This window comes from Papaver somniferum, chromosome 5 (assembly GCF_003573695.1).
Source record: "Papaver somniferum cultivar HN1 chromosome 5, ASM357369v1, whole genome shotgun sequence".
Lineage (NCBI taxonomy): Eukaryota > Viridiplantae > Streptophyta > Magnoliopsida > Ranunculales > Papaveraceae > Papaver > Papaver somniferum.
This window is the reverse complement of record NC_039362.1, coordinates 154,474,260-154,546,348: the sequence shown is the minus strand read 5'-3', so window position 1 is coordinate 154,546,348 and position 72,089 is coordinate 154,474,260. Positions and strand designations below refer to the sequence as shown.

The 72,089-nt window shown below is 36.3% G+C and overlaps 5 protein-coding genes across 5 annotated transcripts in view; 1 reads left to right on the top strand and 4 right to left on the bottom strand.

Annotated features, from left to right (window-relative positions):
- Nucleotides 1-287: 287 nt before the first annotated feature.
- On the top strand, nucleotides 288-3,243 carry LOC113283273 (auxin transporter-like protein 3). The gene is made up of 8 exons (XM_026532480.1): nucleotides 288-679; nucleotides 778-963; nucleotides 1,056-1,168; nucleotides 1,319-1,502; nucleotides 1,668-1,765; nucleotides 2,015-2,222; nucleotides 2,322-2,579; nucleotides 2,678-3,243. Exons 1-8 carry the CDS (start codon nucleotides 512-514, stop codon nucleotides 2,870-2,872), a joined length of 1,410 nt encoding a protein of 469 aa, XP_026388265.1. The 5' UTR covers nucleotides 288-511; the 3' UTR covers nucleotides 2,873-3,243.
- Nucleotides 3,244-28,123: 24,880 nt separating this feature from the next.
- On the bottom strand, nucleotides 28,124-34,600 carry LOC113283272 (mitogen-activated protein kinase kinase kinase 1-like). Its single transcript, XM_026532479.1, has 8 exons — nucleotides 33,344-34,600; nucleotides 32,033-32,117; nucleotides 31,784-31,846; nucleotides 31,016-31,173; nucleotides 30,484-30,556; nucleotides 30,327-30,386; nucleotides 29,697-29,807; nucleotides 28,124-28,808 (listed from the first exon to the last, which is right to left on the bottom strand). Exons 1-8 carry the CDS (start codon nucleotides 34,411-34,413, stop codon nucleotides 28,599-28,601), a joined length of 1,830 nt encoding a protein of 609 aa, XP_026388264.1. The 5' UTR covers nucleotides 34,414-34,600; the 3' UTR covers nucleotides 28,124-28,598.
- Nucleotides 34,601-35,645: 1,045 nt separating this feature from the next.
- On the bottom strand, nucleotides 35,646-42,990 carry LOC113283271 (eukaryotic peptide chain release factor GTP-binding subunit ERF3A-like). Its single transcript, XM_026532478.1, has 19 exons — nucleotides 42,852-42,990; nucleotides 42,609-42,662; nucleotides 42,420-42,497; nucleotides 42,078-42,134; nucleotides 41,882-41,983; nucleotides 41,290-41,401; nucleotides 40,536-40,581; nucleotides 40,031-40,102; nucleotides 39,662-39,724; nucleotides 39,428-39,582; nucleotides 39,263-39,327; nucleotides 38,446-38,596; nucleotides 37,659-37,764; nucleotides 37,431-37,566; nucleotides 36,828-36,892; nucleotides 36,552-36,716; nucleotides 36,319-36,391; nucleotides 36,165-36,227; nucleotides 35,646-36,047 (listed from the first exon to the last, which is right to left on the bottom strand). Exons 1-18 carry the CDS (start codon nucleotides 42,853-42,855, stop codon nucleotides 36,190-36,192), a joined length of 1,542 nt encoding a protein of 513 aa, XP_026388263.1. The 5' UTR covers nucleotides 42,856-42,990; the 3' UTR covers nucleotides 35,646-36,047; nucleotides 36,165-36,189.
- Nucleotides 42,991-66,379: 23,389 nt separating this feature from the next.
- Nucleotides 66,380-68,880, bottom strand: LOC113278004. Its single transcript, XM_026526954.1, has 5 exons — nucleotides 68,851-68,880; nucleotides 68,137-68,635; nucleotides 67,976-68,029; nucleotides 66,815-66,879; nucleotides 66,380-66,725 (listed from the first exon to the last, which is right to left on the bottom strand). Exons 1-5 carry the CDS (start codon nucleotides 68,852-68,854, stop codon nucleotides 66,622-66,624), a joined length of 726 nt encoding a protein of 241 aa, XP_026382739.1. The 5' UTR covers nucleotides 68,855-68,880; the 3' UTR covers nucleotides 66,380-66,621.
- Nucleotides 68,881-71,018: 2,138 nt separating this feature from the next.
- Nucleotides 71,019-72,089, bottom strand: part of LOC113279899 (disease resistance protein RGA2-like) — a 13,455-nt gene continuing 12,384 nt past the window's right edge. Inside the window, exons 7-9 of the mRNA XM_026528546.1 lie at nucleotides 71,344-71,431; nucleotides 71,210-71,274; nucleotides 71,019-71,111 (exon numbers count right to left, since the gene is read on the bottom strand). Coding sequence (XP_026384331.1) covers nucleotides 71,019-71,111; nucleotides 71,210-71,274; nucleotides 71,344-71,431 — 246 coding nt within the window. The remainder of the gene's footprint in view (nucleotides 71,112-71,209; nucleotides 71,275-71,343; nucleotides 71,432-72,089) is intronic.

Below are 72,089 nucleotides of genomic sequence, written 5' to 3'. Positions count from 1 at the left end.
AGCGTCGTGATAAAGCGGCCTTGTAAATAAACCTTCGGTAACTATACACTGCAGTGTATAGTATACATGCCAATCAATCCCATTCTATACTTTTAACTGTTAGCCTTGCTTGTCTCCTTAATGGATTGGGTATATCTCTTTACGAACAACTTGCATTATTACATTGAGTTGTTGAATTGTGATAACACAAAAAAGCATGTTGTGTGGTGGGTCAGCCCGCTCGTGCATTGCATGAGAGTGAGGGTCCAGAAACCATAAGAAAACTGATATATATCACAGAGAAAGCAGATCATCACCAGTACTGCTTCTTATAGTTGGAGCTAGTAGTAGTAGTGATATTTGCAGAAGATAGATAGCCACATTCATTCAGATTCTCATTCCATTACCTGCATCACCAGTACTTTATCCTTCCCTCTCTTTCTCTAGATCTAGTTCAATCTTATTATCCAGGACTCATTCTTTCTCTCAGACGTATACAAGTTGTCTGATTAAAACCAAATAATTTATAGAAATGACATCCGAGAAAGTTGAGACAGTCATTGCAGGTAACTATGTCGAGATGGAACGCGAAGAAGATGATGCCTACGCAAGTGGCCGTGCTAGTAGAAGCAAATTCTCCAACTTCTTATGGAATGGTGGTTCAGTTTATGATGCCTGGTTTAGCTGTGCTTCTAACCAGGTTTAGACAGACATCAGTTGTCTCTTTAATAATCTACTGTCTCTAATTTATAGCTGTTGAAATATATACTTAAATTACTCTGATCTTGTGTTGTGTAGGTTGCTCAAGTGCTGTTGACGTTGCCATATTCATTTTCACAACTAGGGATGGCATCAGGGATTGTGTTTCAACTGTTTTATGGGTTAATGGGAAGTTGGACTGCTTACCTTATAAGCATACTGTACGTTGAATACCGTACCAGGAAAGAAAGAGAGAAGGTGGATTTCAGAAACCATGTCATTCAGGTACACAAACATTCTTAAAACTCTCCTTATTAGCTAGATTCAGTTGTTCTAGTGTTTTTCTTAAATTTGATAGTATCACTTGATTATGACAGTGGTTTGAAGTACTTGATGGGTTGCTGGGGAAAAACTGGAGAAATGCAGGATTGTTTTTCAACTGCACTTTCCTGCTCTTTGGATCAGTGATTCAGCTCATTGCTTGTGCAAGGTACAGTTCGCTGTTCTTCAGAGAATATGCACATCACTTCATTATTTGCTTTGATATTTCTGTTTTATTATATATTAAAAGAGTCTGATTCGTGATAAGATGTGTCGGCTTGTTCATTCTTTCATTCATATTCTTTATATTATTATGCAGTAATATTTACTACATCAATGACAATCTCGACAAAAGAACTTGGACATACATATTTGGAGCTTGTTGTGCTACAACTGTTTTTGTTCCTTCCTTCCATAATTACAGAGTTTGGTCTTTTCTGGGCCTTGTGATGACAACTTACACTGCATGGTATCTCACCATTGCATCCCTACTCCATGGACAGGTATATATAATTATATACATATATATTTTCAGAAGAGACATGACAACACATGTTGTTATCTGTTTGTCTGCTCATACGATGTCCGGTAATTCTTTTGTTACTGTATAGCATGGTGTATATATGTTAATTTCTTCTTTGATTTTTATTTTTTTTATTTTTATGAAGAATGAAGGAGTGGTGCATTCTGGCCCGGCAAAAATGGTTCTATATTTTACTGGAGCCACCAATATTTTATACACCTTTGGTGGACATGCTGTTACAGTGTAAGAACTTACCACCACTTGAAAGTGTTTGGAGAAAATGAAGCAAGTTTTATTCTACTATAAAGGGAAAAAGTGGAAGAAAAATTAATAAATCTCCCTTTAGATTTTTATATGAATCAAGTTGAAATTAGTTTGAGTACAGTTATGGACTTTTTGAATTGCTTTAGATTTCTTTATATATACCATTGAAAACCTTTTTCATTGTTTAAATTTTGTGACTTAATTTCCCTTTATTGATCATTATTATAGGGAAATAATGCATGCGATGTGGAAGCCACAAAAGTTCAAGATGATATACCTAATTGCAACACTATACGTACTAACACTCACTCTGCCGTCGGCAATTTCGGTGTACTGGGCATTTGGAGATGCGCTATTAACTCATTCTAATGCATTCGCTTTGCTCCCAAAGTCGGGGTTTAGGGATGTTGCTGTTGTTCTCATGCTCATTCATCAGGTAACTAAATCAGATGTTTCAACTTCAACTTGTTTTCTATATTATCGTATCTAAGCTACTGAATCAAAGTGAGAAATTTTATGTTCTTGCTTGATGCAGTTTATTACGTTCGGATTCGCCTGTACTCCATTATACTTTGTGTGGGAGAAATTCATCGGGATACACGAGGTCAAGAGCATATTTAAAAGAGCTCTGGCAAGACTTCCGGTAGTGATACCCATATGGTTCTTGGCTATAATATTTCCATTTTTCGGACCTATCAATTCGGCTGTCGGAGCTCTACTTGTTAGCTTCACAGTCTACATAATTCCGGCCTTAGCTCATATGCTGACCTTTGTTTCTCCAGCAGCAAGAGAGGTACAAAATTATAAAATCCTTCGACCAATAATACATGAAGTATATTATACATACGTGCACTTATATCTGACTTCATTTTTTTTTCCTTTGTGCAACAGAATGCCGTGGAGAGACCACCAAAATATCTAGGAGGATGGACAGGAATTTTCTCTCTGAATGTATTTGTGGTGTGCTGGGTTCTGGTGGTTGGGTTTGGATTTGGAGGATGGGCAAGTATGCTCAACTTCATAAACCAAATTAACACTTTTGGTCTCTTCACCAAATGCTATCAGTGCCCACCTCATAAAAACTAAGTAAAAGTTAGTAGTTATTGTGTTCCTTCATCATTACTACTACTACGACCACCAAAGTTTGAGATCTACCAAAGAAAGAAAAATAGTATTAGGTATAGCAGCATATGTAAAGGGTTTGGCTCTAATCTTTTCTTCTTCTTTTTTTTCTTCTAACTTTTGTGTGGTTACATTATTATATAAACCCACCACCTTCTTCTTCTTCTTTTTTTTCATTGAAGGAAACAAACCCCCTTTGTTTTGTGAGGGTTTGATTCCCTTTAGTTCAAGCTTAGTTTGATTTGTGTATGTGGTTATCAAGAAACATTGTTGTACTATTATTAGATTGATTGATTGATAATGGTGGGTAATAATTTTTGGAGTGGACGCATCTATTATGAGATTGTTTTGCTTTGACTGATTCTGTTTGGCCTACTCTAAATGAAATGGGTCACCTTATACTGGATGAAAGGAACCATACGTTTTGCTTCTAATTATCTACTAACGGTGGCAAACTCTCTTCCTTTCAATGAATCTTAATCATTCAAGAGAATTCTTGTGCCATTTCAACATTGGTTTGAAAATCTAAAAGGCCTAGTAATCCATAACATTCTTGAATTTCTCTCGGTTGGTGTAAATCTTGGTTCTGCCGCATAGTGTGATTGTATCTTGGTTTCATACATTCGGGTCCAAAGTGAATATGGCTTACTCCGTTTGATCACATTAGCTAGCTAATATTACCTCTGTTTCTACAAAATAGGCTAAACTAAAAAAATAATAGTATCTCTTTTACAGAAACGGAGTACAAATCATGCACAATATATACATAGTTTGTTAAGTTGATATCGAATTATGGTGCTTTTAGGCCAATGTAGGATTCTGTAATCTTTGGATTGCTTGTGAAGTCACTACTCAAGAGTAATATATACAAGTGATTGGTCAAGTTTGAGTTGAGAATCAGCTTGACCCCATAAAAGATATTGATTCGTCTTCATCAATGACGCATCAGAGGGGTACTAGTTTGGTCGCTCTCATTGATGGAAATGATTCCACGAGACCTTATTACTTTTTCCGGAATAGATTAGTTTGGTCGTTGTCTGTTGATGGATTATCAACTCTCATTTATTCATCTAGGCAGCAGTCCCAAATCCTTACTCGATTACCCTTTCTAAAGTAAGCCTTCCACCACTTATTGCTTTTCTTTGACTGAATTCCACTTATTGGATCTAGAAAATAAATGGGAACCAACAGAAGAAGAAGATATCTTTACCTTCTTTCAAAAATGATGGAGAGACACCAAAAAAAAAGCACTTTGGAAATCGACCGAGAGAGAAAGTGTGCCCCAAAACCAGCCCCTTCCTTCCCTTGGGTGGCGGGAGGCCTTCCTCTCCGGCAAGCATCAGTTTTCTATTCTTTTTTTCTTCCAAAATCTGAAATGAAACCTGTATTACAAATTCTTAATAATAATACGCAAAAAAAAAAGGTATCAAACATATCACCATTTTTTTTCAGTTCCGCAACCTATATGGACAAAATCTTATACAATTGTAAATAGATTCAAGTTAAAGATTCTTGAATAATATGGATATAGAGTCTTTCTATTTCTCTTCCACAATCAATATGTCTAGACTAAGAAGTTCATAAATCTGATTATGTAGAAGAGTTCTTAGACGATCTCACAGATCAATATCCAAGATCAATCTAGTCGTACCAAATTAAGAGCATCCGAATTCTGACTAGTATGAAACTTGTAATCTATTTTTCAATATACGAATTCAACAAGAGCAAGTCTCGTTATTGATCACAATTAATAAGGACTTAAACTAACTACATTGATGACGTACTACTTGTGATAATATTCCTATTATAAAGATAATGCAATATAATGCGAAAAAGGAAAACACAAGACACCTGAAGTTTTGTTAATGAGAAAAACTGCACCTGCAGAAAAACCACGGGACCTCGTCTAGCTTTGAGCACCAAAGTGTATTATGCCACTACAGATACTAGCTTACTATCTGATAGAGTACATCTTTCCTAATTCTATGTTTCTTTAGTTTCTCTTATTTCTTGTTTTACAAGACTTTGCTTTCCTAATTTAGGTAGATTTCCTTTCTTACCTAGTCGGGTATTGTAAACCTATATATAGAGGCTAAGTTTATTGTTTAAAGAACATCTTATTATTATCAATTAAACACTTATTATCTTGATTATTCAGTCATGATTTTTAATAAGTTTCTTATGGAACAACTCTCTTGGTATCTCCGGCAACTTATTTGCTTTTAACCCTATCATTCTACATTAGCTGGTACCACAACCAGCAATTTTAGGTTCTAATCTAAAATATTGATCTTTATTTCGTTTTCGCAAATTCAAAACCCTAAAATTTAAAAAATTCCAACAATTTTTAGTTTCTTTTTTTTTTCCAGAAAGTTCAATGGCAGATAAACCACTTACAAAAGCTGATCTTATTGAACCTGAAACTACCCTCACAACAAAACTTGGAACTAGCCTCACAAATTTTTTTTGAAGAAGCATTAAATCTCTTACAGGGATTTCGAAAAGAAGCTTGGAACACATGAAGATTTCATGCTCATCTTGGCGGTATGGAAGATAAAGACATGCCTGCATGGGAAGAAGAGAAAGAAAAAAAAGAAAGAAGATGAAACAAAGAACGTTAAACATTCTTTCTTTCAGAATACTGATATTCCTGAAAAAGATTTATGTGAGCTTAAACAAAGAAACTGTTAGAAAGTGTCGATGGCCGGTGTCTGACTAGCCGGCAACAAAAATAGTCTTGGTTGCCGCATGAAGAGGGGAAGAAGAACTTGTGAAATAAAACCCTCGACCTAGCTTCTAGATTAACTTGTAAAGTGTTGATGTAGGCACCCATGACTTTCGATAAGGGCCACCTACGTTCAACTGTTAGTCTCTTGTACTGTAAGTTCTGGGAACCTGACCATTGATTCTTCACTTCCATCAATGCCCAGTGCCTCGTAAAGCCTTCAGCTATATTTCCCCTCTTTTCGCCAATATGAATCCAAAACACCTATAAAACTCAAAAGCACACATAAGTTACATAATTTACAAGAAAAGTAGCAAAGAAAGCATAAACAATAGATAAATATCAAGGTGTTTAAGACACCTATCAAATAACCCCACACTTAGACTTTGCTAGTCCTCGAGCAAATCAAACTAAACTAATTCTAAAACATACAACTCCTTTTCGTTGAGGAAACAGTTACACTTAGCATATATAACAAGCCTTTAAACCCCTAGGTGTCCCTAGTGGATGAGTTATAGTCTCGTGAGGGTTTACCCACAAAACCTTATCTCCAAACCTTGTAAAGCTGTGAAGAATCTAGGAACACTGAACATTCTCCTTAATTGGCATACTCTCAATGACTACAGGAGGAAGTACCCTGATGCGAATCCAAATTCATATATAAGTGACATAGCTTTACTCAGAAAGTCGAACAAAACCACAATACTCAGAATCTAACTAACCACAATCAAATGAATAGTTTAAGATGGATATGGATAATGTTTGTGATGTTAACTTGTAAAACCCTCGACCTAGATTCTAAGTTAACTTGTGAAGTGTTGATGTAGGCACCCCGTGACTTTTAATAAGGGCCACTCCATTCAACTGTCAGTTTTGGAAGACTGACAATGTAGTTTCCTGCATAATTCTTGTACTGTCAACCTGACAATTGATTCTTCACTTTCATCAATGCCCAATGCCTCCAAGTAAAGCCTTCAGCTTCTATTTCTCTTTTTTTCGCCAATATGACTCCAAAACACCTATAAAACTCAAAAGCACACATAGGGTACATCATTTACAAGAAAAATAGCAAAGAAGGCATAAACAGTAGATAAATATCAAGGTGTTTAAAAAACCTATCAAATTCCTCACACTTAGACTTTGCTAGTCCTCGAGCAAATCAAACTAAACTAATTCTAAAACATATAACTCACTTTCTTTGAGGAAAATGTTGCACTTATCATGTATAACAAGCATTTAAACCCTAGGTGTCCCTAGTGGACGAGTTATACTCTCATGGGAGTTTACAAGAGGTATACCCACAAAATCTTATCTACAAACCTTGTCAAAGTGTGAAGAATCTAGGAACACTAAACATTCTCCTTAATTGGAATACTCTCAATGACTACATGAGGAAGTACCCTGATGCGAATCCAAATTCATATATAAGTGACAAAGCTCTACTCAGAAAGTCGAAAAAAACCACAATACTTGGAACCTAACTAACCACAATCACATGAATAGATTAAGAAGATGGACATGGAGATATATGTTTGCGATGTTGACTAAGGTGAACAGTGTTCCCCATATATGAAGGTCACTGCCAAGAAAAATCCGATGAATCCTAAAGGATTGAGATATTGGTATGAACTCTAATACCAACTCAGTTGGCATATACAAGAGAACCAACGGGCGGTTTTATTTTTTTTTCTTCTCTTTTTCATTTTTTTTTCAATTTTTTTTCTTCGTATATATATACTCTGATTGGTCTAATTGGTCTGGTCTTTTTTTTTAGTAACTCAATCATTCTACTTCATCTTGGCAGTGATAACAATTCGATGTTGGTACACATCAAATAATTAGAGAAACAAAAAGTTTGCAAAAATAACAACAGAAGGTGATATGGTGACGACTCCAAGATATGGTGACAACTATCATATATTTCTAACACCTGAGCTATGTCCTTTTATGAATAGACTCTGTTGTTGGGTTCCTCAACTCTTACAACCACGATGTTTCCATTAGTGTAAGCACAAGTTTCCAGACTAAGGAGTTTTGCATACATTTTTTTTGTTTTGTTTTATATATATTTACACAAGGAAAAACTAACAAGGCTAAAAACTCTATATGATAAACACTCCCCCACACTTAAACCTTATATTATCCTCAATGTAAATTTAGTCACTCAACATAAGATTCAATAGGGGAAATTCATAAAATCATATGCAAAAATAAAAAAAAACAGAAAAAACGAAACACGACAAGAAAAAATAAAATATAAGAGATGCAAAACCAATAGGTTGCCTCCCATACAGCGCTTGGTTTGAAGTCATCAGCCCGACTAGCAAGACAAATTCCCCATACACCAGCAATCTGAAAAGTTGGGGATCCACCCATAGAACATGTTTTGCAAACGCTAGATTTACACAAATATTAGCACAATAAAATAGAAATGAAGCTATATACCAATAAAAGTTCCCCCCACACTTATTCTTGTCCACACTTTCCATAGAGACACTTCATGACCAAAAGAAAGTACATATCAACTTTTTAGATGCAATCATATAGCCGAGACTAAATGCATTCATCAAGGAGTTTATAAAGATACAAGATAACCCTTATAATATTCCACAACCGCACACCCCACAAAGATTTGGCAATTAAGCACAAGTTCAATTAAGAACTCTCCCCTATATAATGTCATTCCCGAAAGAACAACAAGAGCGACCTTACTTTCACAAGAAAAGAAGGATTTCTTTAGATATTAACAAATCACATAAGAATATGAATTTGTATCAAAAAATCTCAATCAAATTAACCACAAGAGAACCCATGATTAATTTAATCGAAAATGCTCACATAAGAAAACTTGCGGAGCCACACAGTATATACATAAAAATATGGATCAGGGAAGAACAATACTGCGAAATAAACAAAGATTCATTTTATTCTTTATCACCATTTACACAATGACATGTAATAAACATAATCTTTGTAAACAAAAGCTCATCCTATCTTCCATCAATATTTGCATAATGGCATAATAGGCTTATCTTTTGTTTTGTCAAAAGTGCATTCAATCTTTTATCAATACTTGCATATTGACATATGAAGGACTTAACTTTTGACCATGTATGAGACACTCATAGTTCACGGAGGCAAACACACATATCCCATAACAAATTGCAATATATAAAACCATAAAGATTAATATTGCAAAATCATCTTCCAAATCAACTTTAGAATTTAAATAAATAAATCTAAAAACATTGCAAGATGAAAATGTTGGACATAGCTATGTGTAATCACAATAATGGTTATTCCAAATCCTAGTTACCTTCTTAAAAACACAAGAATAAATTCTCATAAGAATTTTCCTAGACAATAACAAGAATCAAGTTTCTTTTATAACATCATACTTCTGAAAGGGTCCATTATAAAAGGTATCACTGATGTCCTTGATTATTTTGACCGTAGAGACTCCATGTTCATGAGTGAGAACATTAACTTTTCGATCAACAATGCGGGATGCCTAGCTTTGACAAAGAGTCCATGATGAGCTTCTACTGATTCCTGATCAAGGTGTTTTGATTCTCAAGGATTTTGGCCTGACCATCAATAAGTTGATTTATTTGCAGTTGAAGATTTGCAAACTCGACCCTAGAGTCATTCTGTAAAAAAAGAATTAAATCCTTGACAGATTCTCCAATCCAGGAGTTGTACTCTTTCCTTTCAATCATCCTTTTCAGAACAAGTTCTTGAGCAGAATCGTATCCTTTAGAGTCTTCTTTCATCTCAAGATTTACAACTTCTTGAGGTCTGGAGGAGTTTTCCATACCACCCCTTTTTTTATATTGGGGAAGGCAAAAACAATATAATATATATATATATATATATGTGTTTTCAAGCAAGAGGGAGACATCCTTGTTGTGGAAACCCTAAACTCCCAAGAGAGACACGGACGTTCATGGACTGGTTGAAAATAACATAACAGAAGAGATTTGAAAAAAAAACCCTCTGTTTTCATATATCCCAAATCATCATGACTCAATAATCAGAGTATAAGAGTGAGATACATAGTAACAAGGAGTCAAGAGACTCTACTTTCACATCAAAAGAAAACAACATAGTCAAACATAATACAAATAAAAAACTACAGTAGACTTGAGTATCTCCCAATAGTCATTCTTGCATCTCTCAAGTTATATACAAGAATAAGAATTCCTAAGATTAGGCAGTCAAGTGAGATGTAATACCACTACGACTACTGAGAGATGAGTTGTAAATTCCATCTGAAGGTTTGAACCTGGTATTCCTTACCTTCTTTCGGTTATTTTTTGTTCCATAAGGATTCAACATAACCTTGTCAGGTGATCCATCAGAAATATTTTTCTGAGGATTAAGTCTAGGACCTCTAGAAATTGTTTCCAGAGAATTAGAAGAGACATGTTTCCACCATCTAGACTTAGATTTTCCAGACTTATTCTCATAAATACTGGGAATGTGTATTTTTGTGGTGTAAGTATTTGCACCATTCGGAGGAACACGATTCCTATGGGGATTTCGAGATGAGTGACCATTGAAATCCATTTTATGAGAATCCTGTTTTTCTGTAGGAATGTAATCCATTATAGTGGTCATTAGAGAATTTACTCTGTCGACTGTGAAAAGAAGTAGATTTTGAAGATCAGAAATATGTTTCTTTCTAGCAAAACAATGATGAACATAGTGATTCTTTTTCCCACAGAAGGAACAGGTTCGTGGAAAAGAAACATTAAGAGGAATCTGTTTTAAATTCACAGCCCTATTAGAAGATTGAAAGTTATATAAACACTTCTTAGCAGAAACTATATTTTTGAGAACATCTCTTCATGTACTGTAATTCTGTCTGAGAATTAATCATCGATACGGAATAATTTCTCATTAAAACAGTCCTTTTTCAAGGATTTGCACTGTTCTTGAGCTAGAATAAGGGATGCACCCAGTTTCTCATTTTCAACACGAAGTCTATTTAGATCAGATGAATGCGTCTCGATCAAACATTTTTCTCTAATTGAGTCTTCTTTAATAATATTCTCAAGAATACTAATCTTTTCACGCTGTAGAGTAGTTTCTTGAATTAGATTTTCGATATTGTTGGAGAAGGACTCAATGATGCTATAGAGTTCCCGTTCTCGACCAAGAGACTTTTCAAATTCATCAATTAGCTGAGCATGATTTTAAAAATCAATAGTCTCAGTAGATTTTTTTGAGATTCTAGTGAGATCCATTTCAGCTTTTGAAAGGGCGTCAAATGTCTCATTTGAGGGAGTGTTATCAAAATTTGATAAAACAGCCTTTCTTCCTCGGGATTCAGAAGAATCGTCTAAGGAGTTATCCTTTGAGGTAATCCTAAGACATTTGCATAATTAAAATCTTTGGAGGATATTTTGGTGTGCGCAAATGCAAGAGATGAACTTCCGTCCAAAGAGTCAGATTGCAACAAGCACAGACTTGTGAGGTCTTTAACCGTGTTTGCCTGCTCTGATACCAATTGAAAAAGTATGGGTATAACAACCTCACCCAATATTTCAATTAGCAATCTGTATGGACTAACTCCAATATACTTTTAAGAGAATCAACTAGACAGTCGGACTCAATCTTAATAAAAAGTATATCAAAGAGTTATATCTCAATTTCTCGATTCAATTCTCACTCAAACAAATAGAAATTTGCGAGCTTGATTGAATACAAGAGAAATCACTTGAACGGTACCAAAGACCAATGTTCAAGGATCAATCAATTTCAATCAACAACCAAAAGTTGGATTTACCAATTGATTGATTCAACGCACAACCTGTGATATTTCAATTATATAACAAAATACAATGCAGAAAAGAAATAACAGAGACACCAGAAGTTTTGTTAACGAGGAAACCGAAAATGCAGAAAAACCCCGGGACCTAGTCCAGATTGAACACACAGTGTATTAAGCCGCTACAAACACTAGCATACTATAAACTAACTTCGGTATGGACTGTAGTTGAACCCCAATCAATCTCACACTGATCTAGGGTACAATTACACTCCTTATATCTTTGATCCAAGCAGGATACTACGCACTTGATTGCCTTAGTTGATCTCACCTACAACTAAGAGTTGCTACGACCCAAAGTCGAAGACTTTAATAAACAAATCTGTATCACATAGAAAAGTATACAAGAATAGATAAATCTGTCTCCCACAGAAATACCTACGAGTTTTGTTCCTTCTTTTGATAAATCAAGGTAAACAAGAACCAATTGATATACCGTACTTCTATTCCCGAAGAACATCCTAGAAATATCAATCACCTCACAATAATTTCCTATCGGAGAAATTAATCTCAAGCCAATCTTACGATCGTACTCAAATACGAAAGAAACAACAAGATCAGATCACGGAACTACAGAGAAAATAGTTGGGTCTGGTTTCACAATCCGAATGAAGTCTTCAAGTCGTTAACCTACAGAGTCTCGATAGAAACCTACGGTTAAAGGAGAATCGACTCTAGCTTATACAACTAGTATCACACAGGAGGTGTGGGGATTAGGTTTTATAGTTGCCAGAGTTCTCTGTTATATATATTTCAAATCAGGTTTTGCAATCTAAGTTACCTTGGTAACAAAGCATTCAATATTCATCGTTAGATGAAAACCTGATTAGATTCAACTTAATATCTTTCAACCGCTAGATCGAACTTAGCTTGTTATACACAAATGAAATGCACATTCATTTAGGTTTGTGTAACCGTACCTAAACGTGTACACCTAGTTGGTTCAACAATAGTTAACCAATGGTTAGCCATATGAGCACTTTCATATTAACCTTATTCATCTTCACCATAACTAGTTCAAATGACTCAAATGACCTAGTTTAGAGAGTTGTTTAATTGCTTAGATCTCATAGAAGTATACAAGACACAATCGAAGCCAAAACGATAATGATTCACTCGAATCGATTCATGAACATTATAGCCACAGTTTGCAAATATGCATTCCTTAATTTATAAAAATCTTAGTTCATGAATAAATCGTTTTTAGAAAATAACCCACTTAACTACGCATACAGGTGTTGATGGTGGTTTTTAGCTTAGGGTTAAAATTGTAAAACCTTAGTCTAGCGTGACGTCGCTCTGTAAGGAAACGAAGCCGAGAGTACCAATATCTCCACTAGTGCATTTATTAAGCCTTTCAATACATCTACGAGAAATTTACCAGGGTACCTTTTTTTTATATATCTATACTCTATGTTCCACGACAGAACCCTCAAGTATCGACTGACATTGTCTCCGTACATGCCAGTCGCGCATCCTTCTCTTGGGGACTATCTGTGTCTACATTAGGATATTTCCATTTGGGCGAGGAGGGATCCCTTAACAATGGATGTTTTGCTAAAGTTGCATCAGAAGGCTTACCACAAGTATTCTTTACTATGTCATTCACAAATCCATGAATGGAAAGGAACTCGTCCTGCCAGAATATGTTATACTTGGAAGTTGTTGTAGGGTTTCATTCTTAGAGCAAGAAGGGAAGACTTATACCCGGTGCAAGAGCACTAACATCAAGAACATATGGCAACAAGTTTTCTGGAAAAAGACTGACGAGAGAGAGGGACCCTCTGGTCAAATCCCATATACCGAGCCTCCCCGTCAATGTTGTAAGAAACTGTCTGGCAAGATCCTCGAAAGAAATACGGTACATAACCAGGCGTGCAACTTCGCATGAACACAACCTCCCCAACGCTCGTATTCTTTTAAGAAAGCAAAGATGTGTTCGGAACAGAGGCAAAAGTGTCCATTTGAATTATGGAGGCATGCATCAGAGCCCATGGAATAAATTTGATTGTGGAGGAGTTGTCGAGGAATTCAACCAGGTTCGAACCGGATTTTGGACGCCTGTTCACCCAGCGAAGTATCCTAGAACCACCCCAAGACTCGGGAAATGAATCCAGCGGTTTGGGAGCGTACTTCTCGATTTAAGAGATCCTGTCTTATCTCTTTCTTACCAGAGACGTCGTCAAAAATATCTCTGGATAACCAAAGAATGCCACGACATGAAGCATACTATTCTTTTGATCCGGTTCCAACTCATATGAAAACTATTGAGACACCCACTATCTGTAGAAGCACTTCGTCTCGTTTTCCTTCCGAACAAAACCTTTTGACTTCGCAACAAGAGCGGCGCGCATTTGTTCTTCATCTTCAGACAAGGTGATATCAAGATTCCATGTTATCAGAAGGTTCAGCAAGACGGCCACGACCTCTAAAGAGATAGTCATTTTACCCCACATGCATATGGCCGTGTGAGTATCTGGACACCATCGGGAGATAAAGGAAACTAAGCTCGGGATATCCTTCCTGATTTGAAGTGTCGCAGAAGCTGACAGCACCAATAATTTTTTCCTTAGTCAAGTTGGCTCTTACACAGTCCTGACTTATCATGAATTGCATCCATTTTTCAAAAGAGAGCAACGGACTCTGACAGATTCTGAAGTTAATAGAAGAATCAGAATACTCTTTCCTCTGAAGGCAAAACCGTATTACACAACCTGGTCGAACCGACCGGGCGTCTCCTTCACCCTCTGAACAGGTCAGAAGGACGGGAAAAAACTTGAGATGATTCCTCCTGACTGTGGAGGACGTTGTAAAGAATTCTTCATCCGTGTTTGGCGTAGAGCTGCCAACGTTTTTCAAGGCCGCGACAGGGTTTTTCTCAAGTGACATCCTAACGAAACCTTCTTAAGCTGCTTTCACTTTCAAAGTAACTACAACAAAAATAAAGGGGTATGAAGAAAAGTTACTACCGGAAGTATGGTGCATGAAGATACTTTATCATCAATGGAGTGGGGACTGATACTCACGCAAGACAAAGCCCTACGCTATTGCACAATAATTGTTTCCAACGCTATTCACGAGGGTTTACACCAATATAGAGGAACAATATTTCTACAAATTTTGGAAAGTATACCTACGGCTAGGTTTTGCACCAACAAGAGAATAAGCTGAAAGAGAAACGCTGGAGTACATACCTGGAATATGCTTGCTCGATTTATCGCTACCACTCTGCCACTAACACCAGGACGTGAGAACGAAAATAAGAGATGAAAAGGAGAGCTAAACCCTTTTATAGGCGTGACACTTTTGGAATTTGAATAAGGAAAGTATTCCCTGTTTGATCCACGCATGGAAAGAGGCAACCAAGCCCGCAACGACAAGCTGCACGGTGACAACAGTCCGCGTCCAAGCTTAGCAGCGCCAAACGCCCACGCCACGCCAAGCCAGCACTCACGCCATGCCAAGCCCATGCCAAATCCCACGCCACGCCATGCCGGAAGCTCACGCACGCCAAGTCTATGCCAACGTCCCTCCAGGTCAATGCTAACGGCTCATTCCAAGCCAATCCAATGCTAACGGCTCCATTCCAAGCCGACCAACGCTAACGGCTCCATTCCAAGCTGATCAACGCCAGCGGCTCACTTCGCACCAAGCAATGCAAGCGGCTCCCCACCGATCCAAATTCGCGCAAAGCCGCCAACATGGGAATTGCATATGTTCCTTGCCTCCGAAAAAGTTTAGTCGGATCTTTCTGACCATCTTTTCATGACTTGTCGTTTCAATTTTGTCCTTGTCTGTCACTATCTTATGCTTACCTCGCAACAACGCTCCTATTTCGAGCTAAGCAGGGGACTTAATGTTGATGGTGGTTTTTAGCTTAGGGTTAAAATCGTAAAACCTTAGTCTGGCGTGTTTCTGTTCATCAGGCAAATCGGTGCAGACTTCGCTATTCTACTTCTAGAAACAGTGTTGCACCACCACAAAGAGATTTTATTGGTATGGATATTAATGCAGGAAGTATTTTTACTTCACCTTGGGATTCACAAGAATTTGATTATAATGTTCAGTTTCCCTCTGACACTGCTTATGAATGTGGAGGCCATTGGAGTCATAGTAACTCAGGACCAGTTTGGATTCCCGACTCAGGAGCATCTAGTCATATGGCCAATGATGCATCAATTCTACAGAATCCTACTCCTCATTCTGGACAAGAAAAAGTCATGGTTGGTGATGGTAAGTTATTCCCATCTCATAAACAGGTTCTTCTACACTATCTACTTCATCCAAGCTTTTTAATCTACACAAAGTTCTTTATGTTCCTCATTTGCAACACAATTAAATGTACGTGGCGCCGTTTACTAAGGAAAATAACTGTGTGTTTCTGTTCTATCCTTGGGGGTATGAAATAAAGTCAAGCATGTTTGTCAATGTTAGAGCATTGCTCGGTCGAACTCGCATGCATTGCTATCTCAAGCATGTTTTTCGATGTTAGTGATCAAAACTATATGTCTTGATTTCTAGTCTATTATAGCTAAGTCTCGGACTAGGATAGAAAGTGTAGTTGAGCTCAAGGACTTCATGGAGATTCATCATACAAGTAGAAGAACTACTCAAGGAAACGGTGGAACTTCTCGACAAAAAGGTATGTGAAGACTTGAACTTATCTATCACTCAAAAGTCTATCTACTCTATCTCATACTCTTTGAGACAAGAAGTCGTATGCTATATATATATATAGACTTTGATTATACACATTTGCTATTTCGAGCCGAGTATACCTCGCCTATCTATATCTCTAAATATGTGTTGGTAAGCTTTTCGCTTCGATCAAGTTTATCTTTACCATGTGACGAAAGTCATGATACGTTTCAATCATCTTGAAAATTTCTTTGAAGAGAAATGGTGAAACAATTATATAATGTCCTCTAAAAATGTTTCAATGATTGAAATGAGAGTTTAGATTACATAACCAATGGTGGACATAAGCATTGTTGTGGAAACACATTTATGTATAAGTCCTATTCCTTGAACCAAAGTTTGCGAACTTTGTTGATCAAGAGAATCGGAAGAATGGCGTGAGCCAAGTCCGCAAACTCAGTCCGCGAACTGCCGAAGTTCTCAAACCCAAGAATTTTTGCTGGAGTTGAGAAACTGCTTGCGTGAAGCTAAGTCCGCGAACTTAGTACGCGAACCCAGTCCACGAACCGGCGAAGTTCTCATACCCGAGAATTTCTGCTGGAGTTTGTAAACTCTGCCCAGTAACTTAAGTCCGCGAACCTAGTCTGCGTACTTGAGAAGGTTATATATCTGAAGATGATTTCTAAACTTAAACTTAAAAAGACTAAGGAATGCATTTTTCAAACCGTGGCTATAAAAGTTCATGAACCGATTCAAGTGAATCAAATCATCTTTGCTTTAATTGTGTCTTGTTTAGTACATAAGATTTTCTTGCAATTGAACAACTATCTAACTAGTTCATTTGAAGTCATTTGAACTAGTTATGGTGAAGAAAAACATGGTTGATATGAAATGCTCATATGGATAACCTTTTGGTTAACTATTATTGAACCAACAAGTGCATACGTTTGGGTACGGTTAACAAACCTAGAAGCGTGCATTGTCAAGTGTGTATAACAAGCTAAGTTTTCGATCTAACGGTTGAGAAATATTAGCTTGAATCTAAAAATCAGGTTTTCATCTAACAGTGAGTATTGATTGCTTTGTCACTAAGCTAACATTGATTTCAAACCCTAATTTGAAAGACTATATAAAGGAGACATCTAGTATTGTGCAAAAATAATACCCACACCTTACTTGTGATACTAGTTTGCGTGCTAGAGTTGATTCTCCTTTAACCTTTGGTTTTCTTCTTCTAAAACCAGGTTAACGACTTAAAGACTTCATTGGGATTGTGAAGCCAGACCGATACTACTTTTATCGTAGTTGTGTGATCTGATCTTGCATCTTCTGTCGTACGAGTACAATAGGATTGATTGGCTTGAGATTTCTATCTCCGATAGGAAAGATATAAATAGTAATCACAAACATCTTCGTCTCATTGTTTGTGATTCCGCAATATCTTGTTTCGCTACCATATGATTAAGATTGTTGTGAGGTGATTGATAACTCTAGGATGTTCTTCGGGAATATAAGACTGGATTATCAATTGGTTCCTGGTCACCTTGATTATTATCAAAAAACTGAACAAAACCTTTAGAGTTTATCTGTGGGAGACAGATTGATCCTTTGATAGACTTGTCTGTATGAGACAGATTTGTTTATTGTCAAAGCCTGCGATTTTGGTCTTAGCAACTCTTAGTTGTGGGTGAGATCATCTAAGGGAATCAAGTGCGCAGTATCCTGCTGGGATCAGAGGCGTAGGAGCATAATTGTACCTTGGATCAGTGGGAGATTGATTGGGGTTCAACTACAGTCCAGTCCGAAGTTAGCTTGGAGTAGGCTAGTGTCTGTAGCGGCTTAATACAGTATGTGTTCAATCTGGACTAGGTCCCGGGGTTTTTCTGCATTTGCGGTTTCCTCTTTAACAAAATTTTTGGTGTCTGTGTTATTTCTATTTCCGCATTATATTTGTTTATATAATTGAAATAATATAGGTTGTGCATTTGAATCAATCAATTGGAAATCCGACCTTCGGTTGTTGATTGATATTGATTGATCCTTGGATATTGGTCTTTTATACCATCCAAGTTATTCCTTGTGTTTGATTAAGGACTCGCTGATTTCTATTAGCTCGAGTAAATCAAAACAAGAGAGAGATATTAACTCCTTGAGATACTTTTACCTAGATTGAGTCTAACTGTCTAGTTGATTCTCTAGAAAGTATTTCCGAGTTAGTCTATACAGATTGCTAAGAGAAATATTGGGTGGTGTTATTAGACCCACGATTTTTCAATTGGTATCAGAGCAGGAAAACACGTTTAAGACCTTACAAGTCTGTGTTTGTAGCGATCTGACTCTATGTACAAGAGTACTATCTCTGATAAACGCTTTACCAGAAATAAAAGTTCTATCTCGTCTAACTCTATTAAAGAGAAAGGTTCTACAATCTCGAATATAGATGAACCTTCTGTAATGACGAGATAGACTAACATTGACATGAGTACTTCCGATTACCTTTCAAATGTGAGCCTCTCCATTAATAAAAGGATTCAGCTGAAGAGAGTGAATTGATTCTAAATCTTGTTAGAATCCCAGATGATAGATTCAATCGGTTGAAGCACCATGTCAATGTTCTACTTGGTGTAATAAGAGATTGCAAACCCAAAGGTAGTTCTGAAGTTCATTCTTCATGTACGTCTCTTGAAGCTATCCTCGGAAGAGATGCCTTGGAAATTGACCATCGCTTGAGTAAGCTCTCTACTCAAGGATGCTCAAGGCAATCTAATATTCCAAGTACTTATGACACAACTAAAGATGGTTCATGCTCAGAAGTAAAAATGGAAGCCCCTTCTAGTAAAACAGATGTGCCTGAAGTCACCAACACTCAAGGATGTTGCACATCAAATGAAGGGAAGAAATCTTCTAATGATGATATTAAGACTGTACTATCTAATCATTCTGATGATCAGAAAGTATGTCTTGTCTGTGAGACAAAGAATTCTGTTAAACGAAAGGGAACCTCGAGGTTAAAGAAAAAATACTTGGTTCAACTTACACACACCTTAGATTTAATTCTTAAAGGTGTAACTGACATTCGTATGACTAAACCAATTGGTTTTTGTACCTACCCTGTGTATGTTACCAGGAAAGTCAGTTCAATGAGTTCCTATAACACTCAAGAACAAAACAGACGTCTTAATAAACATCGTCTAAAGGAAGATCGTGTCGTCGTCTCTGGAAATAACGCTACTCCTGTTAAGAAAGGAAGTTCATAAGAAAGAAGAAAAATTGATGAAATGAGAAAGATAATTGAAGGGTATAAATAATTCGTCAACAGGTTGTCTTCCTCCTCAAACTAAAATTCTTCTGGTAAGAACTCAAACTATGTCTCGTATTTTGATGACAGTAAGTTTTATGATAATTTCTCACATAAAAAGGAGTCTCTCTCTAGATTCAGGAGGAAAAAGAGACTTGACCATAAACACAAATCTCTTGATGAGCATGTATCTCATACTTGTGCTAATTAATCACAAGGTATAAAGAGCTTACTCATAAAAATCCTCTTGAGTAAGATGTGTTAATAATTAGGTATACTTTTGGTTTTTCGTGCGTCTGTTAAGTTGAGCTATTTTCTTATCCTCCATAGCTAAACTTTTGATTGCAGACCTGTTTTACTTAAAAGTATTGGTTTTTGCTCTAAAATGTTGTTTCCCTTTGTTAGGAAGTTTTTTTTATGGTCCTTCCTACAACTACTCTGAATTTCTGCCATAATTGAGTTTACTGAGTTTTAATCTTGGTTGTAGCAAAAGTTTTGTTTGTGGGCCTTACTTTTCTGGGTAATGTTGCACTCGAACGGGTATCCATGTTCTGGCACGAGTCAACTGTTTAAACCCTAAAATCCCTCCCTAGGAAAACCCTTAAATACTTACCTATTGAGTTACAAAAAGTCACGTACGCATACTCTAGGTTGGTTTCTGGGTTGTCAAGAACGTCTTCTTCTTCATCTTGCTATGGTGATTTTGCAAGAGGATTCCTTGACAAAGGTTTTGTTATTGAGTCCAAGAAGAAAAGAACCCTTGTAGATGAAGATCATCCTAATGCTTCATGTTATTTTGCCTATGTTCATGAGGATGCTGAAAAGGATGATATGATTTCTGCTGAAGTTGTTCATGACTTTCTTAAGTACTTTGGGGAAGCAAAACAAGAGCTCATTGTGACTCTGAAAAATCTTGATGGATTGAAAATTGAGTTGGAAAAGGTTACTGTTGACCTTGATCTCATAAAGTCTTACATCAATGATCTTCGCAAAGAGAATCACCTATCCGATGTTGCAATGAATGTTGTTGATCACAAGCTCAAAGACCCTTTGTCTCGTGAGGATTCTGAACCGTCCATATGATCTTAGTTCGTGTTCGGGATAGCACTGGAGTATGTTTTTCTTTAGCTTGTTTTATTTTTGTTGCCTAGTATGTCTTTTTTTTGTTTTAGTTGGAAGAATAACTAGTGCTTTGAATAACAATGATTGTGACTACACATAGCTATTATGTTTCATCTTCTTGTTCTTTTTTTTTTAGGTTTATTAGTTTAAATTCTAAAAATATTTGGAGCATGATGTTTTGCAGTATTAATCTTTATGATTTGATATATTGAAATTTGTTATGGGATATTGGTATTTACGTCCGTGAACTATGTTTGTCCCATACTTTGTCAAAAGTAAAGTCATTCGTGTTCGGAATTCATGTACTGGTAAAAGAATGAATGGACTTTTGACAAATACAAAAGTTAAGCCTATATTGTCAAACATTTGATGGGAGGTAAGTTAAAATCTTTTGTTCAAGGATTATGTCTATTAATTGTCGTTATGCAAATAGTGATTGAAGATAGAATGAATCCTTGTGTATTCCGTAGTATTGATCATCCATGATTCATATTTTATGTATTACTGTGAGGCTCCGTAATGCATCTTATGTTGAGCACTATACAACCAAGTTGATTTATTAGCTTAGTTGGTGTTCCGTGAGATATGTTATGTCGAGCATATTGAACTAAATTAATCATCTTGTTTGGTTATTTAGTTATTGCTCCGTAAGGTTTCTTATGTCGAGCAAAATGACAGTTAAATTGATTACTTTCGTAATTAGTTTGGTTGTGTATTCCAATTAGATTAATTATGGGTTCTCTTGTAATTAATCTAGTTGAGTATTTTCGTGTCTCCATAAGTTCTCTTATGTTGAGCATAATCAATTGAATTGATCACCTTTTGTGTTTAATTTGATTGAGTATTCTGATTAAATTAATCATGGGTTTACTTGTGATTAATTTGATTGAGTTCTTTGGATATAGAAAATCGTTCTCATGGTTTTGGATGTCCAATAAAATCCTTCTTTTCTTTTAAAATTAAGGTCTCTCTTGTTGTTCTTTAGGGAATGACATCTAATGGGGGAGTTTTCTTTTGAACTTGTGCTTAATGGTCATATCTTGAGGGGTGTGCGGCTGTGGAATTTTAGAGGGGTTATCTTGTATCTTTAAACCCCTTGATGAATGCATCGCTTCGGCTTTATGATTGCATCTAAATTAGTTGGTATGTATTTTTTCCTTTTGTCATGAAATGTCTCTCTTGGAAATTTCATTATGATCCCGTTCTTATACCTTAGCCAATTTTATTGACAAAAAGGGGGAGAATTAATATGTAGTTCATACTACAAATACATATGGTTTTCAGATCATTGTGTAAGGGGAAGTGGTTTCCATGTGAGATGGAGTATTGACTAAGGGGGAGTGATGCATTCACCATAGTATTATTTTTGAAGTTGTGATACAATTTTACTTTGACACTGTGTAATAATACTATGACACTGTATGACAATGATCGAGACCGATGCTTTCTCATTGTTATAGCTACAGATCTTCAACAGAGGTGATGCTAAACTTACAACCTTTGGGATCATTGGAGTACTTGGAAGTGACGAATATTTCGAGGAATGTTGAAGGTTAGACATGTGGAATAGGATCTACTAAAGTTTCTTTATCATTTTTGTATTCCATATGTATTGATAGTTTTGTTACTAAAATTGACAAAGGGGGAGATTGTTAGAGCATTGCTCGGTCGAACTCGCATGCGTTTCTATCTCAAGCGTGTTTGTCAATGTTAGTGATCAAAACTATAAGTCTTGATTTCTAGTCTATTATAGCTAAGTCCCGGACTAGGATAGAAAGTGTAGTTGAGCTCAAGGACTTCATGGAGATTCATCATACAAGTAGAAGAACTACTCAAGGAACCGGTGGAACTTCTCGACAAAAATGTATGTGAAGACTTGAACTTATCTATCACTCAAAAGTCTATCTACTTTATCTCCTACTTTTTGAGACAAGAAGTCGTATGCTATATATATATATATATATACTTTGAATATACACATTTGGTATTTCGAGCCGAGTATACCTCGCGTATTTATATCTCGAAATATATATTAGTAAACTTTTCGCTTCGATCAAATTTATCTTTACCATGTGACGAAAGTCATGATATGTTTCAATCATCTTGAAAATTGGTTTGACGAGAAATGATGTAACAGTATATAACGTCCTCTAAGAATGTTTCAATGATTGAAATGAGAGTTTAGATTACATAACAAATGGTGGACATAAGCATTATTGTGGAAACACATTTATGTATAAGTCATATTCCTTGAACCAAAGTTTGCGAACTTTGTTGATCAAGAGAACCAGAAGAATGGCGTGAGCCAAGTCCGCGAACTTACGAAGTTCTCAAACCCGAGAATTTCTGCTGGATTTGACAAACTACTTGCGTGAAGCTAAGTCCACGAACCGGAGAAGTTCTCATACCCGAGAATTTTTGGTGGAGTTTGTAAACTCTGCCCAGTAACTTAAGTCCGCGAACCTAGTATGCGAACTTGAGAAGGTTATATATCTGAAGATGATTTCTAAACTTAAACTTAAAAAGACTAAGGAATGCAGTTTGCAAATCGTGGCTATAAAAGTTTATGAACCGATTCAAGTGAATCAAATCATCTTTGATTCAATTGTGTCTTGTGTAGTACATAAGATTTTCTTGCAATTGAACAACTCTCTAACTAGTTCATTTGAAGTCATTTGAACTAGTTATGGTGAAGAAGAACATGGTTGATATGAAATGCTCATATTGCAAACCCTAATTTGAAAGACTATATAAAGGAGACATCTAGTATTGTGCAAAAATAATCCCCACACCTTACTTGTGATACTAGTTTGCGTGCTAGAGTTGATTCTCCTTTAACCTTTGGTTTTCTTCTTCTAAAACCAGGTTAACGACTTAAAGACTTCATTGGGATTGTGAAGCCAGACCGATACTACTTTTATCGTAGTTGTGTGATCTAATCTTGCATCTTCTATCGTACGAGTACAATCAGATTGATTGGCTTGAGATTGATATCTCCGATAGGCAAGATATAAAAAGTAATCACAAACATCTTCGTCTCATTGTTTGTGATTCCGCAACATCTTGTTTCGTTACCATACGATTAAGATTGTTGTGAGGTGATTGATAACTCTAGGATGTTCTTCGGGAATATAAGACCGGATTATCAATTGGTTCCTGTTTACCTTGATTATTATCAAAAGACGGAACAAAAACCTTTAGGGTTTATCTGTGGGAAACAGATTGATCCTTTGATAGACTTGTTTGTGTGAGACAGATTTGTTTATTGTCAAAGCCTGCGATTTTGGTCGTAGCAACTCTTAGTTATGGGTGAGATCATCTAAGGGAATCAAGTGCGCAGTATCCTGCTGGTATTAGAGGCGTAGGAGCATAATTGTACCTTGGATCAGGGGGAGATTGATTAGGGTTCAACTACAGTCCAATCCGAAGTTATCTTGGAGTAGGCTAGTGTCTGTAGCGGCTTAATACAGTGTGTGTTCAATTTGGACTAGGTCCGGTTTTTTTTTTTGCATTTGCGGTTTCCTCGTTAACAAAATTTCTGGTGTCTGTGTTATTTTTATTTCCGCATTATATTTGTTTATATAATTGAAATAATACAGGTTGTGCGTTTGAATCAATCAATTGGAAATCCGACCTTCGGTTGTTGATTGATATTGATTGATCCTTGGATATTGGTCTTTGGTACCATCCAAGTTATTCCTTGTGTTTGATTAAAGACTCGCTGATTTTTATTAGCTCGAGTAAATCAAAACAAGAGAGATATATTAACTCCTTGAGACACTTTTACCTAGATTGAATATGACTGTCTAGTTGATTCTCTAGAAAGTATTTCGGAGTTAGTCCATACATATTGCTAAGAGAAATATTGGGTGGTGTTGTTAGACCCCCGCATTTTCATGAAGGATGGCCTCTATCCAATACTGTCTGGTCACTCAACTTCATATAATGCTGCTTCATCATGTGCTACTTCACTACACGGTACTGCATTCTGAACTTTAGTAGCTTATTCTTCTTTATGGCATTCAAGTCTAGGTCATCCTGCACAGAAGATTTTTCATAAACTTGATATGAATACTGCCATCAAAATATCAACCAAATGTATTTCTTCTTTCTGTGAGTCATGTCAATTAGCTAAAAACAAATGTCTCCCTTTTCATGCTACTGGTAGTATTTCTAGCTTACCTTTTATGTTAGTTCATTGTGATATTTGGGGCCCTGCCCCTGTGCAATCTCATTTGGGATACAAGTATTATATTTTGTTTGTTGATGATTGTACAAAATTTTCATGGATTTATCCAATGAAGCATAAATCAGACAGTGTTTATTGTTTCAAGCTGTTCAAATCTCTTGTTGAGAATCTTTTTGATGTCAAGATTAAACATTTCCAGTGTGATGATGCTCTTGATTTTATCAAAGGTCATTTTAGAGAATTGCTTGATTCAAGTGGTATTGCTTGGAGAATATCATGTTCTCATCTTCATCAACAAAATGGTTCAGCAGAAAGAAAACACAGGCATATCACAGAAATGGGAAATATTTTATCTTTTCATGCTTCTCTTCCTAAGAAGTTCTAGTTTGATTCCTTCTTGGCAGCTGTCTTTCTTATAAATAGACTTCCAAGTAAGCTTCTTTCCTACAAGTCTCCTTATGAAGTTTTATACAAATCCAAACCAGATTACTCACTTCTTAGAGTATATGGATGTTTATGCTTTCCAAACCTAGTAGATTATAGGAAAGATAAGCTTAGTCCAAAATCAGCCTCTTGTGTATTTTTGGGATATAATATTCATCACAAAGGTTACAGATGTATGGATTTACATACTCGGAGAATATATGTTACTACTCGTGTAGTTTTTGATGAAGCTAAGTTTCCTTCTGCTACTTCTGCTGAGGTGTCTACTTCTCCTATATCAGTGGTACCAACTTCTACTTCTCTACTGCAAACATCTCAAGATTTTGCATCCACTACTGAAGTTTCTAGTTTACCATTGTTGGTTCCTTCTCCTACAGAACAATCTATGTCTACAGTACCATCTACTTCTGGTGTTCATAGAAGGTCAAAATCAGGTATTCATGTTCCTAAGCCTCTATCTAAAGATTTTGTAGCCAATAGTGCATTCAAACATCCTGTTCCTATTGCTCTTGATACTCTACTTAAACCACCTACTAAACCCAAAACCTTTAAGGAAGCTAGTAAGTTACCAGTTTGGGTTAATGCTATGTAGAATGAATATACTGCTCTTCATGAAAATGATACTTTTAATCATGTTCCATATCATCCTTCTATGAATGTACTTGGATGTAAATGGGTATGTAAAATTAAGTTACATGTTGATGGCACAATAGATAGACATAAAGCTAGATTGGTTGCCATGGGGTATCACCAAGTGGATGGCATTGATTTTGAGGATACTTTTAGTCCTGTTATTAAAGCCATTACAATTAGATGTGTATTGAGTTTAGCTATCTCAAACAAGTGGAGCATGATACAATTAGATGTGAGTAATGCGTTCTTGCATGGAAATTTGAAAGAAAAAGTTTATATGGAACAACCGCCTGGTTTTGTGGATCCAGATCATCCTACTCATGTATGTGAACTTAAAAATCCTTGTATGGGCTCAAACAGGCTCCTAGAGCCTGGCATGAGAGATTTAGTGGATATCTTCTTAAGAGTGGCTTCAAAAATTCCAGCTGTGATAGTTCCATGTTCATTTATCACAAGAATTCTGAGAGGATGATTCTTCTAGTCTATGTTGATGATATTATTCTTGTTGGGACTTCAGATTCTCTAGTTACTTCTTTTATTACATCTTTGAAGTCAGAATTTGCAATGAAGGACCTTGGTTCTCTACATTATTTTATGGGTATTGAAGTTGCTTTTGATTCTTCATCTGACAAAATGCTTCTCATTCAAAATAAGTATTCCCTGGATTTACTTAGGAAGCATGATATGTTTGGTTGTAAACCATGCAGAACTCCAGTTGGCTCAGATCCAAGAGTTTCTGCTTATGATGGCACTTTTCTGTCAGATGCTGCTTCTTACAGAAACTTACTAGGTGGTCTTCAGTATTTAACCCTCACTAGGACGGATATTAGTTTTGCAGTTAACTATGTGAGCCAATTCATGCACAGGCCTACTGATATTCATCTACAGCTTGCCAAAAGGATTCTCAGATATATTAAGGGCTATTTGGGTCAAGGTATTACTTTACAAGAGGGTGATTGTTCAATCTTAACTGCTTACTGGGCTGGGTTCCCTGATACACGCAAATCTACATCAGGATATTGTGTGTTTGTGGGTGGCAACTTAGTATCCTGGTCCTCAAAGAAACAACACACAATCTCTCGTTCTTCCACGGAAACTGAGTACAGAGGTCTTGCAAATGCAGCTGCTGAAATTTTGTGGCTTTCCTACTTATTCGAAGAGCTATCTGTCTACCTATCTCTTCCTTGTCGTTTATATTGTGATAATCTTGGTGCAGGCAGTCTCACTGCAAATCCAATCTTTCATGCCCGCACAAAGCATATTGAAGTAGACTATCATATGATTCGTGATCTGGTTAGTTCTAGCTTTCTGAAGGTTTTTTATATTCATACCCTAAGTCAGATTGCCGACTTATTTACCAAAGGATTGTCTAAATCACAGTTTAGCCTATTGAAGGACAAACTGATGTTTGCGGTACGTGCATCTGTTTGAGGGGGGTGTTAGACTTAGCCACGCGTCCGTACGCTGTACGAACTGCTTTGTTACTGTTAATCATAGCCACGGGATCTTGGTTTATTACAGCTGTTATTTGTATCTGTATTAATTACAGTTTGTCGGTCACCTCCTGTAATATGTGAGTCACCTCCTGTAATATTTCTTCTCTGTCGAGTCCATGAATCTATATAAGACTTAGTCCTGTACTCTTGTCAAACAACATTATTGAATACATTAGTTCACATTTCTTACATGATAATATGGAGGCAAGTAAGAATTTGATAAGCGAACACGAGATTTGAAAAACGTTTGCTACATCGCAGGATTCACACACAAAGCTAGAGCCCGATCTTGTGCACTCCATTTTAACCAGCGTGCATATTTCAGGTTCGTGATTTAGTAGTTTTTGTTTATCAATTTACAGGACTTTATTTCCTTGAAAATTTGTTTCTCTTTTTTGTGAATTAAAATGGAACTCCGTAACTTTTTGGTACTAAAACTGTTAGTGGGAGAGAAGAAGACTGAATCTCATATTGAGCTTAAAGTTGGGATGCCCAAAAAGCATTTGTAAGAGGTGGCTTTGGTTCACCACAAATGGAAGCAAGTCTATAAGAATAAGATCCATTTGTAAGGGGTGGTTTTGATTCGCCACAGACGAAAACAAGTTACTGTGCCTCTTGAGATGAGTCTCCTCTTCTTCTTTCTTTCATTTTCCTCATCTTCTTTCTTTCGATTAAGGGGATCATTGTAAAGCAAATTACGGAAAAACAAATTAGAACTTCGAAGAAACTTACCGAGGTGAAATATATTTAGTTGAACCGTGAGAACAAACAAAGAGAAACTGAAACAAGGAGTAGCAGAAATCTTAACAATGGTAAGAGAGATCAATGCCAATAACAAAGCTCGAAATCTTCATTATCTTTATTACAACAACATGATTAACACTGATATCAATTTTAACTAATAAAACAGAAAAACGGAAAAAAAAATATTAGGAGAAGCAGAGTCTTGGCACCAACCTTCAAAGCTTGCCTTCGAATAAACTTGATAACGTTTTTACAAAAAAATTGTATTAACAGCAGAGATTTACAAAAGATAGATACAAGAAAAAGAGGTCAATGCGACCCCACAAAACTCGACTAACTGAATCTACTATAAGGAACTCCCTACACCTTAATTGCATTAATGAAACAAGGGTTGCCAACAAAATGCACTACTTCACCTTCATGGAGCAAGCCAACCCTCTTAGCCATGGCATCAGCAAAATCTATAATAGACATGCTTCTATATGTACACTAGTATCAATCACATGATAAGGAAGTGGATATTACCAGATTACCTCAATCTCAAATTGTAGAGAGATGAGAACGTAGGTTATCTCCACCTACTGTGAAAAGGAGAGTCAGAACCAGAGGATGATGGCAGAGACCTCCTCACAAATGGATGATCTAAAAGCGTAGCAGCAGTCGGTCGATCTTCTGGTTTAACTCGTAAGCAGTTGAGGATGAAGTCACGTGCATCTGGTGAAAGGTTTTCAGGAACAGATGGTGGTTCACCCTTCCCAATTCTATAAGTTGCTTGCATCTGTCGTGAGAGAGACAGAAAGAGAGAGGAACAATGCTGTTAATCTTTAAACACGTAATATTCAAATGGGTGTATAACTTCATTTTTATAAGTGGAATGCCGCAAATATGTCAAATAGCAGATAAAATTAATTAACAGCGACTACAGATGATACCACGACGAAACGAGTGATGGATAATATCCAGATATGCTGTAGGTATGCTGTAGGGAGGCAGGTACATAAACATTCCTACTCCATCCCTACTTTGTTCAGTGGTACTAATTTGTGAGAACCATTGGTATGAACTATGAAGCTATTTTTGATATGAGCCCTTTTACAGACCATCAATCTTATCTAATATCTCAAACCTAGCTCCTTGTACAGAAGGAAACCAGCAAAAATATATTGCACAGGTTCTCTTTCATCGAAACAGTTTATTACAGTATTGAACTAACATCATGAAATTTCATGTAATCAGAGTTCTAAGAAGTAGATGGTTGATCAAACAATAAGTTTGTAGCAAGTATTTAAAAGACTTACTTTTGTGGGGATTAGCCTATACTACAACATGTGGAATTGGTTAGGACCAATCTCATATATCATCATCAAGCATCTAAAAAATATCGTATGAGTTATATGCATAATGAAACTGTTGACCAGACTTGAGCAAATTCAAGCGAAGCGAAACACTATTATGTGAGCTTTAGAGAACTAATTAGCTTCTTACTATGTTAGTAAGCTAGAGTTAAATGGGAAACTGCACAACTAAAAAGCAACTAGGCAAACTAAAATGACTTCCTACTGAATCCTTGGATTATCAGATACTGAAACCCACAAAAGAACCACTGCAAGAGAAGAGCAACACTACAAGAACGAAATATTTGAGCTTGTCAAAATGCAGTGCTTACCCATTCTAGAGGAGCATACGGAAGTTGGTGAGTTAACATCTCCAAGACTGTGCACCCAAGGCTCCAGATATCAGCTGGAAGTCCGTAGCCAGTATTCTTCCGATTAACAACCTGCGAACAAATAAACATGAATATTAAAAAACTCAAGCACACTTGCTAAACGACACACTATCTCATAATTGAATCCAAAAGGCAGGCAGTAATGCAACGTTGTCATTAGCATTAACCACATTCCGGTTAAACATGATAGAACTAAACATGTTGAGGTGGATGGAAACTTATAGGGCATCAGATGGACTTCCAGACAAAAAGCTTTCTAAATCTACCGCTCAAATTCTTTATCTGACAAGTTACGCATGCAAGATATTGATGCACACGCTAGAGGGAAAATATCAGGATGAGTGTCATGCATATAGTTTGTAAAGCTATAAGTTTACACATTAAGCAAATGATGTTGACTATGCCGGCCAATTTCTTATGCTCCGAATGGAAATGGGTGGATATCAAAATCCATGCCTTCAAGAAAGTTCGATAGTTTCACTATGGTTGTTTAATTAAAAATGAAACACTTCAACAGTTCAATGCAACTGTATAAAAACATTAAATAATTGTAAAAGATGTGATGCAAACCTCGGGAGCCATCCAAAATGCAGTTCCTTTGGAAGATTTCACATCGTTTAATCTGGTTGTCTGAAGGCATATAACAATAAGCAATCTGAAGATTTTAGCAACAGTTTCAAAAGCTTCAGGAAAAAAAAATGATCTAACATGCTGAGGGTAAAAGAACCTTTGCCAATCCAAAATCAGCAAGCTTTACAGACCCATTTGCGTCCACCAGTATATTGGCACATTTAATATCCCTAGGAGATGACAAAGAAGGCAGGATGCGTCAAAATGGTATCACAGAAGGTCCTTATCAAAGCTACTAGGTAAGTAGTGATTTTTTGTTTTCTTTACATTTCAAGTAATCAGACAAAATAAAACTACGGTCCAGAAATGTTGATAAAGACAGCAGGACGAGGAAAGAAATATGAATGAAAATTATCTTTATAGGTTCGTCTTATGACAATCAGAATACTTATCATCAGCAGGTACCGAATAGATTCAAATTCTTCAAATTTCCATTTAGTAAAAACATCCGAGAATGTTAAGAGTCTGAGTATAAAAAAGATCTTCGAAGTATCACACTGAAGGCTGGAGCTCACTGATATTTATCATAAACAGATGGTCTTGGCAATAAACCAACATAAGAATGTTCACCTCAGGTTCAACGACAAATCAGTAGCTAAGCACTACACTAAAAAGTTCAGATGTATCACCTGTGAACCACGTCTCGATCATGCAGATACTTCAAACCATGGAGAATCTGCCTTGTGTATGAAGAGACTTGAGAATCTCTTAAATCATACTTTTGATACAACTGTGCAAGCGAACCTTTTGCAACTAGCTCGAGGAAGATATAAAGTTTACCTTCAGCCTGAAAAATTAGTATGTAAAAATTGCAATCAATTAACTATTTCTGGAAACGTAAAGGAGCATTTGGAATACCCTTATCCTCAATTATTTATAGCATTAGTTTTAAAATCAAGTTGACATATGTGAATATATGTCTCTGCTAAGAATATCTATAGATACGTGGGATTGACGAGAAAGGTAGCTTATTGCAACACTTTCAAGACTGACAGATGACAAACAAACTTTAAAGTGATGCATGCAAGTGCAACAATATATGAGGTGTATAACGCACCCGGCAGGTGAGGTGATGTCACACCACCTTCCGAATTACTTTCCTAAAAAAAATTTAATATGAAGACCGACTATCACTACCTTGCCAATGTTGCCTAGACTTATTACTTATTAGTCTACTTAAGTTTATTTTTTAAGCAAAGGTGGGGTGTCTAATTAGAACAGAGTTTTTAGTTCCTTAGTACTTCAGTCTATCATTGCCTAGTACAACAGTATATCACATTCTCCTTAAAATAAATTAGTAAGTGCAAAACCTCGTTCAGGATGCCAACTTTGTACAAATATATAGGAAATAAAAAATCAGAAACCAAAAACCAATTCAAATGTATAAGAAGCATTACCTTGTCTGTTCCAAGATATTGAACAATGTTCTCATGCTCAAAATTACTTAGCAGTGCGATCTCCTGAAGCAATAAGCGAGAAGCTAGAGTCAGAAGGCGTTTAATGCGAGTAAAATTATCAGTTAAGCATCTTAAGCAGTAAGTACAGCCTGTATAGTGGCAAGGACTCTTCCATTCATGAATGCAAGAGGCATGACGGCATAAGCTAATCCAAAAGTTTATCTTGTCACAATTATCAAAATGTCTAACCTGCTCTAGCTGATATACACTTTGCTTTCCCTGGTTTCCTTGATCGAGTAAAGAGACCTCCTTCACAGCAAAAAAGAACCCGTCACTGCAGACAAAAAGTGGTGTGATGAGCTCCGGTTGCAAAACTGCTTCGAATTATATATCGAACGAATCACTTTTTTCCTCGGAGCAAGGAAATTTCCATGCATCATTATTATTGCCTGCTTAAATCCACGAGCTCTCTGGAACATCGTGTTCCCAGTATATCCAACTATTTAACAAAAAGAAGAAAGTGCTGTACATGAACCTTAAGCTTACAAAAGAATGTCAGGAGGCGCCATGTGTACCTGGTGTTGAAATATTTCAAATGGGTGTTGTGCTATACATGTCCGGACTTAAAATGTCATGCTTAGCGCCACATGAAATTAAGCAACGATATCTAGTTTTCTCTTTTCTTTAGTTCACTTGTACTAGACTTTCACATAGTTTAAGTGTACCCCTAATCCTATGCACCTGTTTGTTGAGGGTCTTTTGGTTTCTTCTTTACAGTCAGAATGTCAGATTCAATGTATTCTCTTTCGCTTTAGGTTAACTAAACTTTACTGGTTTAGTTGATATAGCAATTTAAAACCTCTTTATAGGTAGAGGCTTGCTACCTACAGAGTACAGGTAGTTAGGCAAAGCAGATGCAAGTGGGGTTTGAATCCCAGACCTCCTGATACATCCACCAAGTGCCTGACCAACTCAACTGTTGCACACTTATAACAAATGCACAATGGAGCAATGGCAAACATACCAATCAGCAAGCAAAATTAGAAACACCTACTCAGAAGTGATGAACTGAGAAATGCTACGGTTGACTCTACACTATTCTTCTACTAACTTCTTCCTTGGAAGAGCTAATATGATGCATATATTTATGCTTCTACCACACATCTACACAGATAACAGTGTCTGGAGACAATGCAACAAATCTACTTAGATCTACCTAGTGCTGCAAATCTACACTCTTCATAGAGCTATTAAGTGTTTAGAATTTGGTGGTATAAAGCAATTCAAATTATTATTTTGATGAATTGATAGTGGCAAGTGAGATAAACAAATCAAGAAAAATGCAATAATTAGTAAACCAGGGCACTATCTTCCTTAGCAAGCCGTGATTTCCATACAGAAATGCATTACCCTTATGAAATTACACGGTATAATAAGTAAGCTTTGCAAGTGAAGGCATTCGAATTTCCTAGGCTAGAGCAAACTACAGAATATCAACATGTATGAAATAGTAAAATAGAAAGGATAAATAAGCTTAGTTGTGAAAGGCAGGATACTTACTCGCTGAATCCTTCATACACTGTTCCGTAAGAACCGCTTCCTAGAAAAGTGCATTTAGTCCATGTCCTAATGTTTCGTCTGAACCTACCATTAGGTGAAATGGTGTTCTGTTCTGTTGACGTACTTGAAGAATCTTCATCATTTGACGTTGTGAATGAAGAAGAATCAGTCTCTCCTAACCTTGGTCCGTCTTCATCCCTATCAATGACCGTCCTATCAATTTCCACCTCTTCATGTTCATCTTCATCCAAAGAATTTGCTTCTAATGACGAACCTCTTTTGAGGCTATTGTAGTCATCCGGAGCAAAAGAACTAATCAGATCCCAAGTTGATCCTGAATTATCAAGAACAGGGCGGGACAACGAAGGTGGAGGAGTGAGAAAAGGCGGGGGAGCGAGAAGTGGTGGTCGAACACCCTTAATTCCTCCTCCTCCATTTACTATTACTGCTACAGCAGCATCACTACTTGAAGAACCAGGAGTAATAACAGTAGAAGAAGAACAAATCGCATCATCAGTAACCCTAACCCTAGCTTGAAATTCACTATTAACTACATCATCAACAACCACATCAACCTTATTTATTTCCAATTTGTCATCAATACTATTACTACTACTAATTCTATTACTCACAAGAGAATCATTACGATAGAAATGATTAGAATTGAGATCAGATGACGAATTAGCTCTACTCTCCTTCCAATCGCTAGGAGAAATTGCAAAATCCTCAGGACCAGAAAGCCCTAAACTTAAACAAATCCTATCAATTTCACCACCATCACTACCCTCAATTCTAAAACTACGATCTGGGTAACAACTTGGAGGAATATCAAGTGAACGAGTTTTTAAAATAGAAGAATAATCCTCTTCTGCAGATAAGGAAGAAGAAAACGATGTAGAAGCACCTCTTCCTCTTTCACCAGCATCATACTCATCATCATCATTACTGTATTTCTTAGCAATTGTTCGATCGAGCCTTGGCGTTACTTTTCTCTGCTGTTTCTGCTGCCGATGTTTCCGATCCATTTTGTTGCTAGAGTTTTGACCCAAAAATCGAGATAAATGATTCATATCTATGAATAGTGTGATAATCTGGTGCCATCATCCGAGAATCAGTCACCAGTAAGTTACACCAGTAATAATAATTACTCTATATCTAATCAAGTCAAGAATGGCGTCCCTTTTTGCTTATATCTAATCTAACCCTCTTTTTCTCCTTTTCTTTTTTGCCTTTCTGTGTGTGTTTCTGTTTTTTATATGGTGTTTGTTGGTGTTGTTCTATTACTACTACTTTTATTTATTATTATTAACTACTTTTCTTTCTTCTTCCTTGTGTAGTTGGTGTGGTGGAGGGTAGTGAAACTCCAGCCCAGACTGGAGCTGTACATGCGCTAATCAATCAGTGGATGCACTGGCAAACTCGGTAAAAACATCAGCAACAGATTCAAACTACTGAGTTGACTTCAGATATGCCTGCCTGAGTTGACTAACCAGTCAACGACAGCTAGATTTCCGGTTGGAGAAAGACGATATAACCCTTGCTAACCCCAACTATTTACACCAAATTTTGGCTGCCGAGGGTACCATTAAACACGAGTGCCGCCAATACTAGATACTCGGGTTTAAAGTTTAAAATATTTCATTTCTGGTGATGTAAAGACCAACCAAAAACTGATAGCCACGGGAATCAGGATGGTGTACTAGTTTCGGGAGTGAGAAATGGGTTCGGGAGAATTGACTAATAAAATAAGGAGTTTCGTCAAACAGTATTTTATATTGACTTTACAGCAGGTTGCACCACAATTGCGAGTCTTTTAAGTAACGAGTGCCAAATGGAAGCTGCTGGAGGAGTAAGGTTAAGAAATAAGAAGTTGACTTTCATGGAAGGAGTGTGGTTATGTATCGTATTCGTGCCCGTCCTTTCAGTTTGACCACATTGTTTTACCTGTACATGTACACATTTACATACGTGTTCTGATTAATGATGGCCAAGCAATTAGTTTTTCCAAAGCCGAGGAAGGTACCTCGGAGATACTTATTACTACTGTGAAGAAGTGCAGGGGACAATAGAAGTCTCTCTTTGGAACGGGAACTATATAATAGGTAGAGAAATAGAGGACGAAGACCCGAGGGATTTAGTTTACAATGTTATGAACAATCCGTCATGTCTGCATTTCCAGATCAGTGTTCTTAAAGTTGCTATGTCAGTTGGTAATATTGGAGTTAGCTTTCTTCATATATCAGATATAAAAATAAGTTAAGCCCAACATATCCAAACAAAACGTGCATTTAAGACCAGCTGATAGAAACCCAAAGCAACTCTAGTAGAGTACTGTTTACTTTTTTAATAAGTGCTCTGATCAGATGTCTATAAATCACCAACCAAAATTCAAGTTTATATAGGGTATTACAAACTGCCTCTTTGGAATAATATTCCAACTTCTAACCAACTTTTGCTACAGGGATCTGTACCAACCAGAGTAAATTCATCCCACAACCAACAGAAGGATGAGCTACTACTACAAACACCCCTAATAAGCATATCTCAGTAACCATCTCAAAGGTTTTACAGAGTTCATAAATTTCAAAAGAAGGAAAACATATGTGCCTTGAGCCATGCTGTATTTGATAAGTGCAACATATGCCTTGAGCCGTATGCAACATCTAAGCCTTGATTAATGTGCAATCCTCGATCCCGCAGAAGTCTGAGTAGGCCACAACAAAACATAAACATAAACAAAAAGAGAGAAAGAGACTTAACCTTGTAAACAAGTAAACTTATATCCTTCTTATATGTGAAAAATGAATGTTATGCTACTTACAATCAGAGAAAGCTGATATGGAAATCTACATGCTAATAATTTTCCCCACTGCCACTGTTTTTCCTGCAAACAAATACCATAACGACCTATTAGTATTATACACCAATATAAGAAGTTGAAAGACATTATTTAATAATTGACAATGGCATATTACCTTCAGTACGCAAGGTAAATCGCCCAAGCTGCGGAAAATCTGAGAACTTCTCTACACATATCAAGTTACTAACCTGGAAAATACAAAACAAACCAAATCAGCAAAAAAAAAAAAACACTATCAGGAACATAAAATCCTGTTAAGGGTGGATGATAAGCGAAGCCCGTAACAGATATAGACTTGGAAAATGAAAACATCTAGTGAACGAAGCTTAAAGCACCCCAAGAGTTCACCTGAATCCGGCATAGAACCACAGCACCATTCTTTACAAAAAGAATCTTCTTTTTCATGGGTTTCTTAGTCTTAGGGTCGATTTGTGCTAGTAGCTCAACAATTTCACACTCCTCAACAGCAGAATGAACATGTAAAACTGCCTTGTAACCTGCAGTGAAAATAGCCTGGGGAAAGAAAAAAAAATAGAAGACAATTGAGTCACAGTAAGTATGAAAATAGAAGAAAGAACCAGCAGGAAAGCCAAATTGAAGAAACCCCGAAGGCATAATACATACATTATCGAGCAATTCCAGGATTTGCAGTTGGGCATTGAACTCGGTAACTGCAGTTATTGGATTTGCTGCAAGGAAGAATGTAATACCGCTTAGTGTGCATGAGGAAAGTGGAAAATAACAATGAGAACTAGGAACAGGGATCGGACAGCAAATATACAGTAAGAAAAAGAGATCAGAAAAGCATCTACCACAGCAAGTAAAACAAAGTAGTTTATCAGCGTAAGAATACACGAACGTATAGCACGATATTGGAAAAGGAACTTTTAGCTCAGATCAGTTAAAAATGATAAACCATTGTACACTTCGAGAGCCAGCTAGACTAATGATATGTTCTCTTTCCCATTATCATTCATTAACAGAATATCACCTATACATAAAAGTGTTCACAAAGCACTAAGGGACCACAATTAAGATGCAAGGCTTGAAGGTTGAAGCTAAAAATGTAAGGAAGGCATCCACTTTCCCTAACATGGATGAGCCCAAGACTGATACCAGAGAATTCAAGTTTTCATACTTCCCATGTCAGTTCTGAACACCGTTTATGGATTTCAACATACAAAGCTGGCCAAATAGCAAAATGCATCATTCTAGAATGGAGCTTACCAGTACTACATAACACAAAACCCTCCAATATGTCTTCCTCTTCAATCCCAGATAATTTAACACGTACATTTTCACCAGGAGCAGCACGTCTTACTTTGTTTTCATCACAATATACAGCAAGCACTTTAACATGAGCCTGTAAAAAAAATCAATTTATACTAAATCTTACCCTCTCTGAGCGGAAATAAACCCGAGAAAAACGCAATTATAAGATAAATAATAGATTACCTTATTGGGAAGAACCACTAAATTATCTCCCTCCCTGATACTGCCAGATTCAATTTTGCCCATAACAACAGTTCCCATGTCCTTAAACTTGTCAATAATTGGCATCCTGATAGAAGCAAAATAATGAGAGATAAGAGATAAAATAAATGAAAGATAATAACGCAATTTAACGCCGGAAAAAGGAACCGTGCTGTGCAAAATTAGATACTGTTATTTTCACACAGGGATGAGAATGAGATTCAAATTACTCGACAAGAAAAAAGAGGGGAAAAGGAACCGCACTGTGCAGTGAGGTGAGGTGCAAAATTAGTCACTTATTACTGTCACAGAGATGAGAACGAGATTCTAGTTACTTGACAAGAAGAAAAGGAAGGACAACAGCCAGGCATTAAATCCTAATCCTAACACCCTATATAAAAAACAGTGATTGCGGTGGTCTTAACAAAATTTTCTTCATTTCTGCTTTCTTAGAAAGTAGTATTAAAAATTTATGCCAGTGGGAGGAAATTAATGAGATTTAAAAAAGTAAAACCGGTAACACAACCCTGGGAGCAGAAAATCAATCAATAAGCACTTATAAATCCATTACTGACTTCAATTCAATGAGGGGTTGAGTACTTCGTGACTAGCCAGAACAATTACCAACAAGGACTGGACATAAGTAAATTTATTGTGCATAACTCACTCCACAAACAGAATACACAATAGAGACGACAAACACGATGTAAACTCACATATGCGTAGACTAACAAAAGTTTAGGGAAAAAAGAAACTATAAATGTCTTACCTGACTGGACCCTTAGGATCTCTCAGAGGAACTTCAATAACATCCATAACCTCAAAAAGACATGGTCCATCCCACCAAGGGCAAATACTCTTATCCAAACGTGTTTGCATGTTTGAACCAAGCAGAGCAGAAATGGGAAGAAATTGAACATCTACATGTTACCAACAAAGTACACTCGTTAAATATTCACCCGAAAAAGTTAGAAGCACAGGATACAGCAAGAGATTGTATACACTCTAATATCAGAACGTTTGCAGCATATTTCCCTTCAAGAGATTCCAAGGGATTTCTTACAAATTGCCGTAAAAAGCGAAATTCATGCATTAAATGTTCAAAAATCATACATTAAATGTTCTTGTTACAGTATTTTCAATCTTAAGGGAATCAGGGTAACTAAGTTACAGTATTTAAATTTCACGGTAGCACAAGGGTTATATAAAACAATCTAAATGTAAATAAATTGCTCGGGCATAAATTTAAATACCCAATTGTAGTGGAACTTGCTCGCAAAGACCCAACACTATATGGTAATAGGTAATGATGCGACTGGGGTTAGTAGGACTGGGACAACACCAGTGCATAAAATAGACATGAAGTACCTATGTGTGTGCAACGAATTTACACTGACCATTATATGGTTATCACTCCTAGGAGGAACGTTCTGTCAAATTAGACTGGCTATAAATGAGAATCTGAAATGCAAACCAATAAAGCTGGAGCCACGATAAAAATCTAGTATCTGAGTGGAGGTAATGAAGTATTGTACACAATATCTAACATCTAAAAGCACCAAGGAACTAAGCAAATGGACCTTTACCTTTTTTCACATTGTAACCCGAAGATTTAAGGAAAGGTATCATCTTTGATTCTATTTCAGTGTACCTAAGGAAATGATTGTTCATTAGGAAAAATCTGGAAGCTAAAAGAAAAAACCAAAAAAAAAGGTGAAAAAATATAAAGACGGGTAAACAAGATAAAGCACCTCTCTTTGGACCACTGCACAGTTGGATCGTCCATTTTGTTTACTACAACGAGCAACTTGGAAACACCCAAGGTTTTGGCAAGTAAGACATGCTCTCGGGTTTGTCCACCTCTTTCATATCCAGTTTCAAACTCTCCTTTCCGAGCAGAAATTACCTGAATATTAACAATCATTAATCTTCAATAATCCCAGAAACAAAAATTTAAGAACTACCCATTACCAGCCAAAACTTACCAACACCCCTATATCCGCTTGAGAGGCTCCACTGATCATATTCGGGACATAGCTTTTGTGACCCTGAAGAAACCATAAGAGGCAAAATTAGAACAGAAGTGAAAAAGGAACACAGAGACATCGGGCCAAGTTCAGATTCAAAAATGTGGGTAACAAATTACAACCATCCTTGCTTGTAATTTTGATACCATAGAAACACAGATCTAATTTCGAATGTCACATTCTATTTCCTATGAGAGGCTCTCCACTTATTATAAATAAGTGAACTAATTGAGTTCTTTGGGCAACATTTAAATCATTAATAAGACGAACCTACTGAACTGAGATAAATGAAAAGAAAAGAGCCTCAAGAGAGGGAAAAAAAAATACCGGGGCATCCAGGATTGTGAACCTCGTGTTTTCCGTCTCGAAATGTGCTCTACCAACCTCCACTGTCTTCCCCTGCAGAACACATTATCGAATAACATGTATTATTTCAGTAACCAGGATAAAAAAAAGTAGTGTCATGGTCATATGGTTATCTATGATCAGTAATTAGCAGCGGCTTTCATAGCGACCGCGTCTAGTCTCAACATTCAAAACATCAGTATCAACATGTGGCAACTCTTTCAAATGGGACGACCCCACACTCTTCAAGGAAAAAGAAGTAATTTTGATGGGCTGTGATAGACACATCTCGCTATTAAGTCTCAAAAATTTCTATACAATGATTCATTTCGTGAAGTTCTATCTACTCCTATGTTCCTAGTTGCAATAAAGAGGATGCAATGTCGCAGCTTTAAGTATGAGATCAATGCAAACGCCTTTGGCATGCTTCAACTTGAAAAAGAATATACAAGGCATGCACAAAGTTTAAATACTGTAAGAAACAAACCTTTACACGCTCTTCCTCATTTGTGTCCATTATATATGCCATGTACCTAGTACACAGAGGAAGGGGGAAAATAATTAGGTTCAATCCCATAATTTATCCAAATAGAAAGAAAAAAAAAGGTTTCTAAATAAAAGATGTTTTAAGTGTGCAACCAAAGAAGTATGGTCATATAACGGAACTTCCATATTTTTATTAAATAAGCACACAAAATCAAATGTTTGTCTGCCAATCATCTCCATCTTTGGATCATACATACATACATACATATATATATATATGTACTAACTGAAATGAGATCCTCCACTCATATGAGATCATTGTGAAAGAAAATGATATTAAACAGAACATGCCATTCCCGTTAACAAAAAAGATAAAAATTGTGTCAGCGACATGCAACTTAAACCACGCTTCAACCATGTATAACTTAGAACTTATTCTGTATTGGAATCCATCAATAATAGTTATACCAACACCTCTAATCAGTAAGGCTGATGTTCTAAGGTCCATGATAGGATAGGCCCCAAGCAATACATCTAACCAGAAAGCAACTACAGATATAGTTTAGACTACCTGAGGCAGACTTCCGTTAGATGATTCATATCACAATAATTGAGGCATGACTTTAAGGTGATTTTGCACAAGAAATCGACTAAATTAATGTTCCAACTTGCGATCTAGAGATAAAAAGGGACAGCAGATGCAAATTTATAAATATACGGTAATGGACATCGTAAAAAACAATGGATTGTCTAACCAGCTTTCACGACTCTTATCCTTGGCTTCCTTCTCATATTTTTGTATTGTTCGATCATCCACCTGACCACTGAGAAAAAGAATTTGCCCACCAGCTGTGGACTTACCGGCATCTGCACTCGGATAAAGCATAGATGTGAGGATGAATGAGATAATACCCAATTGACTAATCTTCTCCTACTATATCTAATACCAAACAGCAATATTCAGCAGGAGATAAGCACCAGCACAGTGATCCTCAAGGTTATGCAACAAAATACATTTACAAGAATGGAAGAAATGAGGCATATATTCCTCAACTACCAAACCCATATGTGATTAAGCTAGCTTTGATGCAGCGTGCATGCTTCAGCCTCAACCAAAGTAGATTTACATCTCACCCTGGCGAGACTCCATCCTCGAACAGTTATAGAGATAATAACAAGCTTTCAAACATACATATGAAATTGATAGATTTTTAAGCATTTTTTGTCTAATATCTGAATTACTATATGATGGCGGATCATCACATTCAGCAATTCTATAATACCACTGTTCATACCATTGCAATGCAGCAAAATAACTAATGGAACGCGAAGATTAGGCGAACTTACCAACATGACCAATAAAAACGACATTCAAGTGCCGCTTTGTCTGTTCTTCCTTCTCTTCTACCTCTTTAGCTTTTTCTGGACTAGGCATTTCCTCGTCTTTAACTGAAATGAAGTTAATATATAACACAGAAGTTAGACTGACAGTTCAAAATATTGATACGACAACTTCAAAGCAAAGCAAAAACATTACGAATACCAGTAGGCTCTGAGTGCAAATGTTGATCACTTGAGTGGACCTCTTCCTTGACATCATCTACCAGAACGGAAACACGGATAACTTAGCATTAATTAGATAACATCTTAGTTCCTTATCAATTAAGGAAAGCACAATTTTATACTAATATGACTGCTATCTATTCAGTATAATACTGAGAATTTCACAAAATTCTTGGTTAACGATTCAAAGTACTACAGTCTACATATTTGTTTCCTAGCCAATCCTTGGTAGCACTGAGCTAATAGAGACACAGATTCATAAAATTGAAACCCTAAAATCATAGTCAGAAACACATACAGAGTACTAAGCCATAGAACTAACCTTCCTCCATTTTATCATGTGTCTCAACTTCTTCAGATTTCATTTCTTCAGGAGCAGCGATTTCTCCATTGTTATCATCTGATAAACAATCAACCAAAAAAAGAAAAGACATGAAATCACTTAGAAAATAATTCCGATTCTAAAGTAGAAAAACCAAAAACAATTTAATCAGGTGGTAGAGTTTCCCACCTGCGGAGTCCAACTCCAAGGACTGGATGCTTTTTTGGATTTCGTCTTCGATATCTAGTAATCATCAAAAAACATAATATAATCGGTCAATCTCAATAGTGAGAAAAAGGAACATATCAAGTCGAAACACTAAATCAGAAACCCTAAATCTGAAAGTAACAGGGAGAATTGTAAAACAAACATAAGAATCAATTGAAAACGAGGAATTGAAAAGGGAAAACGGAGATGGTGACATCTTCTTACTCATCGTTTATTCTGAAATTCTCCTCTCGCAATCTAGGGTTTGGTTAGAGACAGAGAGGAGAGAACAATAGAGAGAGAAGCGCTGGAGCTTGTGAAGGAATTCTATTTTTTTTTTTGTGTGTGCGAGGATTGTAGCGTGGAGGTGGAGCTGTAATATACCAAAATCCTACGGCAGTAAATATTTTAGAGCAAAGGTGACTGGCTAATTATCCTGGCCGTCGCTTGGTTCTAGACAAATTCAATTTAGGGAGTTATCGTGATTAACCCTCGCAGACAAATTGGACCAGGTTATCCCATCTTTTATTAGACAAATTTTATTTTATGATTCTGTAGGCACAACGTACCCACGATAAATTGTATCCTAGTTCCTCTTATTTAATATTATGCTTCAAAAAAAAAAAAAAAAAAAACCTCGCAGACTCGGCCAAAGGATCAGTAGCCGACCTAGAAATTTGACTAGGGTCAAATAGGTCCTGGCAAGATAGGGCGGACTGCTAGGTCTGCACAAAACGAAACCTAAACCGCAAATCGTAATCGGAACCGGTTATTTTTAAACCAAACGGACCCGATCGGGACCCTAATGGTACAATCACGGTTGTTAGTTCTACGAGACCGACAAATATTGGTTCTGATTCAGTTTTTACCGGGAACAATTGCCTAGTACAATTTGATGCTCATCTACTCCATACGCAGGAGACCAGAGTTCGATCCCTAAGAGGATCCTATAAATGTGTTGTGTAGAATGGGGCTAGCTGGTCGGGTTAGGCAGTGGGACCGGCCCGACTGGCTGGGTTCCGGGTAGGGGACCTGGCCCAACTTTCGCATGATTAAAAAAAAAAAATCTACCCAAAACTAAACCGATATTAACAAAAACCGAATTAATGTAATAATCATTGATTTTTTTTATTATATTTGATCCAAGCTATCTATTTTAGGTTTATTATTTTTATATCTTCATTTTTTTTCCATATGATATAGCAACACTAATTCTTCACTTCGTCGTGTTTTCTTCTTCTCCTCATCTTCCAGAAGCAACGCCACCACGATCTGAAAAGTGAGAACTATTTGAATCTTCTCCTTCAATATACACAACCACAACCAACACAAAACGTTAATAAGATTTTAGGATTTCATTTCTGATTTCCTATATTTCATTCTTGAAAGGTTAATAAGTCGTAGAATTTTTAGGAGTTGTTTTGTTCGTACTTGATAGCATTTTTGAAAAACTTGAAGAAATTCAAGCTAGGAAACGTGCTCATGCTGCCACCAAGTAAGTATAATTCGATCCCATTCGATTTCTATTTGAAAAAGAAATTATGTATCGTGAATTTTGTGGCTGCAGTGAGTGAAGATAATTGGTGTGAATGGTGGATTTGCTAGTGGGTAGTTGATGGTAGTGTGGTAGATGATGCTGGTACGAAAGCTTTCAAGTTAAACTTTTTTTCGGGTGGGGAAAGGTTTAAGTTCTCTATGTAATTGGGTACCTAATTGCAGATGTTGATTTTGAAATAATTTTTTACCTATTAATAATTAATAAGTATGTAATTCTATCTATCTTTCCCATTCGTATGTATTATAACTATAAGATTTGAAGAAATTTTGTACCAGAGTTTTATGGATTTGAAGCAATTTTGTACCAAATTGTTGTTGCTGCATCAATCGTTGTTTTTGAAGCAATGTTGTACCTAGTGATTTTCACAAACATATTGATTTGCATATTTTTGATTCTCTGAATAAATTCAGCAATTCATAACTCTAACAAAAAACACATAGTTGATAGCTTTGTTTTTACATGTTTTGTTGTACATATTGATTTTCAATTTGATTTCATGGTTCAACATCCAGAACTTAAAGTTTTTGAAGATAGAAAAAAATTACGTGTCGGTTAATCAAAAGACGACAGTTTTTTACCGAACAGAGTCGGAACCGAACCGAACAAAACCGAATATGCTTAATGGTTGCATCGGTTTTCAAAACTAACTACGATTTCGAGTTTTTTTTATACCAAAAACCATACCGAAACCAAACCATGTTCAGCCCTATAGATCGCCTAGTCTAAAAACCAAGATGGATCGGGCAAGCCATGCTTAGAGGGTGTCCGGATATCAAGAGAACAAGTGTTTCTGCTTCTCCAAGAGCAGTTGTCAATCCCATAAGTCAAAAGCAAAAAGATTATGTTTCACAAATGATTAATGTTTTTGCTTCTGCAAGTTATTCTGAAATCGCGTTCCCAAACAAGATTCTGATTATTTTTTTAATTCTAGAAATTAAAAGGAAAATTCTTAAAAATTATCCACACAGGCTATTAGTATTTATGTGTCCCTAAAGTTTCTAGGTCTGATTAAAATAACAAATTATTAATAAATCGGTTCGGTTCTGAACCGACCGAGTCGGTTTCGGTTTCTGCCAGTTCCAAGTAATTAACAGAGTCAGAAAAATAATTCTACATCAAAAGAAACTTTTTGATATATTTACACTTTACAATCTGATTTACAACTTGTCAAAATTCACAATCTCACCATGCATTCTCCACGGGCATACAAAACATACATAATCGATCAGTCCTAATAGTGACAAAAAAGAACATATCAAATTAAAACACTAAGTCATAAACCCTAAATCTGAAAGTAACAAAAAGAATTGTCAAAAAAACATAAGAATCAATTGGAAACGAGGAATTGAAAAGGGAAAACATGCGATAATGGTATTTTTTTACTCATCCATATTCAGAAATTCTCCTCTCGAAATCTATGGTTTGGTTAGTGACAGAGAGAGAGAAGCGTTGGAGCTTGTGAAGGGATTGTATTTTATTTTCTTGTATGTAAGAAATTTAGCGTGGAGATGGATCTGTAATATACCAAATCCGACGGTTGTTAATATTTGAGAAGTAAAGTAGACTGGCTAATTATCTTGGTCGTCGCTTGGTACTAGTCATATCCATTATAGGGGTTTATGGTGATTAACCTTATTAAACTGAATAGACTGGTGTTGATGGTGGATTTTTGAGGAGGACTAAAATTGTAGAATCATAGTTTTGTATACCTCTGAACCGGCTTCAGACGTTTCCTTTATTTTATTTTGAAACGAAAAGAGAGATATATTAACTGAAATCAACCATGGATATAAGTAGCATCAGCACACAACTATGACTGAATCTCCAAAGGAGAGGAATCAAGCCAAGTACTAGACAACTATCCCACTCTAACTACTTTATTACCCTCTTTAGAAATATAAGAGCATTTTCAAGAGGTAAAAAATTCAAAAAATATTCTAATATCTTTTATAATATTGAATAATCTCCAATCTATTGCAGCATTGATGTTATTAACTGCATCCACGACTGTTTTTGCATCGAGCTTAAAATGCACCCTTTCCAGACGTAAACTTTTTGCCCAATTAACTGCTTCCCACAATCTCATGCATTCAGCTTGCTCAACACTTCTTATTTCTTTCAGGTGGATGCACCTTGCTGCTTGATGGGTACCTGCACAATTACGAATTATTAGGCCGATACCACCGGTCTTATTAGATTCTTGATAAGAGCCATCACAGATAATTGGAAGAACATCAAAAGAAGATGGTATCCAATGAACATTATTACGGCATACTCTACTGTTAGTAATCTGCATGGTGATGTAGTTTTGTAGTGGTAAGTAAAGTGTTCGTTTCTCGGACTTGTTGAGATTCGATTTTAGACTTAATATAATATGTACAAGGAAAGCTGTCACAGTATCGAGAGGTACTGAGATTCAGGATTCCACCAAATTCCATTCATGTGACTCAATTAATAACTCCAATCAATTATAGCTCAAATATTAAAAATATGGACTCTTATTCTTTGCCAAAAATAGATTTTTAAAACTTTAGATGTAAATCACAAGCATGGTGTATAAAAAGCTCTTACGTCTAAGCATACACCATCAAACGAAATCACAACTAATTAGTGAAAATCATGAATCAATTAAAATAAGTGTAAAAAGTCATAAAGAATTATTAAAACTACCACATGCGTGAAATAGGGTTTCCTCCGTCATCCCATTGTTGGGGTTTAGCTCCTCATATTAATCATGATCTCAAAATACATGTTTAAAGCTCAAAAGTTGATTAAAAGGGAGTAAAACAATTGAATAGAAAAACCGCAACAGAAATAACTGTTGCAAAGGCGTTGTTCACTGTTACAAGAAGAACGATATATATGAAGTGTTGTTGAGACTGCAGCTGCGACCCCCACAACTTTGTCGTAAACACTGTTGAAGAACGACCGTCTTCAGACGTCCGTTCTTCGTGTTCTTCAGCAGCAGCAGCAGCAGAAACAGAGTTTGATCGAACTCTGACTTCTTCTTCTCTGGCCCTCCTCAGGTTCCCAAACTCTGTACCCCCTTCTATGAACTCCCAGCAACTTATATATAGCCAACAGAGCGATTAAATCTCCCCAAAACTTCTCAAAATCTCTTCTTTTCTTGGCAGTTACGGCAATAATCTCTTCCCAAAATTGTTTCACGCGTTTCTGAGCTTCCAACTTATCTCAAACTCTTCCTTACATAGATATGTATCTTTGGAAAGATTTTTAGGTCTTTAGTCTCTCTAGAACTTCTAAAAATAATCTCAATAGGGTCCGTGTAAAAACACTTTCCCTGTTTAGCTCCAACTCGGTTTCTAGCCCAATTCGATCCAAACAAACGACTATACCAGGCTTGTTTAGTTGAATCACGTCCAGCCCAATCAATTCTGGCGATTGAATCTCACTAAAGCACCTTCGAAATCAATCCCCAACTCTGCCAGTTGCATGCACAAAAATTCCCGCCAATTTCAGTTTTTAAAACGATGAAGATGACCTCCCCCTATCTTGTGATGGTCTCCTTTTAGCAGTTTCATGGAAATGGATGCCCCTTAGTAATTAGTCACCCCTTATCCATTTGAGGGGTCCGAATAGCAAGTGTCCTTCGGGGGTGCCCCACGCAACTTTTCGAGCCGATTTTTCCAAAAATGTTTATTGGCCAAAAATACCTACACACACATAAAACACCATAATAAGTACAAAAATGAGCACTATCAATATATAGAATCGAGACAAATTAGACACAAAATGAGTCTATCAAATACCCCCAAACTTATTATTTCCTCGAGTAAATTAAATAAAATAAAAATCCTAACTCACTGACGCAGGCATCGTCGATTGCATTTAGTGTATGCAATAAGCCTTTAAACCCCTAGGTGGCCCTAGTGGCCGAGTTATAATCTCGGGAGGGCTTACAAGAGATATACCCACAAAACCTGTACTCCAGACCTTAGCTATCTACACAGAACCTTGGAAGGCACTAAAGAATCTCCTTGGTTGGCATACTTATTGACTACAGGAGGAAGTACCCTGATGCGAAATTCCAATTGTTGTACACGAGTTTGCACTCAAGCATACTAAAATTCATATAAAGTGACAGAGCTCTACTCAGATAGTTGCACTATGTACATCAATATTCGGAGTCAAACCAATCACATGGATAGATTAAGAGATGGATATAGAAAAACATAGATGGTTTTGATGTTTACTAAGTGAACGGCGTTTCCCATATCTGTCTGAAGGCCTCCGCCAAAATGAACCTATCCTAATGGATTGAGATACTAGTCTGACTAATATCAACACACTGGCATATACAAGGGTACCAGTGGTCGATAACCTAACTCTAGGTCAACACAACTGGCATATACAAGGGTACCAGTGGTCGACTTTATTGAATTTTCCTTTTGGTCAAATGGTCCGGTCTCAATTTTTTTTTTTTCATCTCTTTTTTTTCAACTTTTTTTTTTTTTTTTGTATCTCAATCACTCTAATTCACCCTAGCATTGGTAACAACTTGAATCCTGGGACCCACCTATCACTTAGAGAAACATAGTTTAAAAACAAAATAAAAATAGAAGTGAAAAGGACTCAACGAGATATGGTGAAACTATCATGTTATTTCTAACACCTGAGCTCTGTGCTTTTATGAATAGACTCTTCTAGATGTTGCCATCTAATCAGATTGGTTCCTCAACTCCTACGATCAAAGTGTTTCCATCCACTTAGATTAGTTAGTGTAATCCTAAATAGGCATAAATTTCTAAGCTATGGAGTTTATGTATTCATACTGCAACTAAAAAGTTTCTCCCATACCCCCAAACTTAAATCTAACATTGTCCTCAATGTTCTAAAGATGAAATTAAAAGCATGAACAAGGATAAAGTGTTACCATTTGAAGCAAAAGAGATAAGGAAAGATATTACAGTGTCGCATGAATGTTGGGTTACCTCCCAAGAAGTGCTAAGTTTAAAGTCTTTAGCCAGACTAAGAAAGGATTAGTCACCTCATAGAATCATAAAGTAATAGCCGAAATTTATGTGGGTCATCAAAACCAAATAGAGTTATCACAAATAAAAGGAATCTGCAACCTGTCAAGAAAATAAGCAAATAAAGCACATCCTTGTCTAGTTTCCTGTTTAAGACAACTACATCTAGCTGTGGTTCAGGCTCACGTTCTATAACTGGGTCCAAATAAAATATTTTCATGGGTTGGAATTCCTCAAAGCTAAGATCCGGTTCAGGTATTAGAGTCTGGAAAAACTCAAGTAAAAACTTAGAAGCACATAATAATAACTTGAATAATTGAGGATCCTTAAAATCAATCAGTTTTGACTCACACAATCGACCACGATGAAACTGGTGGTCAATCTTAAGCAAATGTATCAACCCTAATCTCTTAAAGTAATTAGGTTTAGTCTCAAAACATATCTGAAATTTATACGTTCCCACAATTGGTTGAAAAATATTTGGTGGGAAAACAAAGTCGATCTTGGTATCATAGCCTGGTCTAACCTCATCAACCAGAGGATGGGTTTCTAACAACTGAACTTCCTTATGGACATCACTAGGTTCAGGAAAACGTGTATGAAGATAATCTTGCAAAATGGTCGAGGCACATATGTCAAGTCCTAAGTGAGGGACCTTTGTAAGAGTTAAAGCACATGCAGAATGATAATCACCCCCAAACTTAGAGTTTTCAGTGTCTCTAAAAAGACTAGTCACAACTTCCCTAATTTCAAGGTCATTAGATTCCTGAAAGTGGTCAATTGATTCTTCTAAGTATGGTTCATCCTCACTCATCTCTACGAGTTCACTTTCTTTATCTAAGACTAATGTTTCTAAATCGCTAGACTCTAAAATGATATTCTCATAAAAAACTCGTTCCTCTAAACCATTATTAGCTTCGTAATCAAAAGGAAATACTACATCGTCTAAAACGGGGGTATCTCTAGTCAAATCCTCGTCCTTTTGAATAGGTGAATAATTATTAAAATTATTTGGATTGGAACTAGAAACATTATCATTATTAAGCTCAATTGGAGTAACAAATTCCTGATCACTATGCCTACTTATTTCAAATTCTTCATCAACACTATCCTCATCATAATCATCATTATAATAACATCAAAATGGTTGAACCTCATCTAAACAAGTAGTGTTACCAATTTTATCCTCATCATCTTGATTATGTGAATAACTATCTCCATTTTCAAAGGTACTATTGGAAACACTATATTGGAAATTAAGAGCAGTTATGTTCTGGGCCTCTAACAAAATATTTTGAGTCGACTCACATGACTTCCTGATTGAATCTAGGAAAGAAAGTTCACTCGTTGCATTGTTTTCGTCCATAACTAAGTTATTCATTTCTGCTAACTTACGTGTCGACTCAGCTAACTTACGTGTTGACTCTAGTAGAGAGGAATTTTGCTCGTATGACCGGTTGGCGTGTGGATAGTAATTGGGCTCACCATGGTATGAACCATAACCTTAAAAATGCTGATGTTCCCAACCATTATTCACACTATGGTCAAAGTAGTAACGCCCATTTTGAAACTCAGTCTGATATTCGTTGTATTGGCTATTGTAATACCAGTTCGACATTCTATTGCAGGGGTGTGAGTTGTCACACAAAATAAAACCCACTGACAGGGGATTCGTGGGTGGATAGAGTCTTACCTCCCGTACCAGACGGGCGATGAACCGTTGAAGTCGACTCAGGCCACCGACTCCGATGTCAGTGTACGAACCCGAGGGGCCGAGACAGTATCGTAACTGTCGTCCTTCCCTGCAAACAGTTTATATTTAATCTTAACCCTTCCGTAGGGTTTTAAAAAAATAATGTCCAAGAATGTCCAAAAATAAAAATGTCCGTTCTTCGTGTTCTTCAGCAGCAGCAGCAGCAGAAACAGAGTTTGATCGAACTCTGATTTCTTCTTCTCTGGCCCTCCTCAGGTTCCCAAACTCTGGACCCCCTTCTATGAACTCCCAGCAACTTATATATAGCCAACAGAGCGATTTAATCTCCCCAAAACTTCTCGAAATCTCTTCTTTTCTTTTCTTTTCTTTTCTTTTCTTGACAGTTACGGCAATAATCTCTTCCCAAAATTGTTTCACGCGTTTCTGAGCTTCCAACTTATCTCAAACTCTTCCTTACATAGATATGTATCTTTGGAAAGATTTTTAGGTCTTTAGTCTCTCTAGAACTTCTAAAAATAATCTCAATAGGGTCCGTGTAAAAACACTTTCCCTGTTTAGCTCCAACTCGGTTTCTAGCCCGATTCGATCCAAACAAACGACTATACCAGGCTTGTTTAGTTGAATCACGTCCAGCCCAATCAATTCTGGCGATTGAATCTCACTAAAGCACCTTCGAAATCAATCCCCAACTCTGCCAGTTGCATGCACAAAAATTCCCGCCAATTTCAGTTTTTAAAACGATGAAGATGACCTCCCCCTATCCTGTGCTGGTCTCCCTTTAGCAGTTGCCTGGAAATGGATGCCCCTTAGTAATTAGTCACCCCTTATCCATTTGAGGGGTCCGAATAGCAAGTGTCCTCCGGGGGTGCCCCACGCAACTTTTCGAGCCGTTTTTTCCAAAAATGTTTATTGGCCAAAAATACCTACACACACATAAAACACCATAATAAGTACAAAAATGAGCACTATCAATATATAGAATCGAGACAAATTAGACACAAAAATGTGTCTATCACATGGGACTAGTTGCATGTTCATTAATGAAACCTTATTGTTTTTTCAGGAATTGGATTTATATTTTAGAAGACCTTGTCACGTCTCTGAGACCAAATGCACCACCCAATAATAGCTCTTTTGCATACTTCAAACTCAGATACCTACCTACTATGAAGATTGTCAGACCAACTGCAAATCTATTCATCTAGAAGACCAACCACCGACAGAGAACCAGACCATTCTCGCTAAGTTACAATGCATAATGACATGAGCTGGAGTTTCTTGAGACTGATCAAAAAAAGGACAATCATCAGATACACCGGGGACGACATAACTGAGAAATTTTTTGATGGGAGTGAATTAGAGATAGCTTTCCACATAAAATGATGAATCCTTGGAAGTATATGGAGTTTCCACGACGCACCATATATTTTCTTCATTCTTGGCCAACAAATACTGTAATATTTTCCTCCTCATACATCTTGCGATGACATGATTTAACTTAATATTTTTCATTCCTCCCAAGCATTCAGACGAGTCTATCTTCATGGAAGGTATGAATAGAAATATGAAGAATATAACTGACCGTATTTTGGATCAAACAACTCCTGTAAAATATTGAGGTTCCATGAAGTAGATTCTTGGTTGAAAAGCTGGTAAACATGAGTGGAATCTTGATGAGTAGAACATCCTTGCTTTGGATGTGGAGGATTTTGTAACTCTGGTATCTATCTATGCTTCCAAGTGATAATTTTGTTTCCATCTCCTAAGCTCCAACAATTGTGCTTTTGAACAAACTCAAGCTCTGGACTTATGTTTGTCCATAACCAAGTGCAATTTGTTTTTTCTTCAGTTCAAACAAATTACCATCTGGAAAATATTTCGCACGAAGTGATTTGCCATCATAGAGGTTGTATCATAACAAAGTTTCCAAGCACTCTTAGCAAGTAGAGCTCTATTGAAGATATACATATCTCTGAAACCTAAACCACCTTTCTCTTTGGGTTATTGAGTTATTCTCCAAGTAACTATGTGATTATCCTTGCATGATTTTTTATTCTTCCAGAAAGCTTGTCAATTCGAGCTCATTTTTTTATAGTGACATCTGGCACCTTGAAACCTGTCATAATGATGTATTGGGATAACATTACAAATATTTTTTTTTATCATGATGGATCTTGCAGCTTCTTACATATTACTAACACCCCAATTTAAAATTTTGTGTCCCGTTTTATCAATTAGGACAGAGAAAAGAATCTTTTAATTTCTTCTCGCAAAAATGGGAGACTCAAATATTGTTCTTCCTTGATATTAACATGTCTCACTTGCAGAATACCACTAATATCTTGGAAAGCAGATGGTTCCATATTAGAGATAAAGTATACAGCTGATTTGCTGAAGTTAATCAACTGACTTAAGCATGAACTGAACTGCCCAATAACTTGCAAGAGCTTGTTGACTTGAGAGAGGTTAGATTTTCAATATAACAGGCAATCATCAGCGACTAATAAGTGATTAATTTATGGAGCTGATCTCCGACTAATCATGTAACCTCTTTGGAGCATAAATGTGTAATGGTAATATCAGAATCTCTCATATGAGCTTTCAATATTCAACATATTGCATAATTCATAGTTTGCAAATAAATATTCACTTCTTTATTGAGTCGAGAATGATCGGACAACTCCTAAATGGATTTGATCACTAATATAGAATAATAATATCTTTAGGATGTAAGGGGTGTTGGTAGCACTTTTCCCCTCCAGGTGTTCCCTGACTATGCAGAATAAATATTCAAAACCAGTATGCTACTATTGGCATCATGTACCCCATTCTCGAATGAACATAATGTTCCTAGATATATTGCCTACCAATATAGAGCGACTTCTAAATATATTCTAGTGTTATATTCATCTACTGAATTCCTAGAAAATAATTAATTTTCACCAAAATATTTCATTACCTCAATTCATAGCTTTTTTCAACTAAATTATATGAATTAATAAGGAATATTCGTCGCATATGGGCCACCACCGATTAATCCCAAAAATATGGTGTGGGTGTGCTTAGTAGTGCTCCAAAGAGCACTCACAAACATGAATTAAAGAGGATACAAAATACTCGTCAAAGAAGGAAACGACGAGAGAGAAAATAAACAAAAAAAATAAAAGGAAACGCGTAAGCATGACCGACCCCCTCCCTTTTCACCTTTATATTTATTTATTTTATTATTATTTCCTTTATCAAGGACTTCCTCTATGAAGCAAATCCCTTGATTTTCCATATCTTATCAAATACTGCTCCACAGACACCAGTAGGTCTTTGCACCATATAATATATTTTAATATTAATATTTTAATATCTTCAAATATTAGTCTTTAAACCAAAATCCTTCTTGCTCTTCAAAGAAAAATTAAGTGTTTCAGTCAAGACCAAACTTTTTTGAAATACCTAAATAATGTTTGAAGGACCACCAAAAATACCAAAACACTCAAGAATTGTCTGGTGGTCTCGACTATACGAAGCTGGTAGTGTCTTTGTACAACAACTTAATTATGAGAGTATTCAAAACTGGACTAGGTCCTCAGGTTTTTCTGCATTTGGGGTATCCTCTTTATCAAAAATGTTGTGTTTGTGGGTTTTTACTCTTTTCGTATTAAAAGTTATTTAATTGTAAAAGAATCTCTTACTCGTATGCTTGAGATTCGAAAAGATTATGGTGTACTTAGTACCCCCGTCATTTCATAAAGATTCATCTAGAATCTCTCATAGTCTTGTAGTTTCCAATTTGATTGGACATAAATTTTAAGTGAAATCGCGAGGGTACCAAGAACACCACCAATTTTTTCGTTCGACCACCTATATGGACAAAATCTAATACAATTGCAAGTAGACGAACTAAATAATCCTTGGAAATATGTATATAGAGTTTATATTTCTACGTCTTCTCAATCAGTATGTATATATATAGTGTTAGATCATTGCTCGGTCAAACTCACAAGTGTTTCTATCTCAAGCTTGTTGTCAAATTTATTTGATCAAAACTATATCTTGATTTATAGTCTACATTTAGTCAAATCTCGGACTAGGATAAAAGTGTGTAGTTGAGTACCAGACATTATTGTGTTTTACCGTTTGAAGGCGAAGATCAACCAAAGCTTGTGGAGAACTTCTTCAATAAAAGGTAAGTGAAGACTAAACCACCCATTACTCGAGTTTTCACCTTTCTATCTATGAGACGTTGTCGCATGACTAAATTAGACATTACATGCATAACATAAATTTCGAGTCAAGTTTATTATGTTAATTGTTCTCGAAATATGCTAATCTTAATAACATTTGTCCATACTTGATTAATTTGGTTAAGAACAATTTATTGTTTATAAACTAAATTATGATTCAAGATTTAATCATTTGGAAATAGTCTGGAACAATGATATGTGTCATTAATGTTATTCGGGAATGTTTCAAATTGATTATTAGAGAGATATAAAAATACTGTAAATCTGGATACAGGACAATATGCATGCCCGTTCACATACTGGGAGACTTGTTATAAGTCCAGAAGTCGCGGTACATGTACCGACGTAGTTATAGTTCAACAACAAATTTTTGGTACGCATACCCGATATCCATACCATAAAAAGTCTGTTGACTCGTGAACCAGGAAGGTGCACGTACCTAGTATGCATACCAGAAAATATCTATTAGTTTCTAAACCGTAAAGGTACGTATACCCAGTATGCAAACCGAAAAATATCTTTTAGTTCTTGAACCCGTTTTTTTAAGGGTACACATACCCGATACACGTATCTTGACAAAAATACTCACAAACAAGTATACAGTTGTAGTAGGGCAAAAACTGATTCTGTTGAAAATTGTAAATTGGGTTAGGTTGATGAGAAACTAGTCTAGACCCTAAACAAATGTACTGCACAAGAGTACTTTAGATTCGAGAGATCAATCTGTACAATTCTAGCCTAAACAAAGAAATGACCATTCCAGTCTTGTTTCAATCAGAAAGGAAGGAGAAGGGTTGGTCTTAGGGAGGGAAGCAGAGGAAGTGTTGAGATCAGAGTGATAGGCTCTGTGAGAAGTGAAGTGGTATGAACGTGTATTAGAAAGAGAAAGATGCTTGAAGGTTGTAAGCAGTGTGTTCTCTGTGTGTGTTCTGGATACTTACATTAATGATAATGACTACTTGTTTAGAAATAGACCAGAAAACCTACTTATGTGTAATCATGCATGTACACCCTATTCGCATAGGAGGTGGAGGTTGTGGAATATTGAAGAAGTGGAGATCATGTGAAGGTGACAGACGCCATATTATGAAGGTAGGACTGGACAGTTGTGCACCCACTTGTCCTTTACTCGTTAATTGTCCGCTCTTCCCGCCACTTTCTCATAATGGGTGTGTTGCACACCCCATGTTGTAGGCCACCATACAAATACCTTGATGAACATCTCTCATTTGTGACATTGCTGATGTCCCGAGTAAAAGTATGAAAAAAGTCAGTTTACATGACTAGCTTGTCATGCATGACTAGACTGACCTGTAAACCTAGACTACAATTTCAATTTTGTTGGTTTATTGACAGTTTCTTAAGTTCAAATATAAAAATCACACAACTTTACTGAGAGTATACTTATAGGAAGAACAACTACCTTTTCTTTTATGTCTTCGAACTCATAATATTCATTACCATCTCTTAGAAACCCTAAAGAGATTCTCAATTACAATTTCGAGTTCAAAACTTCAACTTAAAACCTCAATTTAATTAAACCCCTATCTAGTTATTCTCATAACCATCATCCTTCAACTCTTCCATGAGTTTCTCGTGAAGAACTAATCCTCAATTCTTCACCAAATCAACTCCTCAACCTTCGTATAATATTAACCCTTTAATTTTGTATCCATTAGCAACGCGATCTGCATCTCAATTCCAAACAAAATCAACATCGAAATTAAAACTCTAATTTGATTCTCACAAACATATTTTCTTAAATTCCTAACTGACTTCTTTCACGATTTACTCTAAACTCACCTTATTCATCACTCATACAATTCTATCAACATACCCTTTTAGAACATATATCAATTTCAATTGTTAAATCCCTCATAAGAAAAGAAGAAGTGAAGTGGGAGGAGCAGAAAAAGCAAAAAAAAAAAAAAAGAGAAAAAAGAAAAGAAAGTGAGTCTCTCGTAGACTCGTTTTTGGTATAACCAAAACAAATATTACTAAGGTGAAAATACGAAGGTACCCAAATACACCACAATCTTTGTGTTTCAACCTATAAGTCATCTTACCTAGTGCGATCGTCTATGGACAAAGTCTAGACAATACAACAACTTCGGTATCCACACTTTGTACGATCGTCTATGGATACGAGATCGAGACAATATGACAACAAGATAACTTGTGTAATTGACAATGGATATAAGATCGAGACGATACAACAAACAAAGTGTGCTACTTGATAATAGGTTCGGTAATAACCAAACTCTATAGGATCACTATCAAGTATAACGTAGTTAACTTATGTGTATTTTACTTTATTATAATAAACAATTTTAATGCGGAAATCAAAGTAAATGACACAACAAGATTTTGTTAACGAGGAAACCACAAATGTAGAAAAACCACGGGACTTAGTCCGGTTTGAATACATTCAGAATTAAGCCGCTATACAAAATCTAAACCAACTTCGTATAGTTAAGATCAAGCATACTACCCCTAGCTACTTAGTTCCCTAAGTATCCCTGCGCCTTCGACTTATAGAGTCACGCACATGAGTAGCAAGTCATTTGGATCGTATTCCAAACAACAAATGAAGAATATGTTTGGTAACCACTATAATCGATCTTTGCTACAAGATATACATGAGTCGTTGACAAAGGCTCTTATGTTTAATCTAATAAACTCCTTTGTCCTGTTAGATCAATCTAACTTTAACTACTAAAATAGTCAAGTATAAATTCGCACTCAATCAAAATATATCTCAAAGAGATATATTGAGAACGCCGATCTCACACAACTAATCAATCGAATAAATCTGATTCTAGTTGGATCCCAGCCGATCAAGGTTTGTGCACACAAATTCACAAGATACGAAAACCAATAAGATTCTTTGTCTTCAAATCATCTTTAATCTTCGATAACCTGCACAACACCATTTTAATCTCTTGTGATCAATCATGCACAGAACAAAGTTTGTTAACAATGGATTATCACAATATGTTTTTAGATCTAACAGCAGTTCTAAAAATCCCGTCCATATTTCGATCTAGTTTGAGTGAATCTTATATCAGAAGAGAAGATTCTCAAAAATAAACAAACTAGGTGCAATCAAAGTTTCAACAACCATAACTCAATCAAATCAATCGAAAATTAATAACACTGCAATTATCTAGTTTCCCACCAACGGTACTCGTAGAGCTTCTTGATCACACATAAGTCTTCAAATGAGCGGTCGTAAGATATTTCACCTAATTAGGATACTTTCCTCTCCGAATAGACGGCTCCACCAGAAACAACAAGAAATGAAATTTTCCTGGCTCTTAGGATAGTTTGCTAGAAATGCAAACTTAAGTATTTATAGACCAAGGATGTTTGGACATCAAGAAATTTCCAATTGCAATGAATGGAAAAATTCGGTTTTTTCTAATTCCAATAAATGCTTGTCTAATATTTCCGAAATCTCTCAATAGAAAATCTCAACTAGTAAATGCACATTACTAATTTTTATTTTCTAGAGCTACATATAAAATCAAAAACCTTGATTAAAAGATTCTTAATTTATTTCGGCACGGCATCACCTTGAGTACTAAGGAATATCTTTGAACAATAAATGATAAGAGTTATTTCTCGTGTTCAAAGTATGTTGACATTTTTTCACTGCAAATCCTTGTTTCATATTTACATGGATTTGAATTCTTGGGATCGATTATACCATACTTCCAAACAAGTTTATAATTGGTTCACATGTATTCCAAGACTACTATGTGATTGATCAAATACCAAATCACATACACGGGTTCAATCGGTTCTACCAATCACTAGGATCGGTTATACCTAATTATGAAAATACTTGTGATCGATCACACTAGTTACTAGGATCGGTTACACCAGTTACAAGGTTTGATTCCATATACACATGGTATTACTTGTGATCGGCCACACCAGTTGCCAGGACCGGTTACCAATTACAAGGATCAGTCACACAACACTCGTGATCGGTCACACCAATTACTAGGTACTGGGATCGGTCACACCAATTACAAGGATCGATCATACCATCACATGGTGATTACTTCGGATAGGTTACACCAATTAATAAAAACCAGACATATCAAATCATAAGTCCGGCATTGTGATTAGTTATACCAAGTTACATAACATAAGTTAAGATCGGTTCTACCATATCACACATATTGGTCATCCAAAGATTTCCAATGAATATCCGGACCAATAAGCCTAATGATTTCCCTTTCGATTCATGAAACAGGTTCATGAATGTACTTCCTTTAAACAGATGTAAAACATTGTTTCCTAGGATGAAATCTTCACCATAACCCATTCACATAATCATAACAATATATACAAGATTATGTCGATGTCATATCTACGAAATTCAAAAGATAAGCGTTATACTTCATAGTCCAATTCCCTAATACTATAATCATACTATTATGATCATGTCACATTACTAGAGTATTATACAATATGTACAATATATACAGCTTCACAATTATGTTTTCAATATAACACGACTTGAAAGAAAAGTTAGGAATGAAATAATTCAAGTCAATATTACTAACCTCAAGTGGAAAGATGATGTTGTCGTTGTAGTTCGCTACTTCTACGCATTCTTCAGGTCTTCGGAGTAATACTTGTATGTCTCAACATTCCTAGACTTTCTAGTCTAACCTAAACGAAGTTCACTCTAGTATTTAATCAAGCGACTCTAGATAAATTTTGATACTAAAATATGACAACCAAACTTGATATACCAACACTTGCTGAGTTTAACCGGGCTATGCTCTAACATAAGGTACCCATAGTAATGGTTATGGGCAACCAAAACAGTTAAGAATGTTATTTGAGCCGGGGATTCCCTGAGTAGAAGTATTGGTTGCGTTAATAACTTTATAAGCAAAATGACTATTTTTCCATTCATACAATTTGACTAATTTCTTTTTCATGCAGTATCTGAATAACACGTTCAAGTAGTTCATTTCATGTAACTTTTAGAGATCTATCCAATGGTACTAGTTTCGTCTTCAGAATATTGTTTGATTAATTCCCATTAGTTATTGTTCACATTTAATTAATCGAATCATTAACAACTAAATCGTCTCTTGACCGATCAAATAATGTTGACGAGCTTGTGAGCCCTTACACCTTAGCTGACGTCCTTTACATCCTAAGAGTTGCTTCAGCCGAAGTGAAGAATTTTGATAACCAATATGCTTCTAACAAACAAGACTATTTTATTTCCATTTAAATCAAAAATCAAGGTGAGGAAATATGTTTGCAATATAAAAAGCTAGCAAACCTCACAAATACGGAACTTACAAATTCTGAAGAACAACTTAGATTCTTAACCACCTCTCAAGAAAAATCTATAAAAGATTTGTTTTCGGATATTTATCTCGAGGAATCACAAGTATGGGACGAAGAGAACGTTGTAGTTACTATCTATGTTTCCTGAAAGAGATTAGGAAAACCTCGATAACAAAAAAACAAGATCAGGATTCATGAACTATCAAGATAAAGATAATCATACCTGGCTTCACGAATCCCCAAAGCGAAGTCTTTTAGTCGTAGACCTAATTATATTTCTCAGAGGAAACCTAGGTTTATAGCGGACGACTCTAGAATCAAGTAGGACACAAAATGTCAGGGATTGAATTTCCCAGTTGAAATAACATCTCTATTTATAGTTTTCAAAGACCATGGGTTGCTTAGAATTCAAGTTAAGATAACTTGAGAACCAAACAAACACTTTTAGGTCTAGAAAATACAATAGAACAATATATACAATGGGTCAGTTCTGAAACCGCGTATAATAACTGCTCGGTTTGGCAAGTATGCCAAAAAATTAAAAGCAATTTGACATTTATTTAAACACGTATGAATTTAATCATGATGCAAACACATAAGTGTCTGGGTGATCGGTGAAGTCTTAAAAGTGTCTGAGAGAGTTATAACAATGCTAAACATATTTAACAAATAAGTCTTTGAGCATCTGCTAAAATCAGCTGGGACAGTTGGTATAACAGTCCGTGAACCGTTAGACTTGTTCATGCGTCAGGGCGTAATGGTTCGTGAAATGGATTCGCCAACCCTATAAGACTACCGAACTCAGTTGACCATGGTTCGTGAACCAGGTTCTTTAACTTCTAGCCTATAATACCAACTTCAATAAATAAGTTCACAACGGTCCGCGAACCGGGTTCGTGAATTATTCCCCACTGAACTCAGGGTTTGCGAACTGGTACGCCAACCTTCCTGTATTTCTGAATCTCTGATATTTATGGTTTATGAACTGGTTCTCCAACTTACCCTAAGCAGAAATACCAATATTTCTGAATTTCTCTCTTATGATGTTTGAAACATTCCCAAGTGATAAAATCAATGCATGGGAAATTTTTAATTGATCCAAAAATTAATTCAAACAATAAATTGCTTAGAACTAATATTGTTAAGGATCATTGAACATCTTTGCTAAAATCATTTTTCGATATTTTTTAACAAGACAAGCTTGACTCAAAATTTCTTCTTTGTAAATCTGCTAGAAGTCATACGATATTATCTCAAAAAATAGAATGGTAACATAATGAGTAAAATAGAATGGTTCAGTTTTCACATACCTGATACAAAAGTTCTCCAAATGCGGAGGACCAAGAAACCACCTGACCCCGTACATCTGTAACCGTTACAATGGTATTGTTGAAACTTACTTGAACATGAGTAACTCCTTTTGGTATTCTACGTCCAGTCTTACGTGAACTAATACGTCCATTCCTACGTGAACCAACTCTTGGTAAAGGTTTTTCCATCTTTTATCATCTCATCAATATGAGTCAGAGATATACGGATATATCCATTTCAGGTTAAAACAGATCCTTTATTTTATTTGTACATTGGGTCCTTTTTTCGAAGGATTATCCTCGTCTCTGTTTATGTCTCGGGTTGGAATAAATTACTATAATTCGTCCCCCCGACGAATCAGTCGACATTTTTCACAAATTTTACAAACAAAGGCTCTTATTTTCATATTTATCATTCCTTACCTTAATTCTGGATCTACTCCTTGGAAGAAAATAAGTCTCTTAGAATTTTTAACCTCTATTTGTATCCCCACAAAAATAATGTCGAAAAAAAAACACCTAATCGTTCGAATCTTTTTTGCGGAGTCTATAAATTATACTTCTCCTTGTTGAATCACAACGACTTACTTCGATTTTTACTTTATCTCCTGGTAGTATCAGTATAAAACTACGTCGGATCCTTCCTGAAACATAACCTAGAATCAGATCTTCATTATCTAAGCGAACCCGAAACATTCCATTGGGAAGTGATTCAGTAATTAAACCTTCATGAATCCATTTTTGTTCTTTCGTTTCAGGTAATCCCTTTGAAGTATCAACTAATGGAGGAGGAGTGATATTAGGCAACCAATCCTTCCTCTTTTTCTTTTTTCACAATATAGGAAGTTACCAATTCAATTCAAATATCATAAAGATCACCATATATAACACAAAATTTCTCCTCTGATTCCTTCTAGCCGAGCTTCTCGGTCTGTCATTGTACCTCGAGAATTATAAAGAATAACAATACCCATTCCTCCTAAAATCCTAGGAATTCGTTGAGAGTTGGAATAGTTGGTGGATAAAATCATATATTTGCACGGGCCAATCAATAGTTCAAGTCACACACTCCCATAATCCATTTTCTCATCGTAGAATCCACTTCAACTATTCATATCAAGTAAATAATACAATATTATAGAGTTGAAGGTACATATCCAAAAAAATGTTTTATTTTTCAATAATTCATATTTCTAGCAATGAAATACTACTCCTCCTCCCCAAACATCTAGGTGCATATATAATTGATTACAAATATCTAGGATCTGTCTTCTTTATAAAAGATTAGAAATGCGTTGCTTATGTATCATTGGGAAATGCATTAACATAAATATGGCAGTAAGAAGAGGTAATACACAAGTGTGTAAACTATAAAAACGAGTTAAAGTAGATTGGCCCACACTAGCACTTCCTCGTAATAATTCGACCAAGGGTGATCCTATTACAGGAATAGCATCAGGTACGCCTGTCAAAATTTTGACTTCCGAATAACCAATTTGGTCCCGAGGTAAGGAATAACCAGTTACACCAAAAGATGCGGTCAATACACCCAGAACCACACCTGTAACCCAAGTCAATTCGCGGGGTTTTTTAAATCCATCGATGAGATACACACGAAATACATGCAGGATCATCATTAAGACCATCATACTTGCTGACCATCGATGAAATGATCGAATAAACCAACCAAAGTTAGCTTCAGTCATTATGTATTGAACCGAGGCAAAAGCATTAGCTCTCCCTGAAAATGAGGTGATCCAGCCATACTGAAAGGTGCGGATTACTTATAACTTATAACTTCAATTTCGTGATTCCCCGGATACTGTCATTCCACAGATACTGTCCTACCGAGACATAATTTGTGTAACTTAATATCCTCTTGCCTAGCAGGCAAAGATTTATCTCTGTGGAAACGCCGATTCGTTCGGATCGAAATGAGGGTCCAACTACATTGCATTGCCAGAATCCATGTTATATATTTGAAACGGGTTGACCTCCTTGCTTCTCTCGTGGTACAATCCTCTTCCCACTGAGCCCCCCTTTCTCCTCGGTCCATAGATATAAAATGTAGGACTAGTGCCAACAATTCATCATGGAAGAAAGGATTCACCGAGCCGGAATCACTAACAAATACTAATAGAATACAAAATAACCGTCTTTTCTGTATACCTTCCCCGGTTTCGTTGCTACCGCGGGCCTTACACAATCGATCGGATCGATCATATAGATATCCCTTCAACACAACATAGGTCATCGAAAGGATCTTGGACGACCCACCAAAGCACGAAAGCCAGGATCTTTCAAAAAATGGATTCATGTTCGAAGAGTGCATAACCGCATGGATAAACTCACACTAACCCGTCAATTTGGGATCCAATTCGATATTTTCCTTGGGAGATATGGGAAGGAATTGGAATGTAATAATATCGATTCATACAGAAGAAAAGGTTCTTTATTGATTCAAACGTTGTACCTGTACCTATGGGATATGTGTAGAGGAAGAGCAAAGAAGATTTCACATAGTACTTTTGATCGAAAAAGAAATCTGATTTCTTTCGTACCCTTCGCTCGATGGGAAAATGGATCAGATTCTACAGGATCAAACCTATGGGACTAAAGGAATGATGGAAGGGAATAAAAAGAAAATAAAAATAAAGAAGAAAATAAATAAATAGGAAAACCCATATTCCAAACGAACAAATTCAAACTCGAAAAGGATCTTTCTGATTCTCGAAGAATGATGGGCAAAGGGATTGATTGAGAAAGATATCTTGTTCGTATTATAAGATCGTGATTGGATCCGCGTATGTTTGGTAAAAAGAAGAATCTTCTCCTTTGATAATAATCAAAAAAGGAAAGCGTTCAATTGGAACATGAAAACGTGACTGAATTGGTGCTAGTTACTCTTCGGGACGGAGTGGAAGAAGGGAGGAGATTCCCGAACAGGGATCCAATGACTTCGAAAGAGTTGAATGAGACCCATATGAGGTGAAAATCTCATGTACGGTTCTGTAGAGTGACAGTAAGGGTGACTTATCTGTCAACTTTTCCACTATCACCCCAAAAAAACCAAACTTTGCCTTACGTAAAGTTGTCAGAGTACGATTAACCTCTGGATTTGAAATCAATGTTTAAATACCTGGTATTGGCCATAATTCACAAGAACATTTTGTAGTCTTAGTAAGAGGAGGAAGGGTTAAAGATTTACCCGGTGTGAGATATGACATTGTTCGAGGAACCCTAGATGCTATCGGAGTAAAATATCGTCAACAAGGGCGTTCTAGTGCATTGTAGATTCTTATCCAAGAATTGTATCATTTGATGATGCCATGTGAATCGCTAGAAACATGCGAAGTGAATGGCTAACCTAATAACAAAAGTTTCGTAAGGGGACTGGAGCAGTCTACCATGAGACAAATGATCTTCTTTCTAAATGGATTTGATTCAGAACTATTATATGTCAAAGGTTCAATATTCAAATCATTTCAGAGGTTTTCCCTGACTTTGTCCGTGTCAACAAACAATTCGAAATACCTCGACTTTTTTAGAACAGGTCCGAGTCAAATAGCAATGATTCGAAGCACTTCTTTTTACACTATTTCGGAAACCCAAGGACTCAATCGTATGGATATGTAAAATACAGGATTTCCAATCCTAGAAGGAAAAGGAGGGAAACAGATACTCAATTTAAAGTGAGTAATCAGAATTCCATACTCGATCTCATAGATATAGATTCCGTGGAAAGCCGTATTCGATGAAATCTATGTACGGCTTGGAGGGAGATCTTTCATATCTTTCGATATCCACCCTACAATATGGGGTCAAAAAGCCAAAATAAGTCATTTGAGACCTTATAAAAAGAAAACTTATTCTTGAACCTCTTTCACGCTCACGTCACGTCGAGGTACTGCAGAAGAAAAAACTGCAAAATCCGATCCAATTTATCGTAATCGATTAGTTAACATGTTGGTTAACCGTATTCTGAAACACGGAAAAAAATCATTGGCTTATCAAATTATCTATCGAGCCTTGAAAAAGATTCAACAAAAAACAGAAACAAATCCACTATCCATTTTATGTCAAGCAATACGTGGAGTAACTCCCGATATAGCAGTAAAAGAAAGACGTGTAGGCGGATTGACTCATCTAGTTCCCATTGAAATATTATCTACACAAGGAAAAACACTTTCATTCGTTGGTTATTAGGAGCATCCCGAAAACGTCCGGGTCGAAATATTTTAAATTAAGTTCTGAATTAGTGGATGTTGCCAAAGGGAGTGGCGATGACATACGCAAAAAGGAAGAGACTCATAGAATGGCAGAGGCAAATAGAGCTTTTGCATCCAAATATCTCCGTCGATCTTCAGTCTTCAAGGGTGATGTCTGATACTCAACTACCAAATTCTAATGTAGTCTGAGACTTGAATTAATAAACTATAAATCAAGAAATAATTTGGATTATCTAACATTGACAACAAGCTTGAAATAGCAAAACTTGTGGGTTCAACCGAGCATTGCTCTAACAATAAGTTATTTGAGAAGAGTCTCCGAATTTATGTTCTTCCTTTATTCAAAGGATAAAGAAACTAACTTGGATGATTGTTTATCCATTTTAAGTTATTAATTTCATTCAAGCTAAACTAATATCCATAACTTAATACAAAATAAATGTGTCCAAATATATAACCACAACGCTAAAACAAAGTTTTACATAATAAAAGCCAAAGATACTTAAATAGGTCCATGACTCATTCATCCACTACGACCAACATCCTCGCAAGATGATGAATAACTCTCATGCGTCTTGGAACCACTTGAAAATGGATCCACATAAGTATAGAGATTTTTTTTTTCAGGATTGCCTAACTCATGAAGTCTGAGAAGTAATTTTCTTTGTTGACACTCAACATCTTCCCATCATCAATTGAACATTCCAGGTCCCTCGCCAACCACTTCGCTCGATCGGCTTATATATTATCATATCGAATTCACAAAATTCAAATACTTGTACATGATTTGAAAAACTTTCACAAATGATATAGTTAGTATACATACCATCATTGGAAACATCATACATTGACGATTCTTGTAGTCCTTTCTTCTTTTCACTTTCTCGATTCCTAAAAATGGTACGGACATATAAGAATAAGAAAATGATTCACTTTCACTAATGCAGTTACGGTTGGGGAATAATACACGACCCAACCCAAAAGCAAGTTTACGGCTAGAAAGTACTACACGATCCAGTTGTAAGACAACGATACGGCTGAAAAACACCATATGACCACCGTAAAAACAATATACGACTAGGAAAAGAAGATTACAGTTGATAAAAATGCATTTACGGTCGGGATATTCATATCCGAAAATATCAGAAAAATATCAAGCTTTCTGCAAAAACAGAAACACTTATGGCTAGGAAACTCCCAGTCTCCCAACCGTAATACGGTACTCACGGCCGGGTTTAGAATTTTCCTATCGTAGAACGAGGCCTACGCCTAAGAGCTCTATACAACCCAACCGTTGCTAATAGTTTACGGCTAGGCCGATAAGAATTTCTAGCCGTAATCGTCTCAGATAAAAAAAATGAGAACCCTAACTTCATCGATCTAACCTATTTATCCACTCTTACGCTAAAATAAATTGTGGGTTTCTCGATTCTTATCTAGTATGAGCCATTAATGGAGGATTTTTCTGATGTTTGAATAAGTTCATTTACCAAACCTCCATTAAATACATTAACAACTTAGCCTATTCATAATCAGGTTTCGGTCGGCCTGATCTTGTCACTCTTGATCCTACTATCATCTTGAGAATTAATTTGAATTGTTTGGAGAGAATTAACGAAGAAGAGAAAAATAAATTTTTAGGTTAAGTTATGTTATGTTTTTTGAAAAGAAAAAGAGGGAAAAAGAGTAAATTTAATTTGAATTTAGTTTTAATTTTTGTATCAGTTTTAAGTATTAATTTATTTAAAATCCTATTCTGCCCGAAATCCTATTGGATTGCGGCTGGAATAATAGGATTCTAAAAATAATCAAGCAGAGTACAATCTTTATTAATTCAATTCACTATATTCCTTAACAAGCTGCGACGTCCATACATGGTATATCAAGTGAGGTTTGCAAGTGAATGCATTCGAATTTCCCAGGCTAGTGCAAACGACAACTATGAGATAAAATTAGTTGTGAAAAGCATTGATAATTTGGTACTTACTCATACACTGTTCCGTAAGGACCGGTTCCTAGAAAAGTGCCTTCCGTCCACGACCTAAAAGGTGAAATAATGTTTTGAAATGTGAGACAATCCTCTTTTGCTATTAGTAAATATCACTATTGTAGTTATTATTTTCGGAAGCAAAAGAATCAATCAGATACCAAGTTGATCCTGAATTATCAAGAACAGGAAGGGACACCGATGGCGGAGGATCGAGAAGAGGTCGCTGAACACCCTTAATTCCACCTCCGCTTCCTCCATCACCTACTACTTCACTCTCCTTCCAATCGCTAGGAGAAATTGCAAAATCCTCAAGATAAGAAAGCCCTAAACTTGAACAAATCCTATCAATTTCACCACCATCACTACCTCCGATTCTAAAACTAGTAGGATCTGCATAATAACTTGGAAGAACATCACGTGAGTAAATTTTTAGAATAGAATAATAATCTTCTTCTTCCGGTAAGGAAGAAGAATCCTCGTCGTCGTCATCATTAGTAGTATATTTTTTTGCAATTGTTCGATCAAGTCTTGGCGTTGCTTTTCTCTGCTGCTGATGTTTCCGGTCCATTTTGTTTCTAGAGTTTTGACTAAAAAATCGAGATAAGGAAATACGTGGACGAACACCCTTAATTTCCACCTCTTTTTGTTCGTCTCCATCTGAATCAACCAAAAAAAAAAAAAAAAAGGACATGAAATCATTTGGAAAATTCCAGTTCTAAAGTTTAGAATCCAAAGGTAATAATTAAAACATGCATAATCAACTAGTCTCATACGAAAGAAGAGAAGCATATCAAATTAAAAACACGGAATCCTAACAAACTTAAAAATCGGTTGATAAACAGGAAAAAACAGAGATATTGAGCACTTCTCACTCATTGTTATTCAGAAATTCTCCTCTCGGCTCTCTCGATGAGAAATGTGGCGTGGAGGTGGAGCTGTTATATAAGTACCAAATACGACTGTTTTTTTTTTTAAACATTCCGCCAAATACGACTGTGGACTTTCGTAGTCTTTTTTTTTATAGAACAAAAGTAGACTTACGCTATCTAAAACTTAATTTATTTATCTTCTATGCATTTCGTCTGCTAGTACGAGGAAGATTGGGGTGGAACCGGCGAAAGTTTTTTTACTTAATATCGGTAAGGTAGGTGACAGAAACCGTATCAGTAGTTATGGATGGTATTCTTCATAAACCTTGTCAAACGTTTATGGTATTATTACTACCGGAAAAATTATCATTGACGACTACAAATTAGAGTTGTAGTACCCCTACGACAACTCCATTTTATGCATTATGCAAGGAGGTATTGTAGAAAGTCCAAGCTTTTCTACAATGCTTGACTAAGAGTTGTAAAGGTGATGTGATTCATGGTTCGACAATATTTTGCCAAAGTTGTGATTCTATTTCGATTTTTTTTGAAAGCCTAACACAACTCTTGCTTGTGTTATAGGACTCTTTTACACAACAAAGGATGCGTATCGTAGAAATATGTAACACAACACTTGTATAAGTTGAAGGGCTATCTTAGACAACCTAGGATGTGTATTGTAGAAATATGTAGCAACTCTTATTACTATTATGAATAAGATTTGCACGACACTTGTTAGAGTTGTAGAACTATGATGGACAACACCTAGTTATGTCGTAAAGACATTCTTTCACAACCTTTGGTTTGTGTAGTTGAAATATGGAACACAACTCTTATTAGAAGTTGTGTGCATAAAACTATTTTGAAAAAAAAATTTATAGCTGAAACCAAATTGCCGAAAGTATTTTACATTCACATTAAGCTGCAAGACATTTACATTCATTCAAGTTAACCTGCCATTCCAAATGCATTACCTAGCTAACTTCAAATCATCTTGTATGAAAATATGTTGCACGACGAAAGAAAAGAAAATGATAGATTCTTTGAACATGACCAAAAAAATATCATATAAATCGTAAAACGCAGACATTGGCCTCCCCCTACAAACGTGGCAGTAGCTCCATTTGTTGCAGCTCATATCTACCCATTCTGCTCATCAGACTCACACTTTGCTCAACCCTTCTTGCACAAGCATCTCCTTCAGCTCTGCCTCAAGCCATATAGCTCGTCAACACGGCACTTAGTCTGCAGCTGCAATATAATTCTCAGCTCAAACCATTCAATCTCACACTCAACAGCAACCACCACAACTGATTTCATGGCCTCAATATCTTCATTAACATGACTTCAATTTCAAAACTCCTGCTGCAATACTTAATACCAAAACATCTTCCTGTAGCCTTTAATAACTTCCCAGAAAACCATCCAATTCATCTCACCAACAACACCTCAGTTTCTCCGGCAGTAAATATAAACCACTTAACCAAAATCCAATCTAACCATATCAGCTTCTTCTGCAATTCAGATCCCCGTCAGCTCACGGAAACAACTCATCTTCTTAACTAGGGTTAAGAGCTAATTCAGCAGATGCAGACTAAGTGCCGAATTGCAGATGGAAGTTATCCTCACCAAGTTATGCCAAAGAAATTATATTAGCGACATATAATGGATTTATATGATCTATAAATCAAACATCAGCTTGCATGATTATAGAATCCAAGTTAATAACCGCTACAAACAATCACAATTTTTGAAAACCAAAGCATGTATAAGTGCACAAATGGTCTTAGACTATTCTAATAGATGAAAAAGAAAAGAAAAAGGTAAGCATATGCAGGTGGGAATGCTACCCGAGTTTAAAAACATGAAATCAAGGCATCATGAACTAAATATCTTGGAAAATCATAATTCATGTAGTCATCTTCCGACACAAAGTTGGTACCAAATTTACCTATTTTCTTTAAATAGCTTGGATGTGCATAGTATATTTAATAGACAGAAGTGCTGAAAAGTGCAACGTGCTTTAAATAGACACAATGATTTAAATCATCTATCCACATGATTAACATGAAAAAAATCCTACTTAACATGAAACACATGATACATTATGTTAACCCTATCAGGTGTCTTCTATAGTCATACAGATCAGAACCGTCACTTAAATTTAAGATTCAGGTAACAAAGAAGGAGATGTAGGTACAGTTCCTGCACCACTTGATGTCTTTCAGATACTTCATAGCACCTTCGTCGACGTGATCTGTGATCTACATTCCAGAAAGAGTAAATTAAAAAAACAGTTCTGGAATTTTATTCCAACGAGGAGAAAAGTGGCTAATCATATCACTTACCTCCTCCATCAAACTTCATTTGTCTTCATAGCATTGAGCCAAAAATCGGGGACACCCTTCTCTACTGCAAGTACACAATCTAGTTAAGATAATCCAAACACTGTTTCAAAATGGAAAAACTTGAACAAAGATTTAGTATATCTTATACCTTCTGTATCTTTATCTGCTTCTTTGTCAGCCTCAACCTCTTTTGTAACTCCGTTGACTTCGACCACACCATTTACAATATCAAATCTCTGCAACCAAGTCAAAAAACACCACTTTCAGATCTCCAAGGTGTTCTCATTAGTTCACTTTCAAACTAAGACAATTAATGGAATCTAAACACCCAAGGAACGCCCCAAAAAAAAAGCTTTTAAACCTACAAAGTTCTGTAAACCCAAAAACCTAATACCCATAATCAAATGTAATGTAAAGATTCACCCAAAAATTGAAATTCAAAGTAAAAGACCTATCGAGAAAGGGATGCTCACTAGCACTAGCATTTGATATGCTTGAACTTCTCCACCACTTTATACCAACACCATCTGAGACTGAAGCACCACCAGTAACCATTCGTATCTTCTCTTCTCAATGAGCTCTTAACCCTTGTCAGATTCAACAACACCATCAATTCAGCATAACTTGGTGAGGATAACTTCAATATTCCACTGATGGACTTGTACCACAAACCCCACAAACCCCCTATTCACGGCTTGCAATCCCAACACCTGCTACCACCATCCCACCAAGCACGATTCAAACCATCTTCTTCTCACTGAGAACATCACCACCAGTTCACGAATCAACATCACTCATGTTTAATCATCCATTGAAATAACATCTTCCATACCCTGTATTACCAAATCGAACCCACCATCTTCATAGCTTCTAAAACCCTTGACAAACACCAAC

Coding starts and splice junctions, on each gene's coding strand:
- LOC113278004 (XM_026526954.1), bottom strand. Junction 68,030..68,136: donor GATAATTCAGGATCAACTTG/GTATCTGATTGA, acceptor TTCACCTTTTAG/GTCGTGGACGGAAGGCACTT. Junction 66,726..66,814: donor GTATGATGTTTCCAATGATG/GTATGTATACTA, acceptor ATAATATATAAG/CCGATCGAGCGAAGTGGTTG.
- LOC113283272 (XM_026532479.1), bottom strand. CDS start 34,413: ATGAATCATTTATCTCGATTTTTGGGTCAAAACTCTAGCAACAAAATG. Junction 32,118..33,343: donor GTGTATGAAGGATTCAGCGA/GTAAGTATCCTG, acceptor TTTTGTCTGCAG/TGACGGGTTCTTTTTTGCTG. Junction 31,174..31,783: donor AATATCTTGGAACAGACAAG/GTAATGCTTCTT, acceptor CTAATTTTTCAG/GCTGAAGGTAAACTTTATAT.
- LOC113283273 (XM_026532480.1), top strand. CDS start 512: ATGACATCCGAGAAAGTTGAGACAGTCATTGCAGGTAACTATGTCGAG. Junction 680..777: donor TTAGCTGTGCTTCTAACCAG/GTTTAGACAGAC, acceptor TGTGTTGTGTAG/GTTGCTCAAGTGCTGTTGAC. Junction 1,169..1,318: donor CAGCTCATTGCTTGTGCAAG/GTACAGTTCGCT, acceptor ATTATTATGCAG/TAATATTTACTACATCAATG.
- LOC113283271 (XM_026532478.1), bottom strand. Junction 41,402..41,881: donor CGTTTTTATTGGTCATGTTG/GTAAGTTCGCCT, acceptor ATCCGAGTGCAG/ATGCCGGTAAGTCCACAGCT. Junction 37,567..37,658: donor TAGTGGTTCTTCCCAATAAG/GTAATCTATTAT, acceptor TTTTTTTTACAG/GCTCATGTTAAAGTGCTTGC.